The following is a 72,089-nucleotide window of genomic DNA, read 5'->3' on the forward strand; positions in this document are numbered from 1 at the left end:
CATGTTTTGCAATGATGAACTGTTTATGATGTTGTGCGCACCGTAAACGTTGGTCATAGAAGAACGCGTGTGATAGGCCTTCATCTGACATGGGTACTACGGATGAATCGTTTGGGACATTTTATATATCACAAACGTTTATGGACAGTGCAACGTGTGGGATAGATTCAAACTTCGCATATAGTTTTATAGGTACAACTATATGCATTCTTACATCCTATCACAGACGGTATTGTATAACTAAATGTTTCTGATAGACCACTTATCATACATAGTTTACAATCATTAACTAGTTATGATGTGGCGCACATCATAAACGTTGCAACACAAAATGTATGCATTCTTACTCCCTATTACCGACGATTTCTTGGTCGTGTGGGATGGACCCCCTCCCCCTATCGCACACACATGCAAGGGGACGATTTAAAACTCTGTCACGAAAATAGGGTAAAACCGTTTGTATAGGATGTCGCTGCACCAGTTCATGTCTTCTATTGGTATGAGATATCCACATTGAACTTCTCATATGTGTTTTCGATATATGTAGACTGATATGTATTCTTGAGAGAATGCTCAAGTTGTAAACTTAAGCTAAATTTGGTTCAGTCCAAATTTCCCGTCTAGAGATGATTTTGTGTATGTTTCGGTCTTGTATACACATTCATGATGAGGTCATCGATATACACCAAATGATATGTGGAAATCAAATTTTGGATTCCTATATGAATACACATAAACAATCATCATTATTCAAGTAATCCTTCTAAATAAGGAACTCACTTAGTCGGAAGTACCATACAATTCTCGGACTATATCAAATCATGGAGTGACTTATGAAGTTTTACACCATGTTGCGATTTATTTTTGGAAACACAACTGTAAGCCCTTCAGGGACTTCAGGATAGATTCCGAAATGAGTGACTCATATGAGTATGTAGGCATTGCATCAATCAACTGCATGGATAATATATTATTTTTACTGTCGATTATATTTAGTATTGAAAAACAATTCCACTCATACCAGGAGGGTATATCACATTGTAACTGATGTTCAGTCTCTGTGTGAACCCTTTTGCTACAAGCCTCGCTTTCTCACCACCTCATTGAATTTGTCTATCAATGAGGAGCTTTTTTATATTCCATATGAAAGATACTTATGACGAGTAGGTATTACTACGGTAAGTACCTCTCATTTGCTGAGCGAGTGTTATTCTTCATTGCTTGCTTCCTTTTATGTGAACCAATATGAGTGCAAGAGGCACTCTACAATGGATTTTGGTTCAGGGCCCAAAAGGTTTTAGCAATTTTGAGAAGAAATATATGTCGACAAATATAGTCTTTAACTTATATGATTCTGATGGAATCGATGAAATTTGTGGATAATCTATTTATTCCTTTTTAGCTCCTTGTGATTTCCTACAACAAATGGTGTCAAAGTGTTTCAATGTCCCGACATCAAATCATTTGTGCACATTTATGCCAGGATTTGTATGATGAGCATTCTATGATGTGTCTTTCAACTTGATGTTAAATTACATTTACTGGTTGAGGATCTGATTTTCTCTGTTTCCGCGGAAGCTGGAAGCATATTAGAAATTACCTCTCGTGTGGTCAGATTACTTGCACCATATATGTATCGCAGGACAAGGTTGGGCATCCATTTTATGTACATTTTTCCTCTAGGCACTAAAGTGGTCATTCTATGAAATTAGAACTATTTTTCCTTCAATTTTTTCATTTGAACTGTTCACTGATAGGTGGGACCCGCCTACCATAATGATGTTTGGCCCCTTTTTACGACATTTGTATTAATTGTAAGTTAAGTGGGTTTCTGAAAAAATCGACGATCTAGTCACTAACAGTGGGCCATGTGCCATGCTAGCACGCCACGTAGGTGCCGCCGACAACTACAAACGAAATTTGCACCTTATATGTAGCGTGGGACAAAGTTGAGTATCAGTTTTATGGCACCAAAGTGGTCATTCTATGCAATAGAACGATTTTGCCTTCAATTTATTCATTTGCATTGTTCACTAATAGGTGGGACCCGCCTGCCATAATGACATATGGGTTTTATGAGATTTGGTACTAATTGTAATTTAAGGGGGTTTCTGAAAAATGCGACCCTCCAGCCACTAACATGGGCCAGGTGCTACGCTGGCACGCCACATAGGCGCTGTCGACGGCGACAAATGGAAGCGATAAATGGAGGTTGCACTGTATATGCACCGCCACACAAGGTTGAGCATCAATTTTATGTACATTTTTTCACTTTAGGCACCAAAGTGGTCATTCTATGCAATTAGAACTATATTTTCCTCCAATTTATTCATTTACACTGTTCACAGGTAGGTAAGACCCGCCTATCATAATGGCGTTTGGGTTCTTTTTACTAGATTTGGTACTAATTGTAATTTAAGGAGGGTTATGGAAAATGTGACGTGATGACCTGCAAGACACATAGGGTAGTGTGGCAATTTCGTGTAAGTATCCCAAATTTATCCTCCCAACGAAGAGCGGATGAGAGTATTTATGAGCAACTTTTGTGTCACACACAAGCTGTCACATCTCGTGTATGAAATAACTGCTTGTGATCCTACTGAAGCTATTAGTGTTCCAGGAGTCAAATAAACAAGAGTAGTGAAAATGATGAGATGGTTGTAGCAAGAATAATATCGACTTGGAAGTAGAAAAGCATGAAATAAAGATTGAAAATAAAAGTGTTTTCCCGTAGTAGAGTATGAGCAAAGAAACTTTAGATCATTGTATAATTCAACTGTGTCGGTTCAGTGGTAATCTCAATTACCTTGTATAATGAGTTTAGTACTTCCTTTGTAAAATAATTTAGTGATCTAAAAAGTCTTATATTACTTTACAGAGGAAGTATTTGATTTGCTTGTTCTGTAGGCGGATCACCCTAGAGTTCTGGAACTCCTCCGCGCGGGATTGTGTTCCACACAATGATCCTGCTTCAATGTTGTCACAGTGTGGTTGTTTTCACAATTAAAGTAATTAAACCGAAACCATGCATTAAGATCGATGGATCACCGTTATCTCATATTGTCTTCAGTCCTTAGATGTCTTCACCTGCCACATCAGAGGCCGCGGATTTCGTAAAGAATATGTGCTACCTGTGTAGGTCTTTAGATCATGTTGACTCGACCCTTAAATTAGACTTGCTAGAAAAATTATAAGATTACAGACACGACTGATGACATATAGGACAAGCACAAGGGATTCCTACCACTCACCTACATCTCCCATGCCTAGGGGAAATTAATCACACATCGGAAGAGAATAACCAAAGAATCATAGAGAAATAATTCATGTAAATCACACATCAGAAGAGAAATAATCCATGAAAATCATATTCAACAAGTCTCAGTCTCCATGAGTGTGACTAGAGTTTTGCATCTTGATCTTACAACTTGGAATTCCCCTTACAATGATGATGATGATGATGAAATGAAATGACTATGGAGGACAAAACTAGAAGGACCTCTGGTGGTTCTTCTTCTCCGGATCTCTTCTATCTCTGTTTTGGATGGAGTGCCGGCTGCTAGGTCTCTCTGGTTGTGTATCGCTCTTCACAAAAGTTGTTCATGTAGATGAACGGGAGCCCCTAGCACCTCATACGACCGCGCATACGCTTGTATGGTTGGTCATCTTGCACTCTGGTGTGTCTGATGGTGAACCCCCAAATATGGAAGTTGCTCCATTTGGCTCAGTTTGGAGTAATGCTCCTTGATTTTCTTTCATATATGTTTTTCCCTGCCAAACAATGAAAAAACAGGTTTTCTTCTCTCTTGAAGGATTAGCTTAGAAATAATCGAGAAATAACAAAACCCCGATGGAAACCAAGTCAAAAACTCTTTATAAAAAGGCACAAATTCTAGAGCCATCATGATGCTCGGGTCACTGGCAGTGGGCAAGGTGCCACGCTGGCACGTAGGCGCCGTCGACGGCTACAAACGAAAGTTGTACTGTATATGTACCATAAGACAAGTTTGAGCATCAGTTTTTATGTACATTTTTTCACTTTACACACTAAGAGCAACTCCAACGGGCCGACCCAAACGGACGGCGATTTCGTCCGCTTTTTGTCCGTTTGGGTCGGCTGCCCGCCCAGTGTCTGCCCTGTTTTTCATATGGGTCGGCAGCGCGCCCAACGCGCCGATTCATATGTGCAGGCGTGGCCGGCTGGCCGCCCAATTTTGCATTGCATTCTCACATATAGTGAAATGAAAATTTAACAAACAAAATAGTCCGTCCAAATAAATAGTATAGTTTACAGGCAAAATAAAAATAAAAATGTTTCACATAGTTTTGCAAAACGAATAAAAAAGATACATCTATTGGTTGCCAACATGAGTCCACATATGCTCAACCAAATCATTTTGCAGTTGCATGTGAGTTTTCCAATCACGCATGTCTTCATGAAACTGAGTGAACTGCTCAAATATTGTCGCTACTCCATGCTCAGCCACAACATTCTCACCCTGAAACTGAAAGCCTTGATCGTACAGACGTTCCGGGCGCTCGTCTTCTACGATCATGTTGTGCATGATCACACAAGCAGTCATCACCTCCCATAGTTTCTGCGTGCTCCAAGTATTAGCAGGATACCGAACGATGCCCCATCGAGATTGCAAAACACCAAAGGCACGCTCGACATCCTTTCTAGCACTCTTTTGCTCTTGGGCAAATCTTTTCCTTTTCTCTCCGACAGGGTTGGGTATTGTCTTGATAATAGTAGTCCACTAAGGATAGATACCGTCACCCAGATAATACCCTTTGTCGTAGGTGTGGCCGTTGACAGTAAAGTTCACCGGTGGGCTGTTGCCTTCGGCAAGCCTAGCAAACACCGGCGAGCGCTGAAGCACGTTGATATCATTGTGTGATCCAGCCATGCCAAAGAAAGAGTGCCATATCCAGAGATCTTGAGACGCCACGGCCTCTAGTATGACAGTGCAAGCCTTGACATGTCCCTTATACTGCCCTTGCCAAGCAGAAGGGCAGTTCTTCCACTCCCAGTGCATGTAGTCTATGCTGCCAAGCATCCCTGGGAAGCCCCTGCTAGCATTCATCGCCAACAAACGGGCTGTATCTTCAGCTGTCGGCTCTCTCAAGTACTCAGGGCCAAACACAGCAATCACAACATTGCAGAACTTATACAGGGACTCTAGGCATGCAGACTCGCTCATACGGACGTACTCGTCAATGAGATCACCGGGCACTCCGTATGCAAGCATTCGGATGGCGGCAGTGCATTTCTGATAAGAGGAGAAACCAATCTTACCAACAGCATCCTCTTTGCACTCGAAGTAGTCATCATAGCCGACCACTCCCTCTCTAATACGGTTGAAAACATGCCTACTCATATGGAACCGGCGGCGGAATTTGTGATGTTTGAACAACGGGTTTGTTGTATCAAAGTAGTCCTTCCAGAGAAGGAAATGCCCGCTCTCCCGGTTACGATTCAACGTCGGAAGGTGGCCCGGAATGGAGCCACGGAACAACGACCGCTGGTTGTTGAGGTGGTGATGGACCAACACAGCAGCCAATATCTCCTCCTCGTCGTCGGACGAATCGTCGGAGTCGCAAAGGAAATTGTTGAAAAAGAACTCGTCGGCGGAGTCCATTTTCGTACCTTGGCAAACTGTCGAACAACTTGCGGGCGTCGAAGGAGACCCGGCGAGGGGAGACGTGGCGCCCACAGACCAGCTAGCTGCCCGGCCGGCGTCCGGCAAGGGTAACGGCGTCCGACGAGCGTGTCGGTCGTCTGTGGCTGGGGCGGCGAGGCGTCTTCTTGGTCGCGGGGCGGCTGGGCGTGGGGGAAACAGCGGCGGGGAACCAGCTTGCTCCCCGGCGGCAAAACAGCGGCGGCGGGCGACTGGGGGCAGGGGCGGCGTTGCTGGGCAGATGTGAAGGCGGCGGTAGCTGGAAGAGTCACCGGCAAAATGGGCGGCGCCGTCGCGGAGGATGCGGGGGCGACGGTTGCTTGTTGGCTGGGGGGAGGGAAGGCCAATGTGCCACAGACGAGCGGGTCCGGGGATAAGAGTAGGCGAGCAAGCGCGCGTCCGTCGTGTGTCCGCGCCGACGCAAATCAGGCTTAAAAATGGATCGGGAATGGGTCGTCCGCGGACGAAAAACGGACGCGCGTCCGTTTGGGTCGGCACGTTGGGTCGCCTTTTCTGTCCGCGCCGACCCAAACGGACGGCCGCGGACGAAATGAGTCGCCGTCTAAAGTGGTCATTCTGTGCAATTTGGTGTACCACGGGCGGTACATTAATCTTTCAAAAGAGTTTTTAAGCTAAAAGAGCATCGGTAGAAGACCAGGAGCGGAAAGGTCGATGTGATACGCTGCCTACTGGAGTGCTGCACTGCTGGTGCAGTGCCGTGATCATTGGCTAGCAGCCTACATGTACAGAGCACATTAACTGATTTAGAGTAGCCGACGTCGAGAGATATGCTGGTTTTGGAGTAGACGTCGCCTCATGTGAACAAGCAGAAGGGATTCATGCTGCCAGAAATATGTGCCAGCCAATCTCTTTTGTGCAGAGAGCAACGGATGGCCACAAGAGCGAGAACCTGCAGGTCCTTGATGTGATACTCCTGCCCTGCAGCCTGTGCTAGTAGCAGTACAACTTACTTTTAGTAGATACCAAATCCAGCGTTGTACGCTCACTCCATCTATAGATTATCCTATATACTGTACTACTCGTTTCTTTCTCTTGCCTGGCACCATGGCTGTGAATTTGGACCGTCCGACCTCCGAGTGTCAGCCAGGCTATGCTTGGCTACATCATTGTTCTTTTTTACACCAGACATTGTCAGAAGACGGAGAGCTCCTGCCATTGCATACTAGGAGTACTTTGGATTGGCACCACAAGGACGCACAGGTTCTACGGAGCAAATCCAGAAATTGAAACTATTTAATTTCCTACTCTAAGTGAGTACACTAATGAAAAATATATTTTTTGGAATATTAAATGGAAGATATTAAATTGCTTCCAATCCATCTATTTAATTTCCTACTCTAAATTAGTACATTAATAAAAAAAATATTTTTTGGAATATATAGGAAAGATATGCTTCCTATTTAATTTCCTACTCTAAGTGAGTACACTAATGAAAAAAATATGTTTTTTGGAATATTATAAGGAAAATATTAAATTGCTTCCAACCCGGAAATAGAAAGGTGAACATGGTTCCACGCACATCCGTGCGGATAGTGAATTCAAAAAATTTACTGGAAACAATTCTGAAATTCCACAATATGAAACTTAGTCGACCGTTTTACTCATGTGTGAAGTTTCATGATCTATTAACACCCATGGTAATCTTAGTGAAGAAAATACAATTAGGACCATACTATTCATCAAATAGTGGTTTTTAATATAGCTTCGATTCTGTCATTTTTGCCCAGATTACCACGGAGGTGATTTCCTCGTGAAACTTCATACGTGAGTATACCGGTTGACTATGTATATTACGAAAAAAATATTCAGATTTCTTTCTAGTATTTTTTTGAATTTACTATTCGTAAGGGGTGCACGTGGAACCATATTCACCAAATCCGTGTCCGCTTCCAACCTCTCATTTAATTTCCTACTCTAAATGAGTACACTAATGAAATATATATATATATATATATATATATATTTGAATATTATATGGAAGATATGTTTCCAACCCCTCTATTTACTTTCCTACTTTGAATGAGTACACTAATGAAAAATACTCCTTCCATAAGGTGTATTCTTTTCATCACGGTGACCAAGGCACATAATGATAGACATTTTAGGACAAAATTACTTTTGGCAAATTTTTGGGTTAATAGCAAGTAAATCAGTTAGTATAGGAAAGTAAAAGATACATGCAATCGACGGAAAGATACTTTCCTTCTTTTCCTACAAAGAGAGATACACGCAATCAAAAAGAGATACACACAATCAGGAAAGAGATACTTACCTTTTTTCTAAAGGGATAACAAGGAAATTATGAGAAATTAGAAAAAATGCACTTTACATTCTGGAATTTTGTCAAAAACAAATACACCTAATATTAAGGAACGGAGGGAGTATATTTTTTGGAATATTATATGGAAGATATGCATCTAACCCCTCTATTTAATTTCCTACTCTAAATGAGTACGCTAATGGAAAATATGTAATTTAGAATATTATATGGAAAATATGTTTCCAACCCCTCTATTTAATTTCCTGCTATTAATGGGTACACTAATGGAAAATATATATTATGGAATATTATATGGAAGATATTAAATTTCTTCCATGTATCTAAGATAAATATGGACATTTACATGCACTTATCTTGGATACTTGGATTTTCAAAAGAAGTGCATGAACAAAGCACTCCATGGGATAAAAATTCTCCAAGTATCCGAGATAAACGCTCGTAATAATATCCTTTGTGGTTAAATGTGAGTATCCAAACTTAATCATGCATGTTAAAAAGCGTCCAAGTATCCAAGATAAATATGAACAAAATATGGAATATATTAAAAAGCCTCCAAGTATTAGCGGAAAAAAAATCAAGATGACTCTTTGCATTAGCTCATAAACTTTCTTTTTGAAACCCATAAGATTAACTCTCACGAAAGTCCGCAAATAAACTCTCTGTGGTGTTCTTCTCTTTTTATGGACTGTCCTGCATAGACCAAAATATCAAGTGGTGAGCCAATGAATAATTTTGCTTTAGAGTACCATGTATGGAATACGAGCATACCACTTGATATTTTGGCTCAAAAAGTAATAACCTTCAACAAATATGTAAAATAGCAACTTGCACGTAAGTGAAATAAACATGTACATGGTCAATGGATAATTATGGAAATTGGGAGCTAAACAGAAGGTATATTTAGATATTATTGCGTCATGATTTGTATCGGTAACAAACCCTACCCTAATATATGTTTTTTCATACTTACACCCTCAACCCCCCCCCTTCTCGGCCGCCGCCGTGTCGTCGCCCCACTCTCATTTTCCTTACTCTGACCCCTGCCGCCCCACCCCCGCCCCTGCTGTCGCCCTAGCCCCCCTCCCCCGGCCATCGCCGCGTCATCGTCCCACTCTCATTTTCCTTACTCTACCCCCTGCACCCCCACCCCTGTTGTCGCCCTAGCCCCCCTTTGTCGCCACCCTATCTTTTCTTTATATACCTGCACCCCCCACCCCCCATCCCCCCACCCCCCCGCGATACTACCCTAGCCTTTTTCTTCTCCCCCGCCATCGTGTCTTTCCTTATATGCCTCCCATCCCCCGATGTCGTCATAGCCTTTTCCCCCCTTCCTCGCCGATGCCACCCTATCTTTCCTTCTCCCACATCCCCCGCTGCAACCCTAGCCTCCCCCCCCCCAGCCGCCGCCATCCTATCTTTCCTTATATACCTCCCTGCCCCGTTGCCACCCCGGCCTTTTTCTTTCCCTCTGCCGTCACCATGTCTTCCTTATATGCCTCTCCCTTCCTGACGTCGGCACCCTATCTTTCCTTATATACCTCCCCCACGGAGTTGGTGGGACTCCTCCTCCCTCTCTCCCCGAGGCGCTCCCGCGGGCGCCCCAGGAGGAAACCCTAGCGCCGCTTCCCCGCCCCCTCGCCTCAACCCCCTCCCTCGCCGCCGTCGGGGGTGTCGCCGACCAAACACCGACGTAGTTGGTGGGCTCCACGGGGCACCTCCCCTCTACTTGGTGGCGTCGGGCGGGCCCTGCCCCGGCTCCTTCCCTCCTCCCGGCGTCCTGTGGTTGCCGGCGACGCCTCCTCCCCTGTTCTGGGGCTCGGGGCTCCGGTGCCCAGGCGCAGGTTGGTGGCAGATTTGGCCCCCTCCCTATTCTGGATGGTGGTGGTTGGCGGGGGCAACAGATCTGGGATTCCCTACCCAGATCCAATGGATGGTGAAGGTTGGCGTTGGCAGGGGTTGTCCGCGGCCCTGGTGAGGTGGTGGTGATGCGTCTAGTGTCTCCGCTGCTCCGGTACGAGATGGCGGGTCTCCGAGCGGATCTAGCCAGGGGGTGGAGGTGTTGGTGTTGTGGTGGTGGCAGATCGGTTGCGGCGGCGGCTGGTTTTTCCAGCGTCCGCCCGTTTGTAGGTGGCCTGTGTCGACCTTCGACCCCTTTCCCCGTCCGGGCGCTACCTCCGTCGAAGGGTCGGCTCGATCCCAGTTGCGGTCCATCGCCCGTCTCATGTCCGGTGCTGCAGGACCGAGCTCATCTGGCACCCAGTAGCAGGACGACCTCGTCTCGCTCTCGGTGCAGCAGATGAGTCGATGGAGGCTAGTTTTGGCCGGCCTATTGGGTCATGGCACTGGGGGCCGCCTAGCGATGCGAAAGGCAGGTCCTTTTCGTTCGTATCTTTGATTGGGGTAGCAGCAAGTCTCAGGTGAGGTGGTGTCAAGGTCTTGGATGATGGGGAGGCGGCCCTGGTGGTGGTATTGCGTTGCTCATGGGCAGAGCCCGCAGCTCGGTGCTGCCCGATGGCCATGTCCGTGTGGGCGACGTGGTCATCAGGGTGTGGCGTTCGGTGGCGGTGAGTGTTGGCTGGGGTGGAAACCTGATCTATCCTCGGACGGACCGGCGGCGGCGCTCGATCCCTTCTTGAAGGCGTCGTCGCGGCTCTCATTGTCCGTCGTGTTGCTCCAAGGAAAACTCCGACTCTCGGACCGGGCAGTGGCGGCCCACTGGTGTCGTAACCTTCCTGAAGGCACCGCCTTGGAGCCCTCGGTTCGTCATATATGGCCTCATCTCTTCGCGGTGAGGTGTTCACGGTGGAGGACCCCGGGTTGCTCTTGTAGTGCTAGGGGTGGTGTTGCTATGCTCAGCGCCTACATATCCTGCCATGGGTGTGTGTGTGTGTTGTGGTGACGTGCGTTTATACCTGGTTGTGGTTGATAATTGCTTTATATATAAAGCAGGGTGAAAGCCTTTTTCGACGCATATACCTCCCCCACCTCGCTGCCACCCCAGCTTCCCCCTCCCTGCCGTTGCCAACGCCACACCCCGCTGCCGCCCTAGCCTTTTTCCTCCCCCTCCCCGTCGCGCTATCTTTCCTTATATATCCTCTTTCCCTATCGCAAATCTATCATGTTTCTTACCCCCTAGCGTCGCTGTCACCCTCATTTTTCTTACCCCACATGTAGTTGTCTCCTCCTCCTATTATCTTGATGTGTGAAACATTTTAGCTCTTGTTGGTGAAACAACTCCAAGATTTTGAAAGGCCATGTAAGGCTCATTGGCCACCAGCCAAACACACAGCGTTGATGCTTTGGATGTCTAGGCAGACAACCTCTGTCGAGAAAACGAGCACCTCCCAAAAACGATGACTCCAGTCAATACTCAACCTTACTCTGCATGATGAGGGATGACAGGTAATGGTGGTGAAGGTCGTTGCAGCATCTTCGTCGTCAACTGGTCATCGTCACCACACCACCAGTATAGTTGATGGTTATTTACTTGCGCCACTATGTGTTGCTACTCAATGCGGATGGCGGATGACGGATGATATCGAGGAGGCAGAGGTAACCCTAAATCTCTAACATGGTAGCATCCATTGGGCCATAATGGGCCATGTTAACACTTTACTTGTCTTTCCTTGTATCTATCATTTGTCCTCATTAGGTATGTTGGGGCGGCACTACTCAAAGCGCTAGGTGCTGAAAAAACACTCGCCCATTGCCTATCATTTTGGACTATATCATCGGTTTCCGTGAAGCAACCAGGTACACATATATAGCTTAGAAAATCACATTATGTTTTGTTCCTTTATTGTTGTTTTCGACTCACATGCAACTCAACATCGTGTGTTGTTCCTTTATTGTTCAATTTAAATTCATATTCAACACAATGCCGGATCCCATGGAAGCAACCATGTGCATCTACCTTAGCAAATCACATTGTGTTTTATTCATCCGTTATGTAGGCGATGCATAACATCATGTTTTTTCCCGGTGGATCAAAGAAATTGAATAGAGGGGACATCTTTAGGAAAAGACTCTGGTTAGGAATCATGGTCTTTAATTGCATTGGTTTATTCTCCAGCATGAACCTTTGCAAGAGAACGAGCTGACCACCGCCTGACAAGTTGTTTTGTTGCAACTCTACAATGGCATGTATGTATTTAGGGCTTTTTACGCAAGCAAGAATCCAACTCTATTTGTTTGATCTTTTCCTAGGCACCCCAAAATCTAGTAGGATGAACCCTCGTCGTACCTTTCGACACCGACCACTGCACCCGCACAAGCAATTTGACACTAACCACCGGGTCCAAACATTCGGGGATCCATAAGTCATAGGGAATAGCTCGGTGAACGCTTACGCCTCGACGCTTCGTTCTCCCGCGGTTCATCCAGCGAGCTTCCGCCAATTCGCCACAACACGTCACTCGAGCACGTGGATTGGGAATGGGCTCACCCCATGGACCCATCTAAGCCTTAGCAAGGCCTTGGTCTCATCTCAGGCCCAAAGAGTCAATGCAATATTCTACAGTCTTTGCTCAAGTCAAGTTGGCAATGGCAAGAGGGCTCTATTTTGGAAAGACAGATGGATCAATGGGTGAATGGCGTGTGAGATCGCACCGCTCGTGTGGGCCAAGGTGAATGCTAAAACTGCTAACAACCGACCCGTGTCCAAGGGACTGCTAAACTATGCTTGGGTTCGAGACATCTGAGGTGCTCTTACCACTCAAGGAATGATACAACACGTCAAGCTATGGGATGTTGTTGCTGCGGTGGAGTAAATATGGGACATATCTAGCAAGCTCCACCTATGGTCTATTATTGGAAGGCTCGATTCTCTTCGTCGCCACATGGCTGTGGAAGACCAAAGTGCCTCTAACCTGCAAAATCCCTGTCTGGCTGACTATACAATACCGTAATTGGATGACCGAAACTGCCTCTCATACGATCAATTTACATACGATTTGTACGACAAGAGACAGTCCTGTTTCCCGAGGTTTGAGCCCACCACATCAGATGAGTCTTGTCGTACAAAGATTGTCCAGAATTTGATCGTATGTATAGCAGCTCTCTTGGATGACAGACGGGTGAGTTAGGCCTGGACTGCGTGACAACACGGTGCCATGCAATCTTTGTGCGCAAAATCAGGACACTGCAGACCACATTCTCACTCGATGTGTACGCATGAGAAATACCGCGACCGCGAGAGAATAGCCTAAAGATATTGTGGGGTGGCGTCTTAATTTGCTACCAATGAGCTTGACAATCTTGTAAAACTCGTTCTTCCCTACTAAAGATACGATACGCTTAGCCTATCCATTCCGACCTTTCCACTCGCAAAAATATTTGGCACGCTGAACACTGGGCCCAAACACTCGGAGGAATATCGGGACCCACAGGTCATAGGCCGTGGGTGGCCGAACGCGTACGCCCCGACGCTTGGTTCTCCCGCATTAATCCGGTGATCTTTCGCCAGTTCGCTTGAGCGCCAATGACAGACGGGCCGTCATTAAAAGCCCAGCATCCGTTCCTGCTTCCCAATCGTAGAGGGCAAAAGATTTCCTAAAATCTACGCGCGTCCCGCCCCTCGTGAGCCGTGACCAACCCAGCGACGAACGCAGAACCCCGCTCCAAACCCCGCATCCGCCTCGCCTCGCCTCGCCCCTTGGCCTCCCACCGCCGCGCCGCCCCACCGCGATGCCCAAGCCGCCGCCGGTCGTCGAGCTCCCGATACGCAAGACCGTCCCGCTCATCGACATCGACGGCGACGACTACGATGACGGAGGTCGCAGCGGCCGTCGTGGCGGAAGCCCCGCTACGGGGGGCCGTTCCGCCGGTCCGGTACGCGGTGAAGGCGGAAGCCGCGCTAAGGGGGGCCGTTCCGGCCGCTCGGAACGCGGTGAAGGCGGAGGACGCGCTAAGGGAGGCCGCCCCGGCAGTCGCGAACGCGGTCGGGAGGGTCCGTCGGTCGGTGGTCGCGCGGCGGCGGGATCGCCGCCACCGCGACGAAACCCGGCCACGGCGTCCTCTCCGTCCGCGACCCGCTACGGCGCCGCGAATCCGCCGTCCATCCAGCTCGACAGCGACACCGACGATGAAGGCACCCGCGGCGGGCGCTCGAACAAGGTAGCCGCACGCCACCGTGGCCGGGGGGCGGATCCTCTCTCCGGTAGTGGACCCACATATCTCTACTGTCCGAGCAGCGATTCGGAGGATTTACGCGCGAGAGGTCGCAAGAGGGCGGCGCCCTCCTCGCCCGGTGGCTCCAGGAAGGCGAAGAAGCAGAGACGAGGGTCGTCAAGCGGAGCCAAGGCGCACGGGGCGGGGGGTCGCGCTCTCGCGACGAGGCCTGCTGACGAACCGCGAACCTCCCACGAGTCGAGGAAGCACAAGAGACTCGAGGCCGTCCGTCGTCCTCGGTCTCATCATTCCAGCGACGATGGACGGCTCGGGAGATCCGGCCACGGGGGCGGCGACAGGGGCCGGCGTGATGCTGCGCCGGCGAGGCAGCTCGGCGCCGGCGCAGTTGTTGCGTCAAGCCCTCGTTCGCGGAGCGGCGACCGAGGAAAAGTGGCTGCGAAGTATGCTGCATCTGTGGTTCCCGAAGATAGCGTGGAGGAAGGTGATGGTGAGGAGATGGAAGACACCAGCTCAGATGACGATGGGAGATTCGGCCATAGAGGCCGGCATGGTGCCGCGCCGGCGAGGCAGGCCGGCGCGGTTGTTGCGTCTCGTGATCGTTCACGCGACGGCGGCCGAAGAAGTAGAACTGTGGTAACTGATGACAGCGGGGGTGACGATGGAGATGAAGAGACGAGCAGTTCAGATGACAATGATGAGGAATCCCGAGATAACGAGGGGGAGGAGGAGGATGTGATGAAGGGGACGAACACGGATGACGGAAGTGGCGATAGTGAGGAGGAGGAGGAGGAGGAGGATGTGATGAGAGGGAAGAACAAGGATGATGAAAGTGAAGATAACGAGGAGGAGGAGGATAGCGAGGAGGAGGAGGATGTGATGAGAGGGAAGAACAAGGATGATGAAAGTGACGATAACGAGGAGGAGGAGGAGGAGGATAGCGAGGAGGAGGAGGAGGATGTGATGAGAGGGAAGAACAAGGATGATGAGAGTGACGATAACGAGGAGGAGGAGGAGGATGATAGCGAGGAGGAGGACGATGTAATGAGGAGGAATGTGGATGTGATGAAGGGGAAGAGCAAGGGGGGTGATGATGTGATGAGGAAGAAGAAGGAGGATGTGGATGTGATGAAGGGGAAGAACAAGGGGGGTGATGATGTGATGAAGAGGAAGAAGGAGGATGTGGATGTGATCAAGGGGAAGAACAAGGAGGATGACAATGGTAATAGCCACGGCAGATGCAAATCCGTAGAGGAGGAGGCCGGTGGGGAGGACGACGGAAACACCAGTCACGACGACAGTTCTGATGACAATGCTGACGAAGAGGAGTCTGACGACACAACAGATACAGAGACAGAGGAGGAGGAGGAGGAGGAGGAGGCGGGGGAGGAGGAAGAAGAAGAATCTGACGAGGCAGAGCAGGAACGGCGTGTCGCGCCTAGACGCAACGGCGAGGCAGGGCAGGACCAGCGTGTCACGCCTGGCAGCAACGGCGAGGCCGGTGGGAGGGCCAGACCAGCCGTCGAGGGCTTGCAGAGAGTCCGCAAGAGGAGATTCGAGGGGTTGTGGATCGTCGAGGAGCCCGACACCACCGCCCCCCCTCCCGGCCGGGGTCTCATCAGTGAGCGGACACGGTCGCGCCTGAGCTGCTCCAACAAGAAACTGCTGAAACGTGGTACTGTAAGCAGGCCGGTCCTGCTCGACACATCTTCCTCCGGCTCCGAGCCAGAGGAAGCCGTGCCACCGCCTCAGCCATCCAGCTGGGCGGCCGAGGACGACAGCTCCGGCGAAGACAGAAGGCCGGCGAAGAAGAAGAAGAAGAGACGGTGCCGGGAGCAGATCGCCCAAGGCGGGCTCTCAGAGGAAGAGGACGACCACAGCGACGACCCTGACGCTGAACCTGACGACGACAGAACCTTCCCAAGGAACGCCAGGAAGGGGCCGAGCTCAAGCCGGCCGAAGACCGGAGCGTCAAACCGGCAGCAGTCTGCTGCCAAGGAACGTGGCAACACCCACGCTGGTTCTTCTACCAACCCAAGACGCGCCAAGAATCGCGCTGCAAACGCGGCAGAGGGGCGCGGTCTGCAGGATGACATTTTCTTCAAGAAAAGCTCACTGTCTCATCGCAAGAGGAAGCATACGGAGGAGGAGGACATCCCTTGCAATGACCTCCTCTCCAACTTATTCGACGGGATACCGAGCTACCGGAATGGCTCTGCTCCTGCCGATGCACAGCAGGGCGGCGGCGACACGATGCCTCTGGTGTTCAAGTTCGGGGAGGAAGCTGAAGTGAAATCAGAGCATGACGAGCTCGAGGATCAACTGTGGGGAGACTACGATTTTGTCCTTGAAGCCAACAATGCCAACGCTCACAGCTCCGATGAGGTACTTAACTCTCTGCTAGTCCTTCTCATTATACTACTACATTTGCTTTGAAGTACTATTGTTTGCTGTAGAATAGTCCTCGCTATCAATCCTGGAAATTTCATTTCTGCGGTGCCCGGGAAAAGTTTTCTTTTTCTCGAGAGTACGCTCTAGCATACCAATGTCCTTATAGATACTGTAGAAGCTAGTGAGTCATATGAAATACCACCAAAGTTACTTTTCTTGAAGCACAAAGGCCTTCAATTTAAAATGTTGGCTAAAGGGGGAAGAGTCCCTCATTTAACAGTCCGTTAGTTAGATAGAAACGCAGGTGGGTGAGCTTTCACCCGTAAGCTTAGACAAAAGCCTTCTACTTCATTTCACAAATCAAATGCAAACATGTTACATCTTTCACAAATGCTAAGTTCTGTAATCGTGTAAATTTTGTATTTGTGATCATCTCCAGTTAACTGTTCAGATATAAACAATCCTTACATCTTGCATTTCAGGTTGAAGAGAGCCAGGGGCAAGATATTCCATCAGACCAAAAAACTTTATGCAGTCAAGGGAAGCATGATTTATTTACCGATGACCAAATTGGAACTTGGTGCAAGCACTGCAAATTTGTTCTTGAAATTAAATATGTAATGGCCCCTATGGTAAGGCACTGCGCTATCCAACATTTTTTTTCAAATAACTGCTTAGACCTCACCGACAACATCAATACTTCTTGTAATCGACTCATGATAACTATATTTTTTCACTCGATTTAGGGGAATTATTCAGCGGAAAGGGAACCAACGGCTCGCGAGCTGAACATGGATTATATTATTTTTAATGGCATCCTAACAACAATGGGGTATGAAGGAGAGTACATCACTGGCAGTCATAAAAGTGGCCCTGTATGGAATCTCATTCCTGGTGTCCGAGAAGACATGTTCCCACACCAGCAGGAAGCCTTTGAATTCATGTGGAAGAAACTGGCCGGAGGTATTGACATTGAAGAGGTGAAGAAGTTTGTGAAAACTGATACTCTAAGTGGCTGTGTGATCTCTCACGCCCCAGGGACGGGGAAGACCAGATTAGCAATCACATTTGTTCAATCTTACCTCGAGCTTTTCCCGCAGTGTTTTCCGGTGATCATTGCCCCCAAGGGGATGCTTGACACATGGGAAACTGAGTTCAGAAAATGGAATGTGAAGATACCTTTCCACATACTGAATTCCAGAGATATCCACTGGCATGGAGATAAAACCGTCGAAAAACTGGCCTCGAATGATAAGGAATTGGCCCGGAGGCTGTCCATAAGCAGCATTGACAAGAATTATATGCGCGCTCTGAAATTGCGATCATGGGCTGAGGGGAGTAGCATCATTGGACTCAGCTACAGCCTGTTCCAGAAGCTCACCAAAGGAGAAGGCAATGATGATGACAAGCTGAGGCAGATGCTTCTTCAAAGGCCTGACTTGCTGATCCTTGATGAAGGACACACGCCAAGGAACAAGGAGAGCAATATTTTTAAGGCTCTTGCTGAAGTTCGTACAAAAAGGCGGATTATTCTATCCGGGACACCATTCCAGAACAACTTTGAAGAGCTTCGAAGCATCTTTAGCCTGTTACTTCCGGCAAATTATGAAGCCATGGATTTCTTTCCTTCTTCGAAACTACACAACGTGACAGATGTGATGGTAGAAGAGATCAGGAAAAAATTGGACCCTTTTGTGCACATCCATAATGGTGACATTCTTCAAAAATCCCTCAAAGGACTAAGAGAATCTGTTGTGATTCTGAATCCTCTTCCCAGCCAGAAGAGGATCATCGCAATGATGGAGAAACATAAGACACGTGGCAAACGTCCTCAAAAAGAAAAGACACATAGCGGCACTTTTGAGTCAGAATACAAGATATCTCTTGCGTCTGTACATCCGTCCCTCGCTGCTGGCATGAAAAAGTTGCCAAAAGAAGTAACATCTGTTTTGGACGAGCTTCCATTGGAGAGGTTACGGTTGAAGCCAAGTGAAGGAGTTAAGACGAGGTTTGTGTACGAGGTTGTGCGTCTATGTCAAGCTTTAAAAGAGCGAGTGCTTGTCTTTAGCCAGTTTCTTGAACCACTGGAGTTGATCATGCAACAGCTGAGAAAAGCGTTCAACTGGACTAAAGGCAAAGAGATCTTGTATATGAGTGGAAAAATCTCCCCTAAAACCCGCAAAGCCTTGATGGTGGCCTTCAATGATGTGGAGAGCGAGGCCAAGGTGATGCTTGCATCGACCAAGGCGTGTGGAGAAGGTATCACCCTCGTTGGAGCGTCGCGTGTGGTGCTCCTCGATGTTGTGTGGAACCCTTCTGTTGGAAGGCAGGCGATTGGACGTGCATATCGTATTGGTCAACAAAAGATTGTCCATACATACAACCTAATCGCAGAAGGAACACAGGAGAAGGCCAAATATGACACACAAGCTAAGAAGGACCAAATGTCCAAATTGCTGTTTTCAAGTGAGCCACAGCCCGCGGAGTGCAGCCGGTCATCAGAGTTTATTTCCAATGACAGGATTTTGGAACAGATGACTGAAGATGAAAATCTGAAAGAGATGTTTGTGAGTATTCTCCCATCGCAGTGGTGATAGAACTTATAGATCTCTGGTAAGTGGAAGTTTCTGAGATGAGAATGTTTGCAATTTCCATATTTGTTTGTGGTAATTATCCTTTTATCTCATTTGTGCACAAGCAGGTGTTCCATCAAGTTCTGAATTTATGAATTCTTAAACAAAATAAGTAAAATTATTTGCAAGGTACTGAAAATAGAAATTCTGAATTGAGATCGCCTCTGTAATGGAGAAAAATCAATAGAAAATGGAAAATATTCAGGCGGGAGGGCCCTTGCCCCCCACCTCCCCCCTGCTCTTCAAAAATAAAATAGAGTTCTTTTTCTGAATTAGTTATTCATCGTGAGGATGTGTGTCTACTTGCATTGTAACTCAGATTGCTCTTCAAAAATAAAATAGAATTTTTTTCTGAATTAGTTATTCATCGTGAGATTGCTTATCCTTGTACTCATGTCCATTAGTTTATCAGCAAGTGTGCTCTTTCACTATAATGTATGTGCAAGGTATTACTTACCAGTTATAACATAAACTGATGGTGTTCCCTTTTCTATGCAGTGTAGAATAGCGGTGTACCTGTGGTGAAGCTAATTGTGTGTCTGCATCTGCAAGAGGAGAGCGATGGAACGCCCTGTCTGTACAAAAAGTGCTATCAACATGTTGTATTGTCTTACATAGATGCTCGAAGGATGTTGTTTTGTTTTGTTTTCTCAAGGCATGTGCCTATTTTATCTCCAAACCTACAACAGCAGAGGGGTGGAGTGTCAGAATGTTTTTTGGGGGTGCAAGATCCCAATTCGTACAGAGATTAATGTCCCTTCCTATAAGGGACGACCCCTGATTCTCTGAAATTGAACTTGTTGTATACTGCAGTTTGACATGAGCTGTTGTTGTTGTTGTTGTCTGAACTTGCATACTTGAAATTGAACTTGTTGTATACTGCAGTTTGACATGAGCTGTTGTTGTTGTTGTCTGAACTTGCATACTGAGTTGCCCAGTTTGCAACTTGCAATTGTTTTTGTTTTCAGAAAGGAGGATATGACCCATCTTTCTACATCGATTGATTCACGCACACACATATAACATTCACTATTAAAAAACAATTGTGACATGCCTTGAGGTAACTTCTCTGAATCCAGGTACAGAACATATATGTGGTATTTTTTTCGAGAGTACACATCTCACCTATTGTTGTCATAAGCGCCATGGCAGCACCTAAGATAGCCGGCGCCGCCAGCCCGCCACACATATGTAAATCCCTTCCCCTGGACTTCTGCAAGTCACCACTCGTGGCAGTGCACGGGTGCTGCGGCGCAAGGCTACGATGCGGAGCACAGCGGCTTGCAAGAGCTCCACAGCGCGCAGAAGCATGGCGACAGGGGGGTGCGGCGAGGCAGACCGCAGCAGCGAGGCGGGCGCAACCGAAGACGGGCGACGACCACGCCAAACAGCCGGCACTAGGGGTAAGATTCTTGTTCCTGTTGCTCCTGTGCGTTAGTGTTTTTGTACGTGGATTTGCTCGTTTGTGCAAAGTATTTCCTGGAATCTTATTGACAAGATGATGAGTTTGCAGATGGCCAGTAATTGTCAAATCAAATCAATAAATGAGAGGCTGTTAATTCTCGATGGCTTCTCAAGATGGCTATACGAGAGATTATTGTATTATTTTTGCGGAGAGATTATTAGCACCGCTGCTGCACAACCAGCTGGAGTAGATGATATTGTGAGCCTACAATTTTTGCTTGAGGCTTATACTTGGAATATCGAGAGAATACGAGATCTAAAGATATGGACATCATCACTTGGTGGAAATTTGGGGTTGCAATGTATCCTTCCTGCTTTATAAAGATGATATTGCATATCCCTGTGACATTAGAATCAACCTTTAGCACTAGTGGCCGTGCACATCGTAGCTGACTTGGGCCTATGGCTGAATCTATATTGGTGTGTACGCAAGCTTGGACCTGTGCCAACATGATAGGTTATTGATCCTCTGAAATTTCAATCAATTTATTTGTTAGGGGACCAATTTATATGTGCAGCATAGCTCAGGGAATATGTAAGGAGAGCTAATCAATACTAATACTCCTTAATAGATGGGGCCCTCCAAGGCGACGCCCCCAAGGGGGAAGCAACGGGAACGACACAAATGGCCACTCTGACCAAGGACAAAACTTGGGTCGGAGAGCCTGAGATGAAAATGACGAGTGAGGTGAAGGGGATCCACAATGATGCCTTAAAGGAGGGCAACGATGTCTAAGAACATCTCGTCGTCGACATCATCTAAAGTCAGTGTTAGCCTTTCCCTCGCAAAAAAAAAAGTGTTAGCCTTTCACCTAGACCTCACCAAGCACATCGTCGCTGAATTATGCTTGTTCCTGCTCAAACCGCAATTGCCATGCCACCCATGCATCTCGCCACGGCCAATGACCACCATGACACCTGAAGCCGCATGGCCGCCTGACACACTGCCAAAAACGAGCTCCGCCATGGCACCATCCTCCATCCATGACACATCACGAGTAACAATGCCGACGATGAGGAGACACCAACACCGCCAACCGCCACCAACCCGGTGGCCCGCCATCTACACGACCAACGCAATGCACAACACAACCACATCCGAGCCACAACTCTGGCACCTAGGTAAGTCCCAGCCACGCCAGATCTAGAGTAAAGGGCAATCAATTCAATTTTACTATTTCTATCTAGTCGAAAAACATCCCGTTTCTTCTGAACACCACTGACGACCGAGCGCCGACCATTGTCGAGCCAAACTGCGTTGTACAAGATGAATCCATCGCAAATGGGCCACCCCATAACCTCTCATGGCAGCGGTGTGCCATCCCTGGTCACAACTGCACATAATCCACAACCTCATTCACATACAAGCGGGGTGACCCAAATCTGGCTTGCTCCACCTATATGGCTCACGACAGCCTCATGGCGGAAGCAATCGCCAGCCATCGAGCACAGACGCCAAAGAGCGCCGCCTGGACCAGCACCCAACGTGCAGCCTCCCACTCGCGAAGTTGTGCTGGCAAGCTCACCCTAGGGCCGCAGCGTCCGCATCCACACGCACATACATCGTCGTAACGCCACTAGCCACACCGTCGACCACCGACCTCTACATCGCCACGCAACATAATCAGGGGAGAAGACCCCATCACTGCACAGGCTTTGTCTAGCGGCGACGCGATTTGGGGTCATCGCCCGTGTCATCCAAGTTTAGACGACGGAAGTCGTGTTGTCATTTTAGGAGAAACTTTATTGTGCTTATTTGATAATGTCCAAAGTGCTGATCTCAAAATTGGTACGCATTTCGCTTGTATCATATGTATATGTGTTGGGAAGACATCATAGACCCATCGGGTTTGGACGCTTACACATTTTTTTGCCCGTGGTTTCTTTCATGGGTTGACAAAGGACGTTAAATTTGGGTTTGGATTTGATAATTGTTCAAACCGAACCAAACCCAACCCATAGCGAATTAGCCCATCCTTAGATCCACCTCTCTAGCCAAGATCGAGCAGTATCTACCGCATGGATGGCAGATCCACTAGCTTCATCTCACTCTCACCATTGCCATCACAGCTTGTTATCTTCTGGCTAGATCGTCTTTAATAGGAGTCTGCTAGCGTGTGAGGAGACTGAAGTGTCTGTGTGCAAGCAAGAAGTCTCATGTACATGCCATGACCCGACAGCTAATCAGGCATGTTCATATATGTATGAAATCAATCTCATGTACTCCCACTGTAAAGAAAGCCACGATCCTCAGTCAGGCATGTACCAAATCAGCGAAAATACTACTACTTCGACTGAAAATGCATCCCCGGAAATTGTAATTTTTAAAGGCACCAAGAAAAATGGCACGTACAAATAATTTCTCCGAACTAGATTTCTTTACAGCTGGCATCAATAATTCACCATGTCAATCCAAACTCTGTGCAATACGACTCCGACTTCACCACAATCAATCTTCGACCTTCTAACGCAGAAGTGATGATGATGATGCCGGTGCGCTGTCTCGACGAGGCCCTCTTTGGAGAGGCTTGTGTGGGGTATCCTATGTGTGCCGCTCAACTGTGTGCAATGGTTTTCACCCAGCTTTCATTAATTAACCAAGCAACTTTCTTCTGCTTAAGTAATGGACGAGGCAAATCATTTGCCTCTGTTTCAAAAAGAGAAATGCTTCACCATGTAGCAAAAGAGTTCTTGATCCAGGATATGGGAGCACTGATAATGAGAGTGGTCAATGAACCACATCCCATCTCCTCATAGCGCTATTGGGATCCATCTTGTTGTTTGTAAGATAGGGCTAGGTAGCACATGAGTATTTATTATATTCATCTGAGGTATAACGTGATCAGGCATTCATGCCAACCACGTAGTGCACTCATGCAACCAGCTTGTAACTGGTTTGAAGCAGAGATGCACGACAGTAAGCAAGCTAACCATGTGTACAGTATCGTGATATAATAGAATTGATGAAGCGCAAGAAGATGCCAAAGCAGACCCTTATCTTTCATGATGCATCCACATTCCCTGCGGATCAGTTTTGTTGCAAGAACAGATTGTCACTAGCCTTCTGAACCAGGCTCCAGCTCAAAAGATACCCACACAATAATTCACAAATTGGGTGGTCCTACCTTCAGACGTCCATTAGATCATATACTTATTGGACAACAATTTAAAGAAAACCATGTTCTAAAACCTTCAAAGGCAAAGGCAGGTCACCTGTTAGCAGTTACTACTCTACCAAGAGTCTGTTTATCAAAATGTTTACCTCGCCCAAACTGAATACTAGAAAGCACAGTTCATCCACACGGCAATCATGACACGTATGTCAGACTGGAAACATTTTCTTTTTCTAAGCACTATAGCCGAGACAAAGAAAGTTAACTTGCATCTAATTTCTGATAAATAACTCAATAATGCCCCCCAAAAAAATGTAACAGCGTCTCCAAAAAATATTCAACTTCAAGTTACAAAAAACACACTTCTCAAAAAAATATAAGTTAACAAAAATATACTCAAAAGAATAACCAACAAAGCGCCACTCTAGAGAATTAAAGTTAGTAAAAGTCACCATCCAATCAGGTCTACTGCTCAAGTGCAGCTTTTAATTCAAAGAATGACATAACAGCATCTCCGAATAAAGTTTCAACTTCAAGTTAATAAAAACACACCCTCTCAAAAATAGAAGTCAACAAAATATAATCAGAAACAATAATCAACAAAACGCCACTCCAAAGAATAGTAGTTTTAAAAGCCTTTGACACGTAGAAAGCATTATTAGTCCAAACCAGAATCATTTTCCAGATTTCCACACAGAAAGGGCAAAGCAGGATGCAACAAATGAAAATGGATCAACAACCCACTGAACCCGCCCACTTAACCGGTGTTCACTTCTCTAACAAGTGGCTTAAGTTGTGCGCACATATCCCTTTGACAGAACTAAGATGGATCAGTGTGGGTCGCTCGACATGGCCCACTTGCATTACACTGTTGCCTTTTAAGAGAATGTCATTAAAGCACCAACTAAGTTGGGTAAAGGGCTCAAGGATTGCCGTTCTAGTGGAGCCAAAAATAATACCATGTCAAGGCTTTGTTTAAGCTTGATTTAGTTTCAAATTCAAGGTGCCAGCCAGCTGACTCAGTAAGATGGTCGATGCTAACCAGCCCACAGAATATCATTGCCAAGCCTGGGACAAGCATTCATTGCTATAAAAAAACAGTTTGAATCGTAACAGTAAAACTAGTGTTAACAAAGTTGGGCATTCGTGGATTTTCTTCCAGGCATATTGACACGCCGACATGACAAAAAATGCTATTTCAACCGAAAATGTCAGCAGCTGCAGAAGAAATAATAATGAAATCCTAGATGCACTCAAGACTATCTGTTAAGACTGTCTGAGGCATACAGCTAGACTGAATCAGATGGACAGAGTGCTCACCATTTGTCGCCATCAAATTTGTAACAGTCTTTCATGCAAGCCAGCCACTGCATCCCCCTAATCCTCAGTGACTATCCTCAAGTTAGAGATTTGAGATTTCTGCATGCTACCTGTTAGTACTGAGTAGTCTGGGAAAAATTAGTATGGATTTCGAAGGCATGTATCAACTGAAAAAGTACCGCCTGGTTTAAATAAATCAACTGTCAACAAACTCATTTTATATACAACAGTTACCTTTCACATCATTGAACAGAATGTGAGTTAGCACATTTCATTTTCTGCAGAACATTTCCATTTTTTTGGTAGCTCTTACACATCGAAATGAAGAAATACAGAATTGAGCATTTCATTCTCAGTATACTCTCAGTAACCACATCTTCTGTGGCATCTGGTAAAGAAAGGGTGTTGAAGAGCTTGTCGTGCCTTAAGACGCTCATCAGGATCATAACGAAGAAGCCCCTGAAGAAGATCTATTAGATCCCCAGCAGAATGATCGACATGTTGCATGACCAGATTCTGCATAAATCCCATGACTAGAATTAGAATTGCTCAAGATAAAATATCAGCTATCTATCATACCGTAAGCACAGAAAAATGTGTTATGCTGATAAGAGTAGTGACAACGTCAAACAGTAATTACCTGCAGACGAGGCAATTTCCATACTGCCTTCATGCTTTCTCGTGAGGCTGCCCCCTCTGGCCAGTCAAGCCTTAGTCCACGCCTGAAGTATTTCTCAGCTCGTCTACTGCAGAATAGCATGAATCAATGTATGTCAGTAACCATTTATCCAACTTAGCATTCATCAGATGAACCTAGGCAGCAGCATATGCCCGGATGCGCATCATCTGGTATTATCTTAACAGTTCATACAAACTTATAAAGCTCTTGTATACATACTCAGCTCTGGCGATCATGTGTTTGGGAAGGGGGCCTAGAACCTTCTCCATCATAGCAAGATGCTCCAAATTTTCATGTGTTTGAAATAAAGCCTCCCCCTAGAATTTCCATGCAGAACCAAAAGGACAGAGTAAATTTCACAATAACCGGAGATTCACAAATAACTGGCACTAGATATATGTAAAAATTAAGCAGGTCAAGTACAGAATGGCAGCTATTGTGTACTAACCGAGCAGAGCTCAACCAAAATGCATCCCACACTCCAAAGATCGCATGGATAATTCCACCCAAGACCTACAAACAGAATAGAATATAACAAAAAAAATATTAAACAACGTAGTCATAAAATAGAGTGCACTAAAGTGAAGGGTGTATTGTCTATTTAAGGAAAACTGAAAGAGAAAAACTATTCTTTGTACCAAGGATAACTTCTGGGGCACGGTAATGTCTTGTTGACACGACATAATTGTGATCTTGATGATCAAATGTTGTACTTCCAAAATCAATAAGCTTGATAGCACTCGATTTTGGAAGGTTCTTGAAAACAGACCCATCCTTGGGTGGGCGTATAGGAATCTTCATGGAGAAAAGAAAACTGAGTTTAGAAAGAAAGAAAAATAAATTTACTTATGCAGTAAAGAGCATCAAGTAACCAATGGATCGCCTACAAAGAATGAATAAAAAAAGTATACATTCGGAAAATCTCAAATTTAGGCCAGGTTCTAATTTAGAAGTTCAGTACCTTATAATCATGAACCCTGATTGTATCAGGTGAAACAAGGAGAATGTTCTCTGGCTTAAGATCTGTGTGAATAAGCCGCAGGTCATGCATAACTGCAGAGGTAAGAAAAAATAGAATTGTTATGTTTAGGCACAAAAAAGGGTGGGGTCTGGGGAAGGGAATTTCTAGAACCAAAAGACGGAAAAAAACTATAGGTGCTTAACACTGGCATACAGAGACAGAAAGGAACAATTTAGCACATTAGGGCAAGGTTACAACGAAACAGAAATTTGTCTGATACAACAAACTGCAGAATTAAACCAATACTCACATGTAACAGACTCTAATATTTGTCTGGCAAACTCCCGAACAAGATCAATAGGAAATGAACGGTAGCTATTCTTTCGCAAGAAGTCATATAAGCTTGGTCCAAGCTTCTCAAATACCTGAAAAGGTCATTAACTCGTGATTAAACTCTAGGCCATCAATAAAATAAAAGATAAGTATAATCTTCTTGATCCATATGTACTTACTATACATATATGATTACGATAGTCAAACCAATTCCGTATTTGCACACAACTGCAGGCATAGAACCATTCATGCAAACCCATCAACTCAACATAGAGTTAAGAAGTAAATCAAGGAAGGTAAATTACTTACCGACTACCAGTAAAATCATGCTTCCCAAGTCTCTGAAGCACGTCAATTTCAATCATAGCAGCCTCCCGGTATTTCTGCAGGGAACGCACAATCTTGATAGCTACTGATTCTTGGTTTTCCAAGTCCCAGCATTCCAAAACTTGTCCAAAGGTCCCTGTAAAACGTTCAGAAAGGCAGATACTGGGTAAATAATGGCTCAACTTTACGAGTGTGGGAGACAATGTCTTACTACGCTGTAGTATTCACTTCAAAACTAAGCATTCCAAACAAAGAAAAGGGAGGAGAAGCAAACCAACCTTCGCCCATCTTGCTGAGTATCCTATCTGCATTGACACACAGGAAAACAATGAGAGAGCTTATAATTAACTCAAACTGTCTCTTCTGGAGGCAGTGAAACAGAAATATAACATTAAGTACAGCTAGAAGGCATGAAGGCATTGAGCGACTAGCACACATCTAAAAGACATGACCATGGCACATGGAAAACTTGTTACAAGCCAAGTAAAGAGATTCAGAGAAACATTATCATAGTTTACTGGGAGTGATTAATGACTGATAAACCGGGAAATAATTATGCAAAGCCAGAATAACAAAGATGAAAGCCTCATGCCCATATTTAACATTAACATTCAATACTGCGGGCACTTCAGCACTAGAAACATCACCTAAATAAAGCAGCTAAAGGAAGCTAACTGTGTCGAGAAAACAAGTAACCTGTTCAGGCAAAAATAAATACATAAAAGATTGAGCTGTGGAATGTACATCTTGGCGTAAGGGTCTCGCCGAGTGTGAAAACATAATGTCCATCCTTGTCATCCGGCCTCCAAGGGGGCGAAAGATTCCGCGGTGGTCCAGCATAATAAATTGGTGGCGGCGGCAGGAAAGCAGTAGTGAAATTACCGTTGATTAGTTCCTGCCCACAATATAGCATCGGGATTGCCTGCAAAAGCCAACAGATATTCTTAGTAACGACAAATAACTAGACCGATAACGAGCATAGAAGAATTTATTTAATAGAAGAGAAACGGCTAAACGCCCGCCACGTGATTCACGGCACAATGACCACACGTCGCCTGGCGTCCTTCGAATTCACTGTCCAGTAGAGCAGCTCATCAAGTAACGCTGGCGAGTTCTTCCAAAAGATGGGACATTCATTAATCAACGGTTATACGATAATTGTTAACAGGTTTTACTTGCCAGGCCCATAAATTGAGCAGCACAGAAGTTGCATAGTCCCCCGTCTCACTTTTTATCCAAAATTTCTCTATGCACCAGCAACTTGTTCCCAGCTTATTCCGCTAATTCGCAAAATCTCACCGATGATCCGCAACAACCACATGGCAGAACCGCCAAGCCACCAGCCCCGCACCTGGATCGAGCCGTCCCGCCCAAACCTAACGAAACCAGGACTAGATCTAGCCCAAAAACTAACACCTAACGACGCGCCCAGAAGCGGATCGAGGCGGGAAGCCACGTGCACGATACCTTGGGGGGCGGGAAGAGCTGCGGCGCGGCATCCCATGCGAGGCGGGGGCGCTTGCGCGGCCGGTTGTCGGCGGCCTGGTGCGGGTACTCGGCGAGCCACTGCGCCTCCATCGCCAGCGCGCTCGGGCCCTCGATTACACCATGGGCGGGGCCAATCCGGCGGGGGATTCCGACGCGGTTCGGGGGGAATCGGGCGTCGATCTGGGGAATCCTGTGCGAGGGGAATGGAGGGGACGGGGCGAAGCTCGAGGTCGAGGAAGAGGATGATAGTGGTTTGGTTTCGCCGTTGGCGTACGCGGAACCCTGGTTTGGTCTGTATCGTGCGGGAAAGGTAAGGCGAACTAACTATGGTTAGCTCGTTTTTAGGCTCCGTTGCCTCGGTCCCTCGGATATATTTCCCTTGGGCCGATCAGCGCCTCTTTTCTTCTGGTGCTTGTCGTAAAATATCTCGGGCCCGTTGGACTCTTTCGTGAGGTGCTTCTGCGATTTCGCGTCGAATTTCGAATCCGAGCTGTCGTCGCAGCGGCAGTGGGTGGGAAAACGGTTTCAACCTCCTTCTGATGGTACTACGCGTGTTCTTCTTTTTGTTTAGAATCTTCCGATGGTGCATTCTCCGGATTAGCAATCATCACCTGAGTGAACTGTCATGGTGCATGACACTTTTTCAGAGCTTGCAATGATTAGTTGTTTAGGATGATAACACGGCTTTTGAACAGTTTAGCTACACATAAGTTAGCTGATTTGAATTCGGCGCCAGTCGGTTTTGGAATGAAGGAAGGAGAAGGAAGGAGAGGGAGGGCCTCGCCGGAGAGAAGGAAGGGGCCGCCGTCATCACCCCATTATTTATCTTAGGGTTCAGGATGGGGGCGGGGGGGGGGGGATTCACCGGAGAAAAAGCTCAATGCGGTGGGAGGGGGGCTAGAGGGATGGCCGGGGCGGTGGGGAGTGGTTCCAGGGAGGGCGGGGCGGCGGGGACCGGCGGTTAGGCCGGTGGTGGCTGGCAGCTCAAGGAAGGAGATGCGTCGAGAGGTTGAAGAAAGACCGTGGGCCACTGATTTCGCATCCAACGGTTCAAGAATCAACTGACCTCAAACAAAATTTCCAGTTGACTAATTTCTAGCCACATCCTCTTTTGAAATAGCTATATAACAAATATCAAAAGAGTAATGGTATCCAGTTTGGCGAGGAAAATCGCTTGCAAAGTAATTCGGTGTGTCGTTATAGATTGTCAGTTATAACCCTTGTAGATCCCTATAGTGTCGGACTTATGTATGTATTGGTTGGGTTGTTTAGTGGTTGATAGGTAGTACCATAGTACTTCGATGATTGAACTTACGGGTTGAATCTACAGGTAACAAAAAACAATAAATCAAGATGAAAAACTTAGGGGTTTTCCTCTTGAGTCGCGACCACCAAAGCGGCTCAAGAGTTCCCTCTTCTCCATGAATTAACTTCTCTTATCGCCCCTTTGCATCATCTTGGAGGGCTTCATTCCGGATTGACTTAACGCATGTGGGCAGCGAGAAGGTGGTCTTGTTGCGCTCTATGCATACATCTGCATTGTTCTGAAGGCCTCATTTTGAGACGACATCACAAGCGCATGCGTCGGTGCATCATCTTGAAGAAGTTCCAGTAGCGGTCTGGTATGAATGTGTTTGCATATTCCCAACCGAGCTCTATGGTGTCGCTGGCATGCATGCTATGGCTACTCTTTCCCCACCATGTAATTGGGGGTTGGGTGGTCCGCAAAACATAGGGTAATGAGTCTACCCTTTTTTAGCTCTAACCTCTAAGGTGTGTGCATCAAGATGATCTTTGTTGGTTGGGTTAGATTTGACAACGATGTCCGTGTGCAACATCTCGTTCTTAAAGGTGTTGTACTTATGCTCATGATGATATGATCTTCACTACATATTTGGGTTAGTTTTAGGATGACCAAATAAGATGAATCCATGTTCTGGCCTTCACATGTTGGTTTCCTTACCAACATGGATCAGCGGTACATATGTTGCTACCTTCGTGAAGATGTTGTCTTGGTGGAGTTTAGTTGGGTTAAGTGATATGTTGTTCGTTGAAGGAGCAACATGTTATTGAGCTATCAGTGGCGGGTTCTCAAATGTTAGCTAAGGGTAGTGTTTTTTCCACTTGTATGTGCCAAACAAAAAAAAGTCAGCTAACATTGAAAAATGAAACCAAATATGCGTCCATATTTAATCTTTTCAAGTGAAACCCTTCATTCATCATCATTATTTACGTCTGGATAGTGGAAGTACATCCTCAATAGATGAATATGATGCTAGCTCATCAATTTATAAAGAAGATACACAATCAAAAGAAAGGGGCAACAAGAGGGACAATAATTTAGTTCAACCCAGCTAGCGTCCCAACATGGTAGATCTAAAGGCCAATGCAACATGCATATAATCTATATCAGAGTCGGGTTTGAAGCTAAAAGTCTTTTGTTACATAGCTTAATTATCAGGCCCTAAAATCTGGACCAATGCAATAGAGGCATTGGCAAATGCTCCGAGTAGTATATTGTGTTACACCAAACAAAAATAGTAGAGCTCGGAGCATCTCCAACAACTACCTTTTCCCAATAACAACCAATCTTCCTCTATCATTCAAAGGGAGAGTTGCCCTTCTCCCAATCCAATTCCCAATACTATGACGTCAATGCACCACCCATTGGACCGACACACTGCCGCCGCCGCACACCGTAGGTCGCATGTCACCTCCAACGTCGTGTATTCCTGTATGTCAGGTTGACAAGTGGGCTCGTATGTCAGGTTGGTTATTGGAGAAGATTTATTATGGATTTGCTGGAGCATTCATCCCCAATAATTAGAAAGGTGTTAATAGGGAGCCCCAATAAGTTGTTATTGGCACACTGTTTTGGTGAGTTGTTGGAGATGCTCGCAAGGCTGTATAGAAATCTGTTGTAAAAATGGTTATTGATTACACCTTTCACTACATCATCGGAAAAGTAAAGGAACGCACAAAGATTGCATTGAAAAATTTATCCAAGATATGAGAAATATAAACTCTTGGTTACCTATTGATAAGGAATTCTGTTTTGAGGTATGACAGACATTTGTCAAAATAGAAGCTTATAATTTCACGAAAATGCAAAATTGCCAATTTGTTCGGTCTCATCAAGGCAGTTGATAGGTTTCATAAAAAGCATGCCAAGAAAAGTATATATGTTGTACTGGAACAATCTTATACTAAAAATAAATATGCAGTGGTAAACGAAGAGGATAAGAAAATAATTGTACCTCGTTCTTCCAGTTTTGTTGAGCGTTATTAATTTGTTATAAAAAAATCTTCCTATATGAGAAAAATGAGCAATTCTCTTACTCTTCATTGCCACATTCAACTAATACATGATACACAACACGATAAAGAACACAATGAATACTTAATTATCCACGAAGAGCTATTGGTCAAACCATCACATCACTAAATATGGGCCAAAAATTGTAAAAAACAACTAAGAAAGCACTAAAGAACTTTTATGGTGAAGTGGTGATTAGAATTGGCAAATAATTGTTGGGGAACGCAGTATTCCAAAAAAATTCCTACAATCACGCAAGATCTATCTAGGAGATGCATAGCAACGAGAGGGGGAGAGTATGTCTACGTACCCTCGTAGACCGAAAGCGGAAGCGGTGAATAACGTGGTTGATGTAGTCGAACGTCTTCGTGATCCAACCGATCAAGTACCGAACGCACGGCACCTCCGCGATTTGCACACGTTCAGCTCGGTGACGCCCCTCGAACTCTAGATCCAGCTGAGGCCGAGGGAGAGTTTCGTCAACACGACGACATGTTGACGGTGATGATGAAGTACCGACGCAGGGCTTCGCCTAAGCACTACGACAATATGACCGAGGTGGAAATCTATGAAGGGGGGCACCGCACACGGCTAAGAAATCAACTTGTGTGTCTATGGGGTGCCCCCTCCCCCGTATATAAAGAAGGGGAGGAGGAGAAGGGTAGGCCTCAAGGGGCGCGCCCAAAGGGAAGATTCCTACTCCTAGTAGGAGTAGGTTTTTGTGACGCCCGGATAATTAGGCTACAGTAAAACTCTGCTAATGATGCCACGTCACCACTCTTACTGTTGTAAACCTCACGATGATTCAATCCCGTCTGAATTCAAAAATTCAAAATCAAGGCAAACAATAAAAGTTTTCAAACATTAAAACTAAAATGTTCTATATGTGCCAAATATTGCATAAATAATTATGGTGGAGAATCCACATTTTTATACAGTATTTAATGACACTGAAATAAATAAAACAGTAATAAAAACTAATAATTAAATGCCTTTACTAATTAGTAAATTATCAAACTAAATTAATTGGGGACTAGACATTTTGTGACGGTGGACTAAACTGAGATACTAAATTAGATGCTATGTATATATTTTACAGAAACTAAAATAAAAGGTGACTAAAGTAAAACAGGAAAGAATAAATAAAAAGAAAAGAACAAATAGAAAACAAAAGAAAGAAAAAGGAGAAAGAAAACCCCCCTGCCCCCCTGGGCTTCGGCCCAGCTCACCGGCCTCTCGGCCCTCCTGGCGACCGGCCGGCCCAGCCCCCCCCCCCTCTCTCTGGCCAAGTTGGCCACTACACCAGGCCCAACCCACCCCGTCCTCCCTTATCCCCTCCCACGCCCCGAAATATCTGCAGACCACCCCACTTCCCCGATCCACCTCACCCTCTCGCTATCTCGATCTGGATCGGGAGATCCCCCCTCGCCTCCGCCCGACGGCCCTCGTCCCTGCCAGGTGGTGCCACCGCCGTTCAACCCCGACGGACGCCTCGCCCTCCTCCTGAAGCTCACCGCCTCGTTGCGTCGCCCAGACCCGAGCCGGCGCCCCGCCACCTCGCCCCGAGGTCGCCCCGCCGCCTCGACCACGCCTCCCCACCGGACTGCCTCCTCGCCTACGACGTCGCTGTCCCCGTCCCCCACCTCGAGCACCATTGCCACGTGCCCTACGCTCCGATGTGAGCCCCTCGCCAACCCCCACCCTCGTCTCCATCATCGAACGTGGCCGCCGCTCCCTGTTGCGGATGCTGCCTGGCCCGTGCTCCCGTGCTTCCCTGCGCCGTCCCGCGGTCGCCCCGTCTTGGTCCGCCGTGGCCGTGCCGCCCCGCTCTTGCTTGCTTCCCGCGACGGGTGTGGCCGCCGGACCGCGCGTCCCTGGCCACGCCCGCCAGGCCCTGCGCCTCGCCGCCCCAGTCCTCGCGGCTCCGACCGGCCGCGCCATGGCCGCCGGCGCGCGCCCTCCTGGGCGCCCGAGTGCTCCCCGCCCCCGGTGGCCTCGGGCACGCACGCCCGCACCCGTCGCCCGCTAGGCCACTAGGGTCTATGACACCGGGGCCCCATGCCCCTGTAAAAAAAACGAAAATTAAAAAGAAATGAAAATGTAATTAATAAAAACATTAATTAGTTAATTAATTAATTAGTAAAATACTTAAGTTAATTAATCATGTTTAAATTAATCTAATCAACTAGTTAATTTAATTAAGCAGTAATCAATCAGCTAAAACCTACTTAAACTAAAAAGTGTATGACATGCGGGACCCACACGTAGTTGACTTAGTCAACTACGCAGTTGACTGCTGACGTCAGCATGTTGTCATGCTGACGTCATCTTTTACTATTCTGGATAATGTTGAGATAAATAATTAAATAAATCCTGAAAATGATTTAAATCTTTTAAAATTAATAGAAAATAAACGGTAGCTCCGATGAAAAAACTTTGTACATGAAAGTTGCTTAGAAGGACGAGACGAATGCGGATACGCAGCCCGTTCGTTTACCACGCGTCCCTAGCATAGTGAACCTGCAACATTTCACCTCCGGTTCATCTGTCCGAAAACACGGAACACCGGGGATACTTTCCCGGATGTTTCCCCCCTTCACCGGTATCACCTCATACCGCGTTAGAACACGTCTACTCTGCTTGTTGTCCTGTTATGCACTTGCTTGCTATGTATTTACTGTTTCTCCCCCCTCTTCTCTCCGGTAGACCCCGTGACGATGCTGATGCCCCTGTGGTCGACTACGTCACCGACGACCCCTCCTTCTTGTCTGAGCAACCAGGCAAGCCCCCCCCCCTTGATCACCAGATATCGCCTATTCTCCTCTATACTACTTGCATTAGAGTAGTGTAGCTTGTTACTGCTTTCCGTTGATCCTATTCTGATGCATAGCCTGACATTGTTGCTACATCTGTTGATACCTTACCTGCAATCCTAAATGCTTAGTATAGGATGCTAGTTTATCATCATTGGCCCTACATTCTTGTCAGTCTGCCTTACTATACTATCGGGCCGTGATCACTTGGGAGGTGATCACGGGTATATACTATACATACATACATACTATACAGATGGTGACTAAAGTCGGGTCCGCTCGAAGAGTACCCGCGAGTGATTCACGGATTGGGGGCTGAAAGGACCTTTGTCCCGACGGCCCTCTGTGAGGATCTTTGTGGCGGAGCGACAGGGCAGGTTGAGACCACCTAGGAGAGAGGTGGGCCTGGCCCTGTTCGGCGTTCGCGGATATTTAACACGCTTAACGAGATCTTGGTATTTGATCTGAGTTGGCTACGAGCCTATACGCACTAACCATCTACGTGGGAGTAGTTATGGGTATCCCGGCGTCGTGGTATCAGCCGAAGCACTTCAAACGTCAGCGACGGAGCGGCGCGCGCCGGATTGGAACGTAAGCCTGCTCTTGTATTAAGGGGGCTAGTTCTGCTTCCGGCCGCCCTCGCAACGTGCAGGTGTGCTATGGGCGATGGGCCCAGACCCCTGTGCGCTTAGGTTTAGACCGGCGTGCTGGCCTCTCTGTTTTGCCTAGGTGGGGCTGCGACTTGTTGATCTTCCGAGGCCGGGCATGACCCAGGAAAGTGTGTCTGGCCAAATGGGATCAAGCGTGTTGGGTAAGTTGGTGCACCCCTGCAGGGAAGTTAATCTATTCGAATAGCCGTGATCTTCGGTAACAGGACGACTTGGAGTTGTACCTTGACCTTATGACAACTAGAACCGGATACTTAATAAAACACACCCTTCCAAGTGCCAGATACAACCGGTGGTCGCTCTACCTCAGGGATATGAGGAGGGGATCGCCGGGTAGGATTATGCTACTCGAGATGCTACTTGGAGATGCTACTTGGAGGACTTCAATCTACTCTCTTCTACATGCTGCAAGACGGAGGCTGCCAGAAGCGTAGTCTTTGATAGGACTAGTTATCCCCCTCTTATTCTGGCATTCTGCAGTTCAGTCCACTGATATGGCCTCCTTACACATATACCCATGCATATGTAGTTTAGTTCCTTGCTTGCGAGTACTTTGGATGAGTACTCACGGTTGCTTTCTCCCCCCTTTTTCCCCCTTTCCTTTCTTTCTGGTTGTCGCAACCAGATGCTGGAGTCCAGGAGCCAGACGCCACCGTCGACGACGACCCCTACTACACCGTAGGTGCCTACTACTACGTGCAGCCCGCTGACGACGTCCAGGAGTAGTTAGGAGGATCCCAGGCAGGAGGCATGCGCCTCTTTCGATCTGTATCCCAGTTTGTGCTAGCCTTCTTAAGGCAAACTTGTTTAACTTATGTCTGTACTCAGATATTGTTGCTTCCGCTGACTCGTCTATGATCGAGCACTTGTATTCGAGCCCTCGAGGCCCCTGGCTTGTATTAGGATGCTTGTATGACTTATTTATGTTTTAGAGTTGTGTTGTGATATCTTCCCGTGAGTACCTGATCTTGATCGTACACATTAGCGTGCATGATTAGTGTACGATTGAATCGGGGGCATCACAAGTTGGTATCAGAGCCGACTGCCTGTAGGAATCCCCCTTCCACACTCCTTGGCCGAAGTTGAGTCTAGTCATTGCAAAACTTTTACTAACTTGGCTGTGTGCCTTACGGGCCCACGTCGCCATTGGGTGGTAGTAGGATCTTTTATTCCTCGACCTATGCTCTGGGACTCTGACATCTCTTCTATTCGGGTTAAACGATTTTTACTAAAATCTGACTTTAGGTTCTCGAAAATACTTTCTCCCGGAGAGCCCCTTCAGTCCAGGTGATCGCCGGCTGCACCAGAAGATTTCGAAGTTACTCGCCGAAACTCTTTTGAGACTTTGTGCCCGTTGCCTTTGCAATTCCCTACCATCGAAATATCCCTATGGATAAATACATACACTTGACGTTCTTACTTTTATTCCCAGTTGATCTTGTTATTACAAGATACCCCGAAATTCTCTCTATTGATCCGAGAATATCTTGTGCCTACTGTCTTGCAATTCCTTGTCACCTGAATACCCCTATGGATAATTCTCGCACTTGTCGAGTATCCGCTTATCCCCAGTTGTTCATGTGTTTCACAAAAGTCTTCAAAATAATATTCGATCTTCCGAAAATCCTCTGGAGCCTTTGGCTCTTGAAATTCTTGCTTGCTTGCATTATGGTTAATCCCATAAGTCTCGTAGTCTTAATGACATTCCTTGTCATTGTCATTTTGAGTTTGTTGACTCAATATTCTGCGAATACACGCAATCATCATTGATCCTTATAAATTACCTTTCCGGCTGAGCTTCCATTCTTTTAACTGGAATTGGTTCTCGACCAATCCAATTGTCGTTGATTGTACCCTAAGGCTATTCAACTTATCCATCCTTAATCAGAGCATTGCTTCTGATCCCTTGATTTGGAAATCATAATTCCTTTGCATTTGACAATTGAGTTAGTCAGTTGTTTCTATAATCTGATCTCCTTGCATTCTTCTTCCTCTAGTTGAGTACCGATACTCGTATCAAATCCTTTGTGGACCATCAAGTCCTTTGTTGGATTGTTATCCGACAGTGTCCTTCACATTTGATCACCTTGTGAGTTCTTCCCCTGATACATAATGCCTTTGTTAAGTTGTATCCTCTGCTTGGCCAACCATGCTCTGCTTTCGGGCTTGTGTTATTTACTCTTGAAGCTTGTGGTATATGTTTCTAAGAAGCCCCTATGGGTTGAACATATGCCTTCTCTAAACCGTGTGAACCCGAAAGTTTTCACGAGTCATACTTTTCTGGTGCTTCACCAGATAAAATTTCAACACTGCAACTTCATCGAACGTGAGAAGTGAATGAAAGGTTATGCATTGGAGAAGTGGGAGTCGACCTTGAACTTGTGTTCATGCCTATGGACACGATGTAGATCTTATCATTAAAGCTTCTCTTAAATAAATTATTCCTTTGGTATAAGTTCATCTTATATCTAGGATCTGGCCTTTTGCAACCGTGGTTCCGACCATGATTGTTCTTCTTTGATCTCATTTCTCGGACAAGTTAAAACAATTGTCTTCTATGGATCAATACACCAGTCCAACCTTTACTTTGATCTTGTGTCGAGTATTACCCCCCTGGTATCTCGAGATTATCATGGAACTGCATAACTTTTTATGAGTTCTTCATCAAGTGCTACCTTCCCACCGATTCCAATTTTTCGCGGGCTCTGAGTTATTGAACACTCAAAGACACCGATAACTGAACCGAGTCCGCTCTTCGGTTCAACAACTCTTCAGTAAGCTTCTATAAGTACGAGTTTGTACCCGATCACGCCATTCCTAGCCTGTTTGGCTATATCATTGTCGTGACGATTCTAACTGTGCTACCTGGTCCTTATTTTCGGAGCACCAATTTTCGACGATGAACTAACCTTACGTCGATCCTCATCGTCATATCATTTCGCCTTGGACAACAAGCTTGGTTTCGAGTTTGTGTCGTACCCTTGGTTCCAATAACCTTTCACTTCATCATTACTTGACTTGATGTCGTTACCGATCGATTACATCTTCATGAACTCTCGTGACAAAGGTGTCGTGATCATCAACATTCTGAGCTCATCCAGGATATCAATTGAATTCATGATGAGGCATACCATCCTTGCCCTCGATGAATTGTATTATCGTCGACCACTTTATTGCCCTCCCACCAACACAAGCTTGTTCATGTTTAGTGTTATACCTTGAGTTCCTTGCTATCCAGCAATTGTTCTTCTTTACCTTGGAGTATTACCATCCTTTATGTCAAGAATGTTCTGAGATTTGTTCCACCTCTTGAGAATTCTTGACATAGAAATACTTCTCACCATCACCATTCTATCTTGGTCCCCGTGTTAATTCCAACAAGTGAACGGTGTTGTTTGGGATTCTTTCCTTCTAGCAACCCTATTTTTTTTGAAGTTAATGGTCGAAAGTTCATTCTTAGGCTATTGACTATTGAATCACCATTCTGACATTGGTCGTGCAACCCAACCCATATTTCAGGTGCACCTTTCAACCAATGTTTAATTGTGTATGTTTTCCTCGAGCATACATATTATACCATTTGATCTGACAAATGTCATCTTCTTGTTCACATTATTGTGGAAATCCATCTTTTGAAAATCTCAATGAATTTTCGCTGAGTCAATCAGCCACCTCCTCACCTCTCCTTGGTTTAATGATGAACTATTGTTTCAGGAACCCGCTCCCATAGTTCATTTCCCGAGAATCTTGCAATGCCATTTCAATGATTTGTGTTGCGCCTTTTCTTCTCGGACATCCTGAGTCTGAGGCATCATGACACCAATTGGATCTGAATCTCGGTCAGATATGATGGTTGGGACACCTTTCCAAGAGTTATGTTGTTTGTCCTTTGATGGCCCGGTAACATGATGTCATGCCTAGCACCCCCCCCCCTGGCTGGAGGACCTATCATTATAATTTCTTTTGCAAGGATAACCATTCCTCCTGGAGGAAATTGTAGGACTTATTTTATAAGTTACTCCTGATGGATCATTGGTGTATCCGATGTCTGGCCCTTGATTGAAACACCATATCATTGCTACCTGAAGCATGTCTGTGGTACTCCGTTCATCACCAAGAACATTTGAAGCACAATGCTAAATTCTCTTTATCAATTATCCAAACACCATTGTATGGGTAATGTCATGAAATTCCTCTTCCCTACCTAAAGAGTTTTCTACATCATATCTTATCACGGATATCATGCTCTGTTTGTCCTTGGGAAGGATATACCCCTGGATTATGTGTTTAAATTTTCCTTTCCATTGTTCTGTTTAACCTGATGATCACATTTTACTTTCCATTGGTTTGTTTGACCTTTCTTGTGATCTATATAATCTAAGCAGTAATAATTCACTGCTTATGTAAACACCTCGGTGTACAACTCTGCCAGTGAGACCCTGTTTCTATTGTTGATGACATTTCGGTAACCGTCGATGGACGAGAACTTTGCCTCTTGGCCCGCCTCGTTTCAACGAGCAGGAAAATGGTTCTCTTTGTCCCTCGCCCTTGGTACCGACATTGTTGCCAACATAAATGGCAAGCTACCCTCTAACATACCTTACTATCGTGACCGTGCAAGATGTCAGCACCCTTGCTACTTTTAACCCACATGGTGGGCCCATAACCCACAGTTCCATAGGATCGAAACCTGACTCTCCTGTCCACCCTAGATTTCCAAAGCTATGCCTCACGCGTGGCCTCATATATAATTCACGAGCCACCTCCCGAGAGATCATCAATTCTGGTATCAGACACAATACTTATTACCGTTGCTCTGGACCCGTTTCACACTTTGTTTCAGGCATCGAACGATTGCCTACCCGCTCGAAACATCTCATGGTACTTACTTACTCTACTCTCGATATTGTCTTAAGTTTCCATTCGAGAGTTACTTTCCGCCACCATCCCCGAGGTTATCAACCAGATAGTCGACCTTTCAGAGGTCCGTTTTTTCGCAGTTACCCCTTGTCCTTCATACGCACAATGAAGACTCCGAAGAAAGGACGACAACTTCATCGTGATGCATTGATGCATAGGAATGAAGACATCAATGCTATGGATCGTCCTCTTTGAGAAGAGCTACCAAGACCAAGAAGATTCGCTAGAATTTCGTAACCAAACCTTTCCCCCTTAGACCCCTCTTAAATCTCGGGACGAGATTTCTTATAGTGGAGGAGAATTGTGACGCCCGGATAATTAGGCTACAGTAAAACTCTGCTAATGATGCCACGTCACCACTCTTACTGTTGTAAACCTCACGATGATTCAATCCCGTCTGAATTCAAAAATTCAAAATCAAGGCAAACAATAAAAGTTTTCAAACATTAAAACTAAAATGTTCTATATGTGCCAAATATTGCATAAATAATTATGGTGGAGAATCCACATTTTTATAAAGTATTTAATGGCACTGAAATAAATAAAATAGTAATAAAAACTAATAATTAAATGCCTTTACTAATTAGTAAATTATCAAACTAAATTAATTGGGGACTAGACATTTTGTGACGGTGGACTAAACTGAGATACTAAATTAGATGCTATGTATATATTTTACAGAAACTAAAATAAAAGGTGACTAAAGTAAAACAGGAAAGAATAAATAAAAAGAAAAGAACAAATAGAAAACAAAAGAAAGAAAAAGGAGAAAGAAAACCCCCCTGCCCCCCTGGGCTTCGGCCCAGCTCACCGGCCGGCCCAGCCCCCCCCCCCCCCTCTCTCTGGCCAAGTTGGCCACTACACCAGGCCCAACCCACCCCGTCCTTCCTTATCCCCTCCCACGCCCCGAAATATCTGCAGACCACCCCACTCCCCCGATCCACCTCACCCTCTCGCTCTCTCGATCTGGATCGGGAGATCCCCCCTCGCCTCCGCCCGACGGCCCTCGTCCCTGCCCAGGTGGTGCCGCCGCTGTTCGACCCCGACGGACACCTCGCCCTCCTCCTGAAGCTCGCCGCCTCGTTGCGTCGCCCAGACCCGAGCCGGCGCCCCGCCACCTCGCCCCGAGGTCGCCCCGCCGCCTCGACCGCGCCTCCCCACCGGACTGCCTCCTCGCCTACGACGTCGCTGTCCCCGTCCCCCACCTCGAACACCATTGCCACATGCCCTACGCTCCGATGTGAGCCCCTCGCCAACCCCCCCCCCTCGTCTCCATCGTCGAACGTGGCCGCCGCTCCCTGTTGCGGATGCTGCCTGGCCCGTGCTCCCATGCTTCCCTGCGCCGTCCCGCGGTCGCCCCGTCTTGGTCCGCCGTGGCCGTGCCGCCCCGCTCTTGCTTGCTTCCCGCGACGGGTGTGGCCGCCGGACCGCGCGTCCCTGGCCACGCCCGCCAGGCCCTGCGCCTTGCCGCCCCAGTCCTCGCGGCTCCGACCGGCCGCGCCATGGCCGTCGGCGCGCGCCCTCCTGGGCGCCCGAGTGCTCCCCGCCCCCGGTGGCCTCGGGCACGCACGCCCGCACCCGTCGCCCGCTAGGCCACTAGGGTCTATGACACCGGGGCCCCATGCCCCTGTTAAAAAAACGAAAATTAAAAAGAAATGAAAATGTAATTAATAAAAACATTAATTAGTTAATTAATTAATTAGTAAAATACTTAAGTTAATTAATCATGTTTAAATTAATCTAATCAACTAGTTAATTTAATTAAGCAGTAATCAATCAGCTAAAACCTACTTAAACTAAAAAGTGTATGACATGCGGGACCCACACGTAGTTGACTTAGTCAACTGCGCAGTTGACTGCTGACGTCAGCATGTTGTCATGCTGACGTCATCTTTTACTATTCTGGATAATGTTGAGATAAATAATTAAATAAATCCTGAAAATGATTTAAATCTTTTAAAATTAATAGAAAATAAACGGTAGCTCCGATGAAAAAACTTTGTACATGAAAGTTGCTCAGAAGGACGAGACGAATGCGGATACGCAGCCCGTTCGTTTGCCACGCGTCCCTAGCATAGTGAACCTGCAACATTTCACCTCCGGTTCATCTGTCCGAAAACACGGAACACCGGGGATACTTTCCCGGATGTTTCCCCCCTTCACCGGTATCACCTCATACCGCGTTAGAACACGTCTACTCTGCTTGTTGTCCTGTTATGCACTTGCTTGCTATGTATTTACTGTTTCTCCCCCCTCTTCTCTCCGGTAGACCCCGTGACGATGCTGATGCCCCCGTGGTCGACTACGTCACCGACGACCCCTCCTTCTTGTCTGAGCAACCAGGCAAGCCCCCCCCCCTTGATCACCAGATATCGCCTATTCTCCTCTATACTACTTGCATTAGAGTAGTGTAGCTTGTTACTGCTTTCCGTTGATCCTATTCTGATGCATAGCCTGACATTGTTGCTACATCTGTTGATACCTTACCTACAATCCTAAATGCTTAGTATAGGATGCTAGTTTATCATCATTGGCCCTACATTCTTGTCAGTCTGCCTTACTATACTATCGGGCCGTGATCACTTGGGAGGTGATCACGGGTATATACTATACATACATACATACTATACAGATGGTGACTAAAGTCGGGTCCGCTCGAAGAGTACCCGCGAGTGATTCACGGATTGGGGGCTGAAAGGACCTTTGTCCCGATGGCCCTCTGTGAGGATCTTTGTGGCGGAGCGACAGGGCAGGTTGAGACCACCTAGGAGAGAGGTGGGCCTGGCCTTGTTCGGCGTTCGCGGATATTTAACACGCTTAACGAGATCTTGGTATTTGATCTGAGTTGGCTACGAGCCTATACGCACTAACCATCTACGTGGGAGTAGTTATGGGTATCCCGGCGTCGTGGTATCAGCCGAAGCACTTCAGACGTCAGCGACGGAGCGGCGCGCGCCGGATTGGAACGTAAGCCTGCTCTTGTATTAAGGGGGCTAGTTCTGCTTCCGGCCGCCCTCGCAACGTGCAGGTGTGCTATGGGCGATGGGCCCAGACCCCTGTGCGCTTAGGTTTAGACCGGCGTGCTGGCCTCTCTGTTTTGCCTAGGTGGGGCTGCGACTTGTTGATCTTCCGAGGCCGGGCATGACCCAGGAAAGTGTGTCCGGCCAAATGGGATCAAGCGTGTTGGGTAAGTTGGTGCACCCCTGCAGGGAAGTTAATCTATTCGAATAGCCGTGATCTTCGGTAACAGGACGACTTGGAGTTGTACCTTGACCTTATGACAACTAGAACCGGATACTTAATAAAACACACCCTTCCAAGTGCCAGATACAACCGGTGGTCGCTCTACCTCAGGGATATGAGGAGGGGATCGCCGGGTAGGATTATGCTACTCGAGATGCTACTTGGAGATGCTACTTGGAGATGCTACTTGGAGGACTTCAATCTACTCTCTTCTACATGCTGCAAGACGGAGGCTGCCAGAAGCGTAGTCTTTGATAGGACTAGTTATCCCCCTCTTATTCTGGCATTCTGCAGTTCAGTCCACTGATATGGCCTCCTTACACATATACCCATGCATATGTAGTTTAGTTCCTTGCTTGCGAGTACTTTGGATGAGTACTCACGGTTGCTTTCTCCCCCCTTTTTCCCCCTTTCCTTTCTTTCTGGTTGTCGCAACCAGATGCTGGAGTCCAGGAGCCAGACGCCACCGTCGACGACGACCCCTACTACACCGGAGGTGCCTACTACTACGTGCAGCCCGCTGACGACGTCCAGGAGTAGTTAGGAGGATCCCAGGCAGGAGGCCTGCGCCTCTTTCGATCTGTATCCCAGTTTGTGCTAGCCTTCTTAAGGCAAACTTGTTTAACTTATGTCTGTACTCAGATATTGTTGCTTCCGCTGACTCGTCTATGATCGAGCACTTGTATTCGAGCCCTCGAGGCCCCTGGCTTGTATTATGATGCTTGTATGACTTATTTATGTTTTAGAGTTGTGTTGTGATATCTTCCCGTGAGTCCCTGATCTTGATTGTACACATTAGCGTGCATGATTAGTGTACGATTGAATCGGGGGCGTCATAGTTTTCCCCTTTCCTAGTCCAAGTAGGAGAAGAAGGAAGGAGAGGGAGATGGAGAAGGAAAGAGGGGGGCGCCGCCCCCCTAGTCCAATTCGGACCAGCCCATGGGGGGCGCGCAGTCACCCCTTGAGGCCCTTCTCTCCTTTCCCGTATGGCCCATTAAGGCCCACTACTTCCATCGGCGAATTCCCATAACTCTCCGGTACTCCGAAAAATATCTGAATCACTCGGAACCTTTCCAATGTCCAAATATAACCTTTCAATATATCGATCTTTACGTCTCGGCCATTTCGAGACTCCTCGTCATGTCCGTGATCTCATCCGGGACTCTGAACAACCTTCGGCACATCAAATCACATAACTCATAATACAAATCATCATCGAACGTTAAGCGTGCAGACTCTACGGGTTCGAGAACTATGTAGACATGACTGAGACACATCTCCAGTTAATAATCAATAGCGGAACCTGGATGCTCATATTGGCTCCTGCATATTCTACAAAGATCTTTATCGGTCAAACCGCATAACAACATACGTTGTTCCCTTTGTCATCGGTATGTTACTTGCCTGAGATTCGATCGTCGGTATCATCATACCTAGTTCAATCTCGTCACCGGTAAGTCTCTTTACTCGTTCCGTAATGCAACATCCTGCAACTAACTCATTAATCACATTGCTTGCAAGGCTTATAGTGATGTGCATTACCGAGAGGGCCCATGATGTATGGTAGAACCCTAATCGGCGGATCTTTCACGAAAGGAGCGGATCCCGCGATGAACACGAAGAACAAGAGGGGGGAAACGAGGGGAAACATGAGAGAAACGCTAAAACCAACAAGAATGATCACACATGTGCTAGATCCATGAACACAAAGAGAGATACACGATCCAAAGTCAACAAAGGACAATACAAAGGGTAACCGGTTCTTCTCCATGAGGAGGTCTTGAATCCACAAGGGGATCTTCCCGTGAGGGCTCTTGAATCCAAGGTGGATCTTCTCCGTAGAGAGGGCACGGTCTCTCTCATGGAGTAGATCCGATACAGATGAGCGAGGCTCTATCTCACAAATGAGCTATCACAACACTAACCCTCAAATGGAGGAGGGGGAGGAGTATATATAGTCTAAGCCATGAAGGGGTAAGTGAGGGGCGAAGGGGTACATGGGCTTCGGCCCAAGTCATGCACGCAGGCGGGGCTCGGATGATCCAGATGGTGGCCCGGATGATCTGGGTGTCGGGGGTTCGGATGATACCGGTGTCCGTCTGGATGATTCGGCTTCGTCGAGCAGGCTTCGGGTGTCTTCGGGCACGTTAGCCGGATCGTCCAGGTGGTCGTCCGGATCATCTGGGCTCGGTCCGGATCGTCTGGCTGGGGGTCCCGATGATCCGGGCAAGTCCTGTCTTGTTCGTTCTTCTTCTTCCTTCTCCTCTTCCATGCTTGGCCTTGGTCCCTTGGTTCTCCATGGTCATCTCGGATGCACCTGGGTATATGCAAGGTCCATGCATGAGGTAGTAGCCATGTCTCATATGTGGAAAGTGACGGTTCGAAAAGGAGTGAGTTCACCTTGTGTCCAATGGCGTATGGTCGAGGTCTCATCGTATGTCCTCTTGGGGCTTGGAGAGTAGTAGGAGTGTACATGGGGATGAACGTGGGATGCTCCGCATCATCTCCGCCCCCTTGGGAAAGATCCGACCTCAGATCGTGATCCTCATCACCATGGAAACGGCTGTCGTGGACGGACTTGTAGTTGGACGGAGTTGAAGGCATGGCACAATCCAAGTACTCCAAGGTGTCTCTGGTAGGTGGTACATGCAAAATGAGCAAACACAAAGTACACTTGGTTAGCGCACACAAAGTACACTTGGTTAGCGCACACAAAGTATCCATCATAGAAGAATGAGTCCGTTCGACAAGATTGTTCGTGACAAAGCGCATGAAGCTTATCAATGTGATATAGAATGATATGCAAAGCATTCATGGGAGCAAAGGCATTCACTGTGCACACAAATGTGTTGTGAATATGATCAATGCAACCACAATGCAAAATGATGTCATAGTGAGACGGTTTATAAATAGTATGAATATGGCAATGGATGCTCAATATGAATAAGTTATCATGCAATTGATGGTAGGCAATATGATCATGATGTATGAATGTGCCATCAAGAAATATCACAACAAATTTGCTAAGGAAATGCACAAGCTCATATATCATGGATGACATGGGAATACAAGATGCAACAAGGCAATCATAATGTGAGTCGATCCATGCATACGATGCAAATTTGTCATGTGTACGATATGTCCATCAAGCATGACATGTGTGAGCGCAATCAACAAATAAGGAGGTGTTGGTGTATGATACGTCTCCAACGTATCTATAATTTTTGATTGCTCCATGATACTATATTATCTATTTTGGATGTTAATGGGCTTTATTTTACACTTTTATATCATTTTTGGGACTAACCTACTAACCGGAGGCCCAGCCCAAATTGCTGTTTTTTTGCCTATTTTAGAGTTTCGCCGAAAAGGAGTATCAAACGGAGTCCAAACGGAATGAAACCTTCGGGAACGTGATTTTCTCAACAAACGTGATCCAGGAGACTTGGAGTGGGCATCAAGAAACAATCGAGGAGGCCACGAGGCAGGGGGCGCGCCTACCCCCCTGGGCGTGCCCTCCACCCTCGTGGGCCCCTCGTTACTCCACTGACCTACTTCTTCCTCCTATATATATCCACGTACCCCCAAACATCCAGGAGCACCACAAAAACCTAATTCCACCGCCGCAACCTTCTGTACCTGAGAGATCCCATCTTGGGGCCTCTACATCAACTCCATGGCCTCTCCGGTGATGTGTGAGTAGTTTACTTCAGACCTTCGGGTCCATAGTTATTAGCTAGATGGCTTCTTCTCTCTCTTTGGATCTCAATACAAAGTTCTCCTCAATCTTCTTGGAGATCTATTCGACGTAATCTTCTTTTGCGGTGTGTTTGTCGAGATCCGATGAATTATGGGTTTATGATCCAGATTATCTATGAACAATATTTGATTCTTCTCTGAATTCTTTTATGTATGATTGGTTTATCTTTGCAAGTCTCTTCTAATTATCAGTTTGGTTTGGCCTACTAGATTGACCTTTCTTGCAATGGGAGAAGTGCTTAGCTTTGAGTTCAATCTTGCGGTGCTCGATCCCAGTGACATAAAGGGAAACGACACGTATTGTATTGTTATCATCGAGGATAAAAAGATGGGGTTTATATCATATTGCATGAGTTTATCCCTCTACATCATGTCATCTTACTTAAAGCATTACTCTGCTCTTATGAAATTAATACTCTAGATGCATGCTGGATAGCGATCGATGTGTGGAGTAATAGTAGTAGATGCAGAATCGTTTCGGTCTACTTGTGGTGGACGTGATGCCTATATAGATGATCATACCTAGATATTCTCATTACTATGCTCAATTCTATCAATTGCTCGACAGTAATTCGTTTACCCACCGTAATACTTATGCTCTTGAGAGAAGCCACTAGTGAAACCTATGGCCCCCGGGTCTATCTTCCATCATATTAATCTTCCAACACTTAGCTATTTCTATTGCCGTTTATTTTACTTTGCATCTTTATTTCTCTTTATCATAAAAATACCAAAAATATTATCTTATCATATCTATCAGATCTCACTCTCATAAGTGACCGTGAAGGGATTGACAACCCCTTTATCGCGTTGGTTGCGAGGTTCTTATTTGTTTGTGTAGGTGCGTGGGACTCGAGCGTGATCTCCTACTGGATTGATACCTTGGTTCTCAAAAACTAAGGGAAATACTTACGCTACTTTACTGCATCACCCTTTCCTCTTCAAGAGAAAACCAACGCAGTGCTCAAGAGGTAGCAAGAAGGATTTCTGGTGCCGTTGCCGGGGAGATTCGCGCCAAGTCAAGTCAAGATTTGACTCCCGACAATGAGCCATTTCTGGCACCGTTGGCGGGGAGTCTACGCACAAGTCAAGACATACCAAGTACCCATCACAAACTCTTATCCCTTGCATTACATTATTTGACATGTGCCTCTCGTTTTCCTCTCCCCCACTTCACCCTTGCCATTTTATTCGCCCTCTCTTTTTCTGTTCGCCTCTTTTTCGCTTGCTTCTTGTTTGCTCGTGTGTTGGATTGCTTGCTTGTCACGATGGCTCAAGACAATACTAAATTGTGTGACTTTGCCAATACCAACAACAATGATTTTCTTAGCGCTCCGATTGCTCCTCTTACCGATGTTGAATCTTGTGAAATTAATGCTGCTTTGTTGAATCTTGTCATGAAAGATCAATTCGCCGGCCTTCCTAGTGAAGATGCCGCTACCCATCTAAACAACTTTGTTGATTTGTGTGATATGCAAAAGTAGAAAGATGTGGATAATGATATTGTTAAACTTAAGCTATTTCCGTTTTCGCTTAGAGATCGTGCTAAAGCTTGGTTTCGTCTTTGCCTAAAAATAGTATTGATTCATGGAATAAATGCAAAGATGCTTTTATCTCTAAGTATTTCCTCCCGCTAAGATCATCTCTCTTAGAAACGATATTATGAATTTTAAGCAACTTGATCATGAACATGTTGCATAATCTTGGGAGAGGATGAAATTAATGATACGTAATTGCCCTACACATGGTTTGAATTTATGGATGATTATACAGAATTTTTATGTCGGATTGAATTTTGCTTCTAGAAATCTTTTAGATTCGGCCGCGCGAGGCACTTTTATGGAAATCACTTTAGGAGAAGCTACCAAACTCCTAGATAATATCATGGTTAATTATTCTCAATGGCACACTGAAAGATCTACTAGTAAAGAAGTGCACGCGATTGAAGAGATTAATGTTTTGAGTGGAAAGATGGATGAACTTATAAAATTGTTTGCTAATAAGAGTGCTCCTACTAATCCTAATGATATGCCTTTGTCTACTTTGATTGAGAATAATAATGAATCTATGGATGTGAATTTTGTTGGTAGGAACAATTTTGGTAACAACACGTATAGAGGTAATTTTAATTCTAGGCCGTTTCCTAGTAATTCCTCTAATAATTATGGTAATTTCTACAACAATTCTTATGGAAATTTTAATAAGATGCCCTCTGAATTAGAGACTAGTGTTAAGGAGTTTATGAATCCGCAAAAGAATTTCAATGCTTTGCTTGAAGAAAATTGCTTAAGGTTGATGAATTGGCTAGGAACGTTGATAGAATTTCTCTTGATGTTGATTCTTTGAAACTTAGATCTATTCCACCTAAGCATGATACCAATGAGTCTCTCAAATCTATGAGAATTTTCATTGATGAGTGCAAAGAAAGAATCGCTAGGATGCGTGCTAAGAAAGTTTGCTTTGTGAAAGCGTGTTCTTCTAGTTTCTATGAAAAATAAAGATGACGATCTAAAAGTTATTAATGTGTCTTCTATTAAATCTTTGTTTTGCAATATGAATCTTGATAATTATGGGACTGAAGATGACTCACCTTTACCTAGAAGGCATTCCAAAAATTCAGAGTTTTTAGATCTCGATGCAAAAATTGGTAAAAGTGGGATTGAAGAGGTCAAAACTTTAGATATCAATGAACCCACTATTTTTGATTTCAAGGAATTTAATTATGATAGTTGCTCTTTGATAGATTGTATTTCCTTGTTGCAGTCCATGCTAAATTCTCCTCATGCTTATAGTCGAAATAAAGCTTTTACTAAACATATTGTTGATGCTTTGATGCAATCTTATGAAGAAAAACTTGAGTTGGAAGTTTCTATCCCTAGAAAACTTTATGATGAGTGGGAACCTACTATTAAAATTAAAATTAAAGATCATGAATGCTATGCTTTGTGTGATTTGGGTGCTAGTGTTTCCACGATTCCGAAAACTTTATGTGATTTGCTAGGATTCCGTGAATTTGATGATTGTTCTTTAAACTTGCACCTTGTGGATTCCACTATTAAGAAACCTATGGTAAGAATTAATGATGTTATTATTGTTGCAGATAGGAACTATGTGCCCGTAGATTTCATTGTTCTTGACATAGATTGCAATCCTTCATGTCCTATTATTCTTGGTAGACCTTTTCTTAGAACGATTGGTGCAATTATTGATATGAAGGAAGGGAATATTAGATTCCAATTTCCGTTAAGGAAAGGCATGGAACACTTCCCTAGAAAGAAACTTAAATTACCATATGAATCTATTATGAGAGCCACTTATGGATTGCCTACCAAAGATGGCAATACCTAGATCTATCTTCGCTTTTATGCCTAGCTAGGGGCGTTAAACGATAGCGCTTGTTGGGAGGCAACCCAATTTTATTTTTATTCCTTGCTTTTTGCTCCTGTTTAGTAATAAATAATTTATCTAGCCTATGTTTTGGTTGTGTTTTTTTGTGTTTAATTAGTGTTTGTGCCAAGTAGAACCATTGGGAAGACTTGGGGAAAGTCTTTTTGATCTTGCTGTAAAAAACAGAAACTTTAGCACTCACGAGAATTGCTGCCATTTTTATTTGGGAAGTGCTATTTAGTTAATTCTTTTTGAAGATGATTAATAAATAAATTCCTCACGTACAGCAATTTATTTTAGAATTTTTGGGGTTCCATAAGTTTGCGTTAGCTACAGATTACTACAGACTGTTCTGTTTTTGACAGATTCTGTTTTTCGTGTGTTATTTGCTTATTTTGATAAATCTATGGCTAGTAAAAGAGTTTATAAACCATAGAGAAGTTGGAATACAGTAGTTTTTTAACACCAATATAAATCAAGAATGAGTTCATTACAGTACCTTGAAGTGGTGTTTTGTTTTCTTTCGCTAACGGAGCTCACGAGATTTTCTATTTTGAGTTTTGTGTTGTGAAGTTTTCAAGTTTTGGGTAAAGATTTGATAGATTATGGAACAAGGAGTGGCAAGAGCCTAAGCTTGGGGGTTCCCATGGCACCCCAAGTTAAAACTCAAGGACACCAAAAATTCTAAGCTTGGGGATGCCCCGGAAGGCATCCCCTCTTTCGTCTTCGTCTATCGGTAACTTTACTTGGAGCTATATTTTTATTCACCACATGATATGTGTTTTGCTTGGAGCGTCTTGTATGATTTGAGTCTTTGCTTTTTAGTTTACCACAATCATCCTTGCTATACACACCTTTTGAGAGAGACTCACATGATTTGAAATTTATTAGAATACTCTATGTGTGCTTCACTTATATCTTTTGAGCCATATAGTTTTTGCTCTATTGCTTCACTTATACCTTTTAGAGCACGACGGTTGTTTTATTTTATAGAAATAATTGATCTCTCATGCTTCACTTATATTATTTTGAGAGTGCTTTAGAACAACATGGAAATTTGCTTTTAGGAATAATATAAAAACTTTCATAGAAGTGCATTGAATACTATGAGAAGTTTGATACTTGATAATTGTTTTGAGATATGGAGATGATGATATTAGAGTCATGCTAGTTGAGTAGTTGTGAATTTGAGAAATACTTGTGTTAAAGTATGTGATTCCCATAGCATGCACGTATGGTGAACCGTTATGTGATGAAGTCGGAGCATGATTTATTTATTGATTGTCTTCCTTATGAGTGGCGGCCGGGGACGAGCAATGGTCTTTTGCTACCAATCTATCCCCATAGGAGCATGCGCGTAATACTTTGCTTTGATAACTTGTAGATTTTTGCAACAAGTATATGAGTTCTTTATGACTAATGTCGAGTCCATGGATTATATGCACTCTCATCCTTCCACCATTGCTAGCCTCTCTAATACCACACACTTTTCGCCGGTATCATAAACCCACCATATACCTTCCTTAGCCATTCTGAGATATATTACCATGCAACTTTCCACCGTTCCGTTATTATGACACGCTTTATCATTGTCATATTGCTTGCATGATCATGTAGTTGACATCGTATTTGTGGCAAAGCCACCGTTCATAATTCTTCATACATGTCACCCATGCATCATTGCACATCCCGGTACACCGCCGGAGGCATTCACATAGAGTCATATTTTGTTCTAAGTATTGAGTTGTAAGTAAATAAAGTGTGATGATCATCATTATTAGAGCATTATCCCAAGTGAGGAAAGGATGATGGAGACTATGATTCCCCCACAAGTCGGGAGGAGACTCTGGAAGAAAAAAAAGGCCAAAAAAAGGGAGAAGGCCCCCAAAAATGAGAGAAAAATAGAGAAGGGACAATGCTACTATCCTTTTTCCACACTTGTGCTTCAAAGTAGCACCATGATCTTTGAGGGAGTCCTGGATTAGGGGGTATCCGGACAGCCAGATTATATCCTTTGGCCGGACTGTTGGACTATGAAGATACAAGATTGAAGACTTCGTCTCGTGTCTGGATGGAACTCTACTTGGCGTGGAAGGCAAGCTAGGCGATACGGATATGTATATCTCCTCCTTTGTAACCGACCTTGTGTAACCCTAGCCCCCTCTGGTGTCTATATAAACCGGAGGGTTTTAGTCCGTAGGACAACATACAATCATACCATAGGCTAGCTTCTAGGGTTTAGCCTCTCCGATCTCGTGGTAGATCAACTCTTGTAATACTCATATCGTCAAGAATAAATCAAGCAGGACGTAGGTTTTTACCTCCATCAAGAGGGTCCGAACCTGGGTAAAACATCGTGTTCCCTGCCTCCTGTTACCATCCGCCTTAGACACACAGTTCGGGACCCCCTACCCGAGATCTGCCGGTTTTGACACCGACAATCTTCATGATAGAGAGTCTCCTATGATATCACTTTCATATACTAGTGGGAATTTTTCATTATAGAACTTGGCTTGTATATTCCAATGATGGGCTTCTTCAAAATGCCCTAGGTCTTCATGAGCAAGCGAGTTGGATGCACACCCACTTAGTTTCTTTTGTTGAGCTTTCATATACTTATAGCTCTAGTGCATCCGTTGCATGGCAATCCCTATTCACTCACATTGATATCTATTAATGGGCATCTCCATAGCCCGTTGATATGCCTAGTTGATGTGAGACAATCTTCTCCTTTTTGTCTTCTCCACAACCACCATTCTATTCCACATATAGTGCTATATCCATGGCTCACGCTCATGTATTGCGTGAAGATTGAAAAAGTTTGAGAACATCAAAAGTATGAAACAATTGCTTGGCTTGTCATCGGGGTTTTGCATGATTTAAATATTTTTTGTGGTGAAGATAGAGCATAGCCAGACTATATGATTTTGTAGGGATAACTTTCTTTGGCCATGTTATTTTGAGAAGACATGATTGCTTAGTTAGTATACTTGAAGTATTATTATTTTTATGTCAATATTAAACTTTTATCTTGAATCTTTCGGATCTGAACATTCATGCCATAATAAAGAAAAATTACATTGATAAATATGTTAGAAAGCATTCCACATCAAAAATTCTTTTTTATCATTTACCTACTCGAGGACGAGCAGGAATTAAGCTTGGGGATGCTTGATACGTCTCCAACGTATCTATAATTTTTGATTGCTCCATGCTATTATATTATCTATTTTGGATGTTAATGGGCTTTATTTTACACTTTTATATCATTTTTGGGACTAACCTACTAACCGGAGGCCCAGCCCAAATTGCTGTTCTTTTGTCTATTTTAAAGTTTCATCGAAAAGGAATATCAAACGGAGTCCAAACGGAATGAAACCTTCGGGAACATGATTTTCTCAACAAACTTGATCCGGGAGACTTGGAGTGGGCGTCAAGAAACAATCGAGGAGGCCACGAGGCAGGGGGGCGCGCCTAGCCCCCCTGGGCGTGCCCTCCACCCTCATGGGCCCCTCGTTGCTCCACCGACCTACTTCTTCCTCCTATATATATCCACGTACCCCCAAACATCCAGGAGCACCATGAAAACCTAATTCCACCGCCGCAACCTTCTGTACCCGAGAGATCCCATCTTGGGGCCTTTTCCGGAGCTCCGCCAGAGAGGGAATTGATCACGGAGGGCCTCTACATCAACTCCATGGCCTCTCCAGTGATGTGTGAGTAGTTTACTTCAGACCTTTGGGTCCATAGTTATTAGATAGATGGCTTCTTCTCTCTCTTTGGATCTCAATACAAAGTTCTCCTCGATCTTCTTGGAGATCTATTCGATGTAATCTTCTTTTGCGGTGTGTTTGTCGAGATCCGATGAATTGTGGGTTTATGATCCAGATTATCTATGAACAATATTTGATTCTTCTCTGAATTCGTTTATGTATGATTGGTTTATCTTTGCAAGTCTCTTCGAATTATCAGTTTGGTTTGGCCTACTAGATTGATCTTTCTTGCAATGGGAGAAGTGCTTAGCTTTGGGTTCAATCTTGCGGTGCTCGATCCTAGTGACAGAAAGGGAAACGACACGTATTGTATTGTTGCCATCGAGGATAAAAAGATGGGGTTTATATCATATTGCATGAGTTTATCCCTCTACATCATGTCATCTTACTTAAAGCATTACTCTGTTCTTATGAACTTAATACTCTAGATGCATGCTGGATAGCGGTCGATGTGTGGAGTAATAGTAGTAGATGCAGAATCGTTTCGGTCTACTTGTCGCAGACATGATGCCTATATACATGATCATACCTAGATATTCTCATTACTATGCTCAATTCTATCAATTGCTCGACAGTAATTCGTTTACCCACCATAATACTTATGCTCTTGAGAGAAGCCACTAGTGAAACCTATGGCCCCCAGATCTATCTTCCATCATATTAATCTTCCAACACTTAGCTACTTCTATTGTCGTTTATTTACTTTGCATCTTTATTTCTCTTTATCATAAAAATACCAAAAAAATTATCTTATCATATCTATCAGATCTCACTCTCGTAAGTGACCGTGAAGGGATTGGCAAGCCCTTTATCGCGTTGGTTGCAAGGTTCTTATTTGTTTGTGTAGGTGCGTGGGACTCGAGCGTGATCTCCTATTGGATTGATACCTTGGTTCTCAAAAACTGAGGGAAATACTTACACTACTTTGCCGCATCACCCTTTCCTCTTCAAGGGAAAACCAACGCAGTGCTCAAGAGGTAGCAGTGTATCAATGCTCGATGTCGTGGCATGAGTGGAGGTTCGAAGGTGCATCCAATAAGTCCAAGCGCTCCTCAATGTGAAGGTCCATAGAGCCAATCTCCAATGTCGGTCCTCCATCCAATATGTGCAACATGTAGACAATAAGAAGGAAACAACAATGAAAGAATGACCCATCCAATATGCGCATGTGAGGATGGCTTAAAGGGAAGGAGGTCACCTTTAGGAGATTCTCGCAAATGTTGGTGTTGCACATCGTGTATTCCTTCGCATGACCAAGTTGTCGCATAACGGCACCGCCTTGTGGATCCTCCAAAATGAAAGAACATGACAAACACTTGGAAAAACAAATGAGGTTAGCGGAAGTGCAAAACCTATCATTCATGTGGTAAGATACCCAACAAGTGTATGCATCATGCTCATCATAAGGAAGGACAAGGGAGCATTTCATAGTATGGAGGCATATGATGCGAGAACAACAAATACAATAGGCTCAAGTAAACAAGCATGCATCACAAGTAATATGTCCAAGTCTCCACGATCAATAAGCATAGCAAGTTGGCACTCAATACAAGGGTATATGAGAGATGGCACTAATGGAGACACGAGACAATGATCAAGATAAATCATGTGAGAGGCAAGAGCATATATGTCATCAACCCAAGAAAGCGAGTAATAGTGGAACATGGGTGATGCGAGAAAGTGATACGTCTCCAACGTATCTATAATTTTTGATTGCTCCATGCTATATTATCTACTATTTTGGACATTATTGGGCTTTATTATCCACTTTTATATTATTTTTGGGACTAACCTATTAACCGGAGGCCCAGCCCAGAATTGCTGTTTTTTTGCCTGTTTTAGGGTTTCAAAGAAAAGGAGTATCAAACGGAGTCCAAACAGAATGAAACCTTCAGGAACGTGATTTTCTAAACAAACAAGACCCGGGAGACTTGGACCCTATGTCAAGACACAAAGGAGGAGGCCACGAGGTAGGGGTCGCGCCTACCCCCCAGGCGCGCCCTCCACCCTCGTGGGCCCCCTGTTGCTCCACCGACGTACTCCTTCCTCCTATATATACCTACGTACCCCAAACGATCAGAGACGGAGCCAAAAACCTAATTCCACCGCCGCAACTTTCTATATCCACGAGATCCCATCTTGGGGCCTGTTCCAAAGCTCCGCCGGAAGGGGCATCGATCATGGAGGGCTTCTACATCAACACCCTAGCCTCTCCGATGAAGTGTGAGTAGTTTACCTCAGACCTACGGGTCCATAGTTATTACCTAGATGGCTTCTTCTCTCTTTTTGGATCTCAATACAATGTTCTCCCCCTCTCTTGTGGAGAACTATTCGATGTAATCTTCTTTTTGCAGTGTGTTTGTTGAGACCGATGAATTGTGGGTTTATGATCAAGTCTATCTATGAATAATATTTGAATCTTCTCTGAATTCTTTTATGTATGATTGGTTATCTTTGCAAGTCTCTTCGAATTATCAGTTTGGTTTGGCCTACTAGATTGATCTTTCTTGCAATGGGAGAAGTGCTTAGCTTTGGGTTCAATCTTGCGGTGTCCTTTCCCAGTGACAGTAGGGGCAACAAGGCACATATTGTATTGTTGCCATCGAGGGTAACAAGATGGGGTTTTCATCATATTTCATGAGTCCATCCCTCTACATCATGTCATCTTGCTTAAGGCGCTACTGTGTTTTTAACTTAATACTCTAGATGCATGCTGGATAGCGGTCGATGAGTGGAGTAATAGTAGTAGATGCAGGCAGGAGTCGGTCTACTTGTCTCGGATGTGATGCCTATATACATGATCATACCTAGATATTCTCATAACTATGCTCAATTCTGTCAATTGCTCAACAGTAATTTGTTCACCCACCGTAGAATACTTATGCTCTCGAGAGAAGCCACTAGTGAAACCTATGGCCCCCGGGTCTATCTTTATCATATTAATATCCTACTACTTAGTTATTTTCTTTGCTTTTTTTACTTTGCCTTTATTTTACTTTGCATCTTTATCACAAAAATACCAAAAATATTATCTTATCATATCTATCAGATCTCACTCTCGTAAGTGGCCGTGTAGGGATTGACAACCCCTATTCGCGTTGGTTGCGAGGATTTATTTGTTTTGTGCAGGTACGAGGGATTCGCGTGTAGCCTCCTACTAGATTGATACCTTGGTTCTCAAAAACTGAGGGAAATACTTACGCTACTTTGCTGCATCATCCCTTCCTCTTCGAGGAAAACCAACGCAGTGCTCAAGAGGTAGCAAGAAGGATTTCTGGCGCCATTGTCGGGGAGGTCTACGCAAAAGTCAACATACCAAGTACCCATGAGATACCCTTATCTCCCGCATTACATTATTTGCCATTTGCCTCTCGTTTTCCTCTCCCCCACTTCACCCTTGCCGTTTTATTCGCCCTATCTCTCTCTCTCTCTCTATCCTCCATCTCTTTCTCTATTTGCCTCTTTTTGCCTGCTTGCTTTTTGTTTGCTTGTGTGTTAGTTTGCTTGCTTGCCTCAATGGCTCTACCTAAATTTGGTGCTCTCCACCTTAAAAGGCTAGAAGAGATCGAAAGCAATGTCAGGAGTTTTATGGTTTTGCAATTTGAACATAATAGTTTCTTCAGAAATGAGCTTAAAGAACAGAAAAGTTTTATGAGTTTTATGAATAAAGAGCTTGATGATATGTCTAAAGAATTCGATGGTTTGAGATCCCAAATTGCTCATCTTGAGAAATTAACTGCTGAAATTTCGGATAAGCAGGCTACCTTAGTTAATAAGATGGCCGCTAAACCGGATTGCTATGAAAATAAAGATGAAGGTCTAAAAGTTATTTATGTGTCCCCTATTAAATCTTTGTTTTGCAATATGAATCTTGATAATGATGGGACTGAATATGATCCACCTTTACCTAGAAGGCGTTCCAAGAATTCGGAATTTTTTGATCTTGATGCTAAAATTGATAAAAGTGGGATTGAAGAAATTAAAACCCTAGACGTTGCTAAACCCACTATTCTGGATTTCAAGGAATTTAACTATGAAAATTGCTCTTTGATTGATTGTATTTCCTTGTTACAATCCGTGCTAAATTCTCCTCATGCTTATAGTCAAAATAAAGCATTTACTAAACATATCGTTGATGCCTTGATGCAATCTTATGAAGAAAAACTTGAATTGGAAGTTTCTATCCCTAGAAAGCTTTATGATGAGTTGGAACCAACTATTAAAATTAAAATCAAGGATAATGAATGCTATGCTTTATGTGATTTGGGTGCTAGTGTTTCCACGATTTCAAAGACTTTGTGTGATTTGTTAGGTTTTCGTGATTTTGATGATTGCTCTTTAAACTTGCACCTTGCGGATTCCACTATTAAGAAATCTATGGGAAGAATTAATGATGTTCTTATTGTTGCAAATAGAAATTATGTACCTGTAGATTTTATTGTTCTTGACATAGATTGCAATCCTTCATGTCCTATTATTCTTGGTAGACCTTTCCTTAGAACGACTGGTGCAATTATTGATATGAAGGAAGGAAATATTAGATTACAATTTCCATTAAGGAAAGGCATGGAACACTTTCATAGAAAGAAAATTAAATTACCTTATGAATCTATTATGAGAGCCACTTATGGATTGCCTACCAAAGATGGCAATACCTAGATCTATTCATGCTTGTTATGCCTAGCTAGGGGCGTTAAACGATAGCGCTTGTTGGGAGGCAACCCAATTTTATTTTAATTCCTTGATTTTTGCTCCTGTTTAGTAATAAATAATGTATCTAGCCTCTGTTTTGGTTGTGTTTTTTTTGTGTTTAATTAGTGTTTGTGCCAAGTAGAACCGTTGGAAAGACTTGGGGAAAGTCTTGTTACACTTGCTGTAAAAAACAGAAACTTTAGCGCTCACGAGAACTACTGCCATTTTTATTTGGAAAGTGATATTTAGTTAATTATTTTTGAAGATGATTAATAGATAAATTCCTCACGTCCAGAAATTTATTTTATAATTTTTGGGTTCCAGATCTTGCTCTAGCTACAGATTACTACAGACTGTTCTGTTTTTGATAGATTCTGTTTTTCGTGTGTTGTTTGCTTATTTTGATGAATCTATGGCTAGTAAAATAGTTTATAAACCATAGAGAAGTTGGAATACAGTAGTTATAACACCAATATAAATAAAGAATGAGTTCATTATAGTACCTTGAAGTGGTGTTTTGTTTTCTTTCGCTAATGGAGCTCACGAGATTTTCTACTTTAAGTTTTGTGTTGTGAAGTTTTCAAGTTTTGGGTAAAGATTTGATGGATTATGGAACAAGGAGTGGCAAGAGCCTAAGCTTGGGGATGCCCATGGCACCCCCAAGATAATATAAGGACACCTAAAAGCCAAAGCTTGGGGATGCCCCGGAAGGCATCCCCTCTTTCGTCTACTTCTATCGGTAACTTTACTTGGAGCTATATTTTTATTCGCCACATGATATGTGTTTTGCTTGGAGCGTATTGTATGATTTGAGTCTTTACTTTTAGTTTACCACAATCATCCTTGCTGTACACACCTTTTGAGAGAGCCATGCATGATTTGGAAATTGCTAGAATACTCTATGTGCTTCGCTTATATCTTTTGAGTTATATAGTTTTGCTCTAGTACTTCACTTATATCTTTTAGAGCACGGTGGTGGATTTGTTTTATAGAAACTATTGATCTCTCATGCTTCACTTATATTATTTTGAGAGTCTTAAATAGCATGGTAATTTGCTTAAAATCCTAATATGCTAGGTATTCAAGATTAGTAAAATTTTCTTATGAGTGTTTTGAATACTAAGAAAAGTTTGGTGCTTGATGATTGTTTTGAGATATGGAGGTAATAATATCAAAGTCATGCTAGTTGAGTAGTTGTGAAATTGAGAAATGCTTGTGTTGAAGTTTGCAAGTCCCGTAGCATGCACGTATGGTAAATGTTATGTAACAAATTTGAAACATGAGGTGTTATTTGATTGTCCTCCTTATGAGTGTCGGTCGGGGATGAGCGATGGTCTTTTCCTACCAATCTACCCCCCTAGGAGCATGCGCGTAGTGCCGAGGTTTTTGATGACTTGTAGATTTTTGCAATAAGTATGTGAGTTCTTTATGACTAATGTTGAGTCTATGGATTATACGCACTCTCACCCTTCCATCCTTGCTAGCCTCTTCGGTACCGTGCATTGCCCTTTCTCACATTGAGAGTTGGCGCAAACTTCGCCGGTGCATCCAAACCCCGTGATATGATACGCTCTTTCACACATAAACCTCCTTATATCTTCCTCAAAACAGCCACCATACCTACCTATTATGGCATTTCCATAGCCATTCCGAGATATATTGCCATGCAACTTTCCACCGTTCCGTTTATCATGACACATTCATTATTGTCATATTGCTTAGCATGATCATGTAATTGACATAGTATTTGTGGCAAAGCCACCGTTCATAATTCTTTCATACATGTCACTCTTGGTTCATTTCATATCCCGGTACACCGCCGGAGGCATTCATATAGAGTCATACTTTGTTCTAGTATCGAGTTGTAATCATTGAGTTGTAAATAAATAGAAGTGTGATGATCATCATTTTCTAGAGCATTGTCCCAAGTGAGGAAATAAAAAATGCCATAAAAAGAGAAGGCCCAAATAAAAAATGAGAGAAAAAGAGAGAAGGGACAATGTTACTATCCTTTGCCACACTTGTGCTTCAAAGTAGCACCATAATCTTCATGATAGAGAGTCTCTTGTTTTGTCACTTTCATATACTAGTGGGAATTTCATTATAGAACTTGTCTTGTATATTCCAACAATGGGCCTTCTCAAGTGCCCTAGGTCTTCGTGAGCAAGCAAGTTGGATGCACACCCACTTAGTTTCTTTTGTTGAGCTTTCATACATTTATAGCTCTAGTGCATCCATTGCATGGCAATCCCTACTCCTTGCATCAACATCAATCGGTGGGCATCTCCATAGCCCATTGATTAGCCTCATTGATGTGAGACTTTCTCCTTTTTTGTCTTCTCCACATAACCCCCCTCATTATATTCTATTCCACCCATAGTGTTATGTCCATGGCTCGCGCTCATATATTGCATGAAAGTTTATAGGTTTGAGATTACTAAAGTATGAAACAATTGCTTGGCTTGTCATCAGGGTTGTGCATGATGAGAGCATTCTTGTGTGACGAAAATGGAGCATGACTAAACTATATGATTTTGTAGGGATGAACTTTCTTTGGCCATGTTATTTTGAGAAGACATAATTGCTTAGTTAGTATGCTTGAAGTATTATTATTTTTATGTCAATATGAACTTTTGTCTTGAATCTTCCAGATCTGAATATTCATACCACAATTAAGAAGAATTACATTAAAATTATGCCAAGTAGCACTCCGCATCAAAAAATTTTTTTTATCATTTACCTACTCGAGGACGAGCAGGAATTAAGCTTGGGGATGCTTGATAAGTCTTCAACGTATCTATAATTTTTGATTGCTCCATGTTATATTATCTACTGTTTTGGACATTATTGGGCTTTATTATCCACTTTTATATTATTTTTGGGACTAACCTATTAACCGGAGGCCCAACCCAGAATTGCTGTTTTTTGCCTGTTTTAGGGTTTCGAAGAAAAGGAATATCAAACGGAGTCCAAAAGGAATGAAACCTTCGGGAACGTGATGTTCTCAACAAACAAGACACAGGAGACTTGGACCCTACGTCAAGACACAAAAGAGGAGGCCATGAAGTAGGGGGTGCGCCTACCCCCGCAGGCGCGCCCTCCACCCTCGTGGGCCCCCTGTTGCTCCACCGACGTACTCCTTCCTCCTATATATACCTACGTACCCCCAAACGATCAGAGACGGAGCCAAAAATCTAATTCCACCGCCGCAACTTTCTGTATCCACGAGATCCCATCTTGGGGCCTGTTCCGGAGCTCCGCCGGAAGGGGCATCGATCACGGAGGGCTTCTACATCAACACCCTAGCCTCTCCGATAAAGTGTGAGTAGTTTACCTCAGACCTACAGTGTTGGGGAACGTAGTAATTTCAAAAATTTCCTACGCACACGCAAGATCATGGTGATGCGTAGCAACGAGAGGGGAGAGTGTTGTCCACGTACCCTCGTAGACCGAAAGCGAAAGCGTTAGCACAATGCGGTTGATGTAGTCGTACGTCTTCACGATCCGACCGATCCAAGTACCGAACGCACGGCACCTCCGAGTTCAGCACACGTTCAGCTCGATGACGTCCTGCGAACTCCGATCCAGCAGAGCTTCACGGGAGAGTTCCGTCAGCACGACGGCGTGGTGACGGTGATGATGTTGCTACCGACGCAGGGCTTCGCCTAAGCACTGCTACAATATGACCGAGGTGGAATATGGTGGAGGGGGGCACCGCACACGGCTGGGAGAGATCAACTGATCAACTTGTGTGTCTAGAGGTGCCCCCTGCCCCTGTATATAAAGGAGCAAGGGGGGAGGCCGGCCGGCCCTCTATGGGCGCGCCAGGAGGAGGAGGAGTCCTCTTCCTAGTAGGAGTAGGACTTCTCTTTCCTACTCGTACTAGGAGGAGGAAAGGAAGGAGGAGAAGGAGAAGGAAGGAGAAGGAGGAAAAGGAGGAAAGGGGGGCCGACCCCCTAGTCCAATTCGGTTTGGGCTACGGGGGCCGCACGCCCTGCCTCCTCTCTTCCACCACTTGGCCCATGAGGCCCATTACTTCTTCCTCGTATTCCCGTAACTCCCCGGTACCCCCGAAAATACCCGAATCACTCGGAACCTTTCTGATGTCCGAATATAGTCGTCCAATATATCGATCTTTACGTCTCGACCATTTCGAGACTCCTCGTCATGTCCCCAATCTCATCCGGGACACCGAACTACATTCGGTACATCAAATCACATAAACTCATAATACAATCGTCACCGAAACTTTAAGCACGCGGACCCTACGGGTTCGAGAACTATGTAGACATGACCGAGACATGTCTCCGGTCAATAACCAATAGCGGAACCTGGATGCTCATATTGGCTCCCACATATTCTATGAAGATCTTTATCGGTCAGACCGCATAACAACATACGTTGTTCCCTTTGTCATCGGTATGTTACTTGCCCGAGATTCGATCGTCGGTATCTCAATACCTAGTTCAATCTCGTTACCGGCAAGTCTCTTTACTCGTTTCATAATACATCCTCCTGCAACTAACTCATTAGTTGCAATGCTTGCAAGGCTTAAGTGATGTGCATTACCGAGAGGGCCCAGAAATACTTCTCCGACAATCGGAGTGACAAATCCTAATCTCGAAATACGCCAACTCAACAAGTACCTTCGGAGACACTTGTAGAGCACCTTTATAATCACCCAGTTACGTTGTGACGTTTGGTAGCACACAAAGTGTTCCTCTGGTAAATGGGAGTTGCATAATCTCATAGTCATAGGAACATGTATAAGTCATGAAGAAAGCAATAGCAACATACTAAATGGTCCGGTGCTAAGCTAACGAAATGGGTCAGGTCAATCATATCATTCTCCTAAAGATGTGATCCCGTTAATCAAATGACAACTCATGTCAATGGCTAGGAAACTTAACCATCTTTGATCAACGAGCTAGTCAAGTAGAGGCATACTAGTGACACTCTGTTTGTCTATGTGTTCACACATGTATTATACAATTCTAGCATGAATAATAAACATTTATTATGATATAAGGAAATAAATAATAACTTTATTATAGGCTCTACGTAAACATGTATGGACTTGTCAAGGATAGGCATGTCATCATGTAGGAGACCTAGCACCAAAGAAGAAAACACACTAGGAGTAGAGGTTAAGTCATTAGAAAGCATAGTGGCCTCACATGCCGTGTCAACTACCTCACTCATTAAGTGTTGTCGCTCACTCACTCCCAGTATGATGCTCTCACTGAAGGAAATATGCCCTAGAGGCAATAATAAAGTTATTATTTATTTCCTTATATCATAATAAATGTTTATTATTCATGCTAGAATTGTATAATACATGTGTGAACACATAGACAAACAGAGTGTCACTAGTATGCCTCTACTTGACTAGCTCGTTGATCAAAGATGGTTAAGTTTCCTAGCCATTGACATGAGTTGTCATTTGATTAACGGGATCACATCTTTAGGAGAATGATATGATTGACCTGACCCATTTCGTTAGCTTAGCACCAGACCATTTAGTATGTTGCTATTGCTTTCTTCATGACTTATACATGTTCCTATGACTATGAGATTATGCAACTCCCGTTTACCGGAGGAACACTTTGTGTGCTACCAAACGTCACAACGTAACTGGGTGATTATAAAGGTGCTCTACAAGTGTCTCCGAAGGTACTTGTTGAGTTGGCGTATTTCGAGATTAGGATTTGTCACTCCGATTGTCGGAGAAGTATCTCTGGGCCCTCTCGGTAATGCACATCACTTAAGCCTTGCAAGCATTGCAACTAATGAGTTAGTTGCAGGAGGATGTATTATGAAACGAGTAAAGAGACTTGCCGGTAACGAGATTGAAACTAGGTATTGAGATACCGATGATCGAATCTCGGGCAAGTAACATACCGATGACAAAGGGAACAACATATGTTGTTATGCGGTCTGACCGATAAAGATCTTCATAGAATATGTGGGAGCCAATATGAGCATCCAGGTTCCGCTATTGGTTATTGACCGGAGACGTGTCTCGGTCATGTCTACATAGTTCTCGAACCCGTAGGGTCCGCACGCTTAATGTTTCGATGATAGTTATATTATGAGTTTATATGTTTTGATGTACCGAAGGTTGTTCGGAGTCCCGGATGTGATAACGGACATGACGAGGAGTCTCGAAATGGTCGAGACATGAAGATTGATATATTGGAAGCCTATGTTTGGATATCGGAAGTGTTCCGGGTGAAATCAGGATTTTACCGGAGTACCAGGAGGTTACTGGAACCCCCCGGGAGGTTAATGGGCCTTAGTGGGCCTTTACGGAGAAGAGGAGAGGCGGCCAGGGCTGGGCCGCGCGCCCCTCCCCCCTAGTCTGAATATGACAAGGAGAGGGGGGCGGCGCCCCCTTCCTTCCTCTCTCCCTCCTCTTTCCCCCTCCCAAGTCCTAATCCAACTAGGAAAGGGGGGAAGTCCTACTCCCGGTGGGAGTAGGACTCCTCCTGGCGCGCCCTCTCTCCTGGCCGGCCACACCCCCTTCCTCCTTTATATACAGGGGCAGGGGGCACCCTAGAGACATAACAATTGATCGTTTGATCTTTTAGCAGTGTGCGGTGCCCCCCTCCACCATAGTCCACCTCGATAATACTGTAGCGGTGCTTAGGCGAAGCCCTGCGTCGGTAAAACATCATCATCGTCACCATGCCGTCGTGCTAACGAAATTCTCCCTTAACACTCGGCTGGATCAGAGTTCGAGGGACGTCGTAGGGCTGAACGTGCGCTGAACTCGGAGGTGCCGTACGTTCGGTACTTGATCAGTCGGATCGTGAAGACGTACAACTACATCAACCGCATTGTGCTAACGCTTTCGCTTTCGGTCTACGAGGGTACGTGGACAACACTCTCCCGTCTCATTGCTATGCATCACCATGATCTTGCGTGTGCGTAGGAAGTTTTTTGAAATTACTACTTTCCCCAACAGTGGCATCCGAGCCTGGTTTTATGCGTAGATGTCATATGCACGAGTAGAACACAAGTGAGTTGTGGGCGATATAAGTCATACTGCTTACCAGCATGTCATACTTTGGTTCAGCGGTATTGTTGGATGAAGCGACCCGGACCGACATTATGCGTACGCTTACGCGAGACTGGTTCTACCGACGTGCTTTGCACACAGGTGGCTGGCGGGTGTCAGTTTCTCCAACTTTAGTTGAACCGAGTGTGGCTACACCCGGTCCTTGCGAAGGTTAAAACAACACCAACTTGACAAACTATCGTTGTGGTTTTGATGCGTAGGTAAGAACGGTTCTTGCTAAGCCCGTAGCAGCCACGTAAAACTTGCAACAACAAAAGTAGAGGACGTCTAACTTGTTTTTGCAGGGCATGTTGTGATGTGATATGGTCAAGACATGATGCTAAAATTTATTGCATGAGATGATCATGTTTTGTAACCGAGTTATCGGCAACTGGCAGGAGCCATATGGTTGTCGCTTTATTGTATGCAATGCAATCGCCCTGTAATGCTTTACTTTGTCACTAAGCGGTAGCGATAGTCGTAAAAGCATAAGATTGGCGAGACAACAACGATGCTACGATGGAGATCAAGGTGTCGCGCCGGTGACGATGGTGATCATGACGGTGCTTCGGAGATGGAGATCACAAGCACAAGATGATGATGTCCATATCATATCACTTATATTGATTGCATGTGATGTTTATCTTTTATGCATCTTATCTTGCTTTGATTGATGGTAGCATTATAAGATGATCCCTCACTAAATTATCAAAGTATAAATTGTTCTCCCTGAGTATGCACCGTTGCGAAAGTTCTTCGTGCTGAGACACCACATGATGATCGGGTGTGATAGGCTCTACGTTCAAATACAATGGGTGCAAAACAGTTGCACACGCGGAATACTCAGGTTAAACTTGACGAGCCTAGCATATAACAGATATGGCCTCGGAACACAAAGACCGAAAGGTCGAGTGTGAATCATATAGTAGATATGATCAACATAGTAGTGATGTTCACCGTTGAAACTACTCCATCTCACGTGATGATCGGACATGGTTTAGTTGATATGGATCACGTGATCACTTAGAGGATTAGAGGGATGTCTATCTAAGTGGGAGTTCTGAAGTAATATGATTAATTGAACTTAAATTTATCATGAACTTAGTACCTGATAGTTTCTTGCTTGACTATGTTGATTGTAGATAGATGGCCCGTGATGTTGCTCCATTGAATTTTAATGCGTTCCTTGAGAAAGCAAAGTTGAAAGATGATGGTAGCAATTACACAGACTGGGTCCGTAACTTGAGGATTATCCTCATTGCTACTCAGAAGAATTACGTCCTGGAAGCACCGCTGAGTGCCAGGCATGCTGCTGATGCAACTAACGACGTTAAGAACGTCTGGCAGAGCAAAGCTGATGACTACTCAATAGTTCAATGTGCCATGCTTTACGACTTAGAACCGGGACTTCAATGATGTTTTGAACGTCATGGAGCATATGAGATGTTCCAAGAGTTGAAGTTAATATTTCAAGCAAATGCTCGGATTGAGAGATATGAAGTCTCCAATAAGTTCTACAGCTGCAAGATGGAGGAGAATAGTTCTGTCAGTGGGCATATACTCAAGATGCCTGGGTACTGCAATCACTTGATTCAACTGGGAGTTAATCTCCCGGATGATAGCATCATTGACAGAATTCTCCAATCACTGCCACCAAGCTACAAGAGCTTCGTGATGAACTATAATATGCAAGGGATGGATAAGACAATTCCCGAGCTCTTCGCAATGCTAAAGGCAGTGGAGGTAGAAATCAAGAAGGAGCATCAAGTGTTGATGGTCAATAAGACCACCAGTTTCAAGAAAAAGGGCAAAGGGAAGAAGAAGGGGAACTTCAAAAAGAACAACAAGCAAGTTGTTGCTCAGGAGAAGAAACCCAAGTCTGGACCTAAGCCTGAGACTGAGTGCTTCTAGTGCAAGCAGACTGGTCACTGGAAGCGGAACTGCCCCAAGTATTTCGCGGATAAGAAGGATGGCAAGGTGAACAAAGGTATATGTGATATACATGTTATTGATGTGTACCTTACTAATGCTCGCAGTAGCACCTGGGTATTTGATACTGGTTCTGTTGCTAATATTTGCAACTCGAAACAGGGGCTACAGATTAAGCGAAGATTGGCTAAGGACGAGGTGACGATGCGCGTGGGAAATGGTTCCAAAGTCGATGTGATCACGGTCAACACGCTACCTCTACATCTACCTTCGAGATTAGTATTAGACCTAAATAATTGTTATTTGGTGCCAGCATTGAGCATGAACATTATATCTGGATCTTGTTTGATGCGAGATGGTTATTCATTTAAATCAGAAAATAATGGTTGTTCCATTTATATGAGTAATATCTTTTATGGTCATGCACCCTTGAAGAGTGGTCTATTTTTGTTGAATCTCGATAGTAGTGATACAAATATTCATAATATTGAAGCGAAAAGATGTAGAGTTGATGATGATAGTGCAACTTATTTGTGGCACTACCATTTAGGTCATATCGGTGTAAAGCGCATGAAGAAACTCCATACTGATGGACTTTTGGAACCACTTGATTATGAACCACTTGGTACTTGCGAACTGTGCCTCATGGGCAAGATGACTAAAACACCGTTCTCCGGTACTATGGAGAGAGCAACAGATTTGTTGGAGATCATACATACAGATGTATGTGGTCTAATGAATGTTGAAGCTCGTGGTGGATATCGTTATTTTCTCACCTTCACAGATGATTTAAGCAGATATGGTATATCTACTTAATGAAACATAAGTCTGAAACATTTGAAAAGTTCAAATAATTTCAGAGTGAAGTTGAAAATCATCGTAACAAGAAAATAAAGTTTCTACGATCTGATCGTGGAGGAGAATATTTGAGTTATGAGTTTGGTCTTCATTTGAAACAATGCGGAATAGTTTTGCAACTCATGCCACCCGGAACACCACAGCGTAATGGTGTGTCCGAACGTCGTAATCGTACTTTACTAGATATGGTGCGATCTATGATGTCTCTTACTGATTTACCGCTATCATTTTTGGGTTATGCTTTAGAGACGGCCGCATTCACATTAAATTGGGCACCATCGAAATCCGTTGAGATGACGCCTTATGAACTGTGGTTTGGTAAGAAACCAAAGTTGTCGTTTCTAAAAGTTTGGGGCTGCGATGCTTATGTGAAAAAGCTTCAACCTGATAAGCTCGAACCCAAATCGGAGAAATGTGTCTTCATAGGATACCCAAAGGAGACTGTTGGGTACACCTTCTATCACAGATCTGAAGGCAAGACTTTTGTTGCTAAATTCGGAGTTTTTCTAGAGAAGGAATTTCTCTCGAAATAAGTGAGTGGGAGGAAAGTAGAACTTGATGAGGTAACTGTACCTGCTCCCTTATTGGAAAGTAGTTCATCACAGAAACTGGTTTCTGCGACACCTATACCAATTAGTGAGGAAGTTAATGATGATGATCATGAAACTTTAGATCAAGTTGTTACTGAACCTCGTAGGTCAACCAGAGTGAGATCCGCACCAGAGTGGTACGGTAATCCTGTTCTGGAAGTTATGTTACTAGACCATGACGAACCTACGAACTATGAAGAAGCGATGGTGAGCCTAGTTCCGCAAAATGGCTTGAGGCCATGAAATCTGAGATGGGATCCATGTATGAGAACAAAGTGTGGACTTTGGTTGACTTGCCCGGTGATCGACAAGCAATTGAGAATAATGGATCTTCAAGAAGAAGACTAACGCTGACGGTAATGTTACTGTCTATAAAGCTCGACTTGTTGCAAAAGGTTTTCGACAAGTTCAAGGGATTGACTACGATGAGACCTTCTCACCCGTAGCGATGCTTAAGTCTGTCTGAATCATGTTAGCAATTGCCGCATTTTATGATTATGAAATTTGGCAAATGGATGTCAAAACTGCATTCCTGAATGGATTTCTAGAAGAAGAGTTGTATATGATGCAACCGGAAGGTTTTGTCAATCCAAAGGGAGCTAACAAAGTGTGCAAGCTCCAGCGATCCATTTATGGACTGGTGCAAGCCTCTCAGAGTTGGAATAAACACTTTGATAGTGTGATCAAAGCATTTGGTTTTGTACAGACTTTTAGAGAAGCCTGCATTTACAAGAAAGTGAGTGGGAGCTCTGTAGCATTTCTAATATTATATGTGGATGACATATTGTTGATTGGAAATGATATATAATTTCTGGATAGCATAAAGGGATACTTGAATAAGAGTTTTTCAATGAAAGACCTTGGTGAAGCTGCTTATATATTGGGCATCAAGATCTATAGAGATAGATCAAAATGCTTAATTGTACTTTCACAAAGCACATACCTTGACAAAGTTTTGAAGAAGTTCAAAATGGATCAAGCAAAGAAAGGGTTCTTGCGTGTGTTACAAGGTGTGAAATTGAGTAAGACTCAATGCCCGGCCACTGCAGAAGATAGAGAGAAAATGAAAGATGTTCCCTATGCTTCAGCCATAGGCTCTATCATGTATGCAATGTTATGTACCAGACCTGATGTGTGCCTTGCTATAAGTCTAGCAGGGAGGTACCAAAGTAATCCAGGAGTGGATCACTGGACAGCGGTCAAGAACATCCTGAAATACCTGAAAACGACTAAGGATATGTTTCTCGTTTATGGAGGTGACAAAGAGCTAATTGTAAATGGTTACGTTGATGCAAGCTTTGACACTGATCCGGATGATTCTAAATCGCAAACCAGATACATGTTTACATTGAACGGTGGAGCTGTCAGTTGGTGCAGTTCTAAACAAAGCGTCATGGCGGGATCTACGTGTGAAGCGGAGTACATAGCTGCTTCGGAAGCAGCAAATGAAGGAGTTCATATCCGATCTAGGTGTCATACCTAGTGCATCGGGACCAATGAAAATCTTTTGTGACAATACTGGTGCAATTGCCTTGGTGAAGGAATCCAGATTTCACAAGACAACCAAGCACATCAAGAGAAGCTTCAATTCCATCCGGGATTTAATCCAGGTGGGAGACATAGAAATTTGCAAGACACATACGGATCTGAACGTTGCAGACCTGTTGACTAAGCCTCTTCCACGAGCAAAACATGATCAACACCAAGGCTCCATTGGTGTTAGAATCATTACTGTGTAATCTAGATTATTGACTCTAGTGCAAGTGGGAGACTGAAGGAAATATGCCCTAGAGGCAATAATAAAGTTATTATTTATTTCCTTATATCATGATAAATGTTTATTATTCATGCTAGAATTGTATTAACCGGAAACATAATACATGTGTGAATACATAGACAAACAGAGTGTCACTAGTATGCCTCTACTAGACTAGCTCGTTGATCAAAGATGGTTAAGTTTCCTAGCCATTGACATGAGTTGTCATTTGATTAACGGGATCACATCATTAGGAGAATGATGTGATTGACCTGACCCATTCCGTTAGCTTAGCACCCGATCGTTTAGTATGTTGCTATTGCTTTCTTCATGACTTATACATGTTCCTATGACTATGAGATTATGCAACTCCCGTTTACTGGAGGAACACTTTGTGTGCTACCAAACATCACAACGTAACTGGGTGAGTATAAAGGTGCTCTACAGGTGTCACCGAAGGTACTTGTTGAGCTGGCGTATTTCGAGATTAGGATTTGTCACTCCGAT

The 72,089-nt window shown here is 44.6% G+C and overlaps 1 protein-coding gene and 1 pseudogene across 1 annotated transcript; one reads left to right on the forward strand and one right to left on the reverse strand.

The window, feature by feature from the left end:
* Positions 1–12,525: 12,525 nt before the first annotated feature.
* LOC123127875 (SNF2 domain-containing protein CLASSY 4-like) lies at positions 12,526–20,047 on the forward strand (annotated as a pseudogene).
* A 5,144-nt stretch (positions 20,048–25,191) lies between these two features.
* Positions 25,192–29,169, reverse strand: LOC123127876 (serine/threonine-protein kinase AFC1). Its single transcript, XM_044547728.1, has 12 exons — positions 28,798–29,169; positions 28,075–28,252; positions 27,609–27,635; positions 27,313–27,466; positions 27,183–27,231; positions 26,981–27,095; positions 26,671–26,762; positions 26,348–26,504; positions 26,158–26,222; positions 25,929–26,026; positions 25,671–25,776; positions 25,192–25,546 (listed from the first exon to the last, which is right to left on the reverse strand). The coding sequence occupies exons 1-12, from the start codon at positions 28,906–28,908 to the stop codon at positions 25,394–25,396; spliced, it is 1,305 nt and encodes a 434-aa protein (XP_044403663.1). The 5' UTR covers positions 28,909–29,169; the 3' UTR covers positions 25,192–25,393.
* Between the last annotated feature and the right edge of the window lie 42,920 nt (positions 29,170–72,089).

The sequence above is a fragment of the Triticum aestivum genome, chromosome 6A (assembly GCF_018294505.1).
Source record: "Triticum aestivum cultivar Chinese Spring chromosome 6A, IWGSC CS RefSeq v2.1, whole genome shotgun sequence".
Taxonomy (NCBI): Eukaryota; Viridiplantae; Streptophyta; class Magnoliopsida; order Poales; family Poaceae; genus Triticum; species Triticum aestivum.

Bases quoted from the DNA above. Each gene is read 5' to 3' on its own strand.
- LOC123127876 (XM_044547728.1), bottom strand. From the start codon at position 28,908: ATGGAGGCGCAGTGGCTCGCCGAGTACCCGCACCAGGCCGCCGACAAC. The intron at 27,636-28,074 runs GTACATTCCACA...GTGTCAATGCAG, and splicing joins CGAGACCCTTACGCCAAGAT to ATAGGATACTCAGCAAGATG. The intron at 27,467-27,608 runs GTTGGTTTGCTT...AACGTTTTACAG, and splicing joins ACTCAGCAAGATGGGCGAAG to GGACCTTTGGACAAGTTTTG.